At 38.7% G+C, this 56,575-nt stretch overlaps 2 protein-coding genes across 2 annotated transcripts; both read right to left on the bottom strand.

Annotated features, from left to right (window-relative positions):
- Positions 1-4,685: 4,685 nt before the first annotated feature.
- Positions 4,686-14,870, bottom strand: LOC146598740 (spectrin beta chain, non-erythrocytic 5-like). The gene is made up of 7 exons (XM_085299891.1): positions 14,760-14,870; positions 11,921-12,088; positions 10,392-10,508; positions 9,387-9,544; positions 8,294-8,522; positions 4,774-5,302; positions 4,686-4,729 (listed from the first exon to the last, which is right to left on the bottom strand). The coding sequence occupies exons 1-7, from the start codon at positions 14,868-14,870 to the stop codon at positions 4,686-4,688; spliced, it is 1,356 nt and encodes a 451-aa protein (XP_085156017.1).
- A 9,842-nt stretch (positions 14,871-24,712) lies between these two features.
- EHD4 (EH domain containing 4) lies at positions 24,713-48,891 on the bottom strand. The gene is made up of 5 exons (XM_085299877.1): positions 48,693-48,891; positions 44,591-44,688; positions 37,237-37,649; positions 32,832-32,996; positions 24,713-29,541 (listed from the first exon to the last, which is right to left on the bottom strand). The coding sequence occupies exons 1-5, from the start codon at positions 48,839-48,841 to the stop codon at positions 29,005-29,007; spliced, it is 1,362 nt and encodes a 453-aa protein (XP_085156003.1). The 5' UTR covers positions 48,842-48,891; the 3' UTR covers positions 24,713-29,004.
- Positions 48,892-56,575: the final 7,684 nt, after the last annotated feature.

Genomic DNA, 56,575 nt, shown 5'->3' with positions numbered 1-56,575 from the left:
GCAAGGTCAAGTATTTCCCAGACTTTGGGAAATTCATGATCCAGATCCAAGCCATATGGCACGTTTGTTTTGCTGTTTTTTTTTTTTTTTTTTTTAATATTAGAAAAATGTCGTACAGCTATGCAGATTCCACCCTCAGAAAAGACTGTATCAGCAGCGTTACGTGAGCTACTTCCAATAGCATTTTCACTGAAATCAACTACCGGTTGAGGTACTCTGCTAGGCACTGCCGCCTGCCGGGCTTGCAGGAGGGGTGAGCCTGAACCACTGGCAATCATTTTTTGGAGCCTGAAGGTTTCCTCCCCCATTATCTTGCCTGCGGGGGCACAAGGCAGGACTGACCGGCGTCTGTATCCCTGGCACCACGTGCCACAGTGAAGCCCTGCTGACCTGTTTGATGAGAGCTGCTGCCTGCAGACGGCTTTTGCGATCAGCCACTTCATCTTGGAGCTGCTGCCACAACTTTTGGAGGTTGTTTGTCTGCCTCAGGATGTCCTCCTCGTGCAGGTGGTTCTTCTGGCTCAGCTCCCAGCCCCTCCTCGTTACCTCTGCACAAACTGCCCCGTGGGAGTTGCACTCGGCTTCGAGAGCCTAGCAGAGGGGTGGAAGATGCACGAGCACAAGTCACTCACCACCAGCTGAGAGCAAAGCAGGGGCTACTATAGCACAGACTTTTCTAAGAGCCCTCTGCCTTATCTGTGCCTGGGACTCTTCCCTGAGCCATGAGACAACTCCTCTCCCCAGCCAAGTTACTGTCCTACTTGTTGCCCTTGACATGAAGTCTGCTACTCTGAGGGAGATACTTCGTTGTCCATCAATCCAGCTGCCTTACACCTTCTGGAAGCAGCATACACAAACAGATGCACACACACGCATGCTCAGGTTACTGAAGAGGCTCCTGTTTCAGTTTCATCACTGGATTCTCAACTCTAGAGGTCTCTTTGCTTGTTTACAATGATCCTTTGCCATAAAAAAAAGCAGTAGTTCGCATAGCTAAACTTTTGACAGTAGCCCACAGCAAGCACTTAGGGAAAGTGCTTCATCATCTCACATGATGCCATCCATGGGGCATCCTACCTGCTATTTTCGGTGACTAGTCTTTTTTTCACCACCTCTTTCTTTCCCAACAGTCTGCCACCTCTCTTGCCCAGGGAAAATGAATAGAAAAAAACACAAACAACAGCCTTTTCCTCTCCTAGTATGTAGCCCACTGATTTTCAGTTCAGGCCATATTTCCAGTCCAGTATCAAACATATGACTTCCCTACCCTTTCATTCCCCTCCTGGAAAAAATCTCCAACCTATACATTTTTTAGAGTTCTAGACACTGGTCCTGACACTTGAGATATAAGAGGTCTCACAGCACACTAAGTGCTGTACTGACTAAGTTAAAGGACATAGATGTTCTAAGTCTTGCTATAATGCAAAGAAAAGACCACCAGTGAAATAAGATACCTTGTGCTTCTGAATAGAGGCTGTAATCTGGCTGACATCTCTCCCTAATGTTGTCGTTCTCACTAGCTTCCATTTCTCAGAGATCCATAATTCTTCCTCCTTGCAGTCACGAAAGAATTCAAAAAGCTTCATGGCTTCTTCTAGCTGAGATTTTCTGAAACAAAGAAACAAACAGTGTATCACAGTCAGAAATGGGATTCCCTGGAGATAATGGTACAGAATATCTTTATCAAAGAGCTTCAGAATTTAGAAGAAAAAAAGTTTGAATGCCTGTAACTCCTCTTTCTCATAGCTTAATTTATCCACACAAAAAAACCAAATGAACCAAAATTAAATTTCCTGCTTCCTCTAGGAGATGAGGAGTCAAACACATGCAAGACTACATGCTCAGCAAGTCAAAATAAATGCTTATAATGAAAACAAAGCAATCAAAATGAAATTTCCCATCTCCTCGTAAGGCAACTGAAATTAAATTCCCTGCTTCCTTTAGGAGATGTGGAGTCAACCAACATGCTATCCAGACTACACATTTGGCAAGTCAAAATAAATGCTGAGAATGAAGCTATTTTTCAGCTACGAGAGCTAGTAAGTCCTCTCAGTCAGCTGTAATGAAGACACAAATTGCTTGTGTTATGCCTTTCTAAATGGGGAAATGAGAAATTCTGAATGCTGGGACCTCTGTGTCCTCTGATTTAAAAGAGATTGCTTGACCATCCTAATCAGTAAGAAAAGAGCCATAAGCACAGCCCTACCGTGTCTTGCTCAGAGCTACAAGGTTCTGATACAGCTGACGAAGCATCTGAACTTTTGCATAAAGCACGTCTGGTTTAACTGTGCTATCCTTGCTGATTTCTGCTGTCCTTTGGGTGATATATGTCAGTCTAGCATCATAGGAAGAGATCTGAGAGTCAACCAGGTTGTGCTTCTGCAGCAAATCTACTACTTCCAAGAGCTGCTTCCCACAGTCCTGCGAATTCACTAGCACCTGCAAACAAAGTGAGAAAGCAATGGAATTGGCAGTGTGTCGTCTAAGAGCCCAATATAAAGACATCAATTAAAAACTTCAACTTTTAAATGTAAAAAAACTAGTTTCAACTGTGTAAAGATTATCTGCCTAATTAGAGGAATCATTCATACTTTTCTTTCAGTTTCACAGGATAGTGTCAACAATCTTGAGTTTCTATCTACTACCCTGGAAGCAATGATGTCTTCAAACAAGAGTCCTTTTTCACATCTAAGTTATTCTATTGATTAAGCACTCAAAGTCTCAGCATTCTTGGAGGAATAGACCTTTCCTATACACTAAATCATAATCAGCCAGATTCACAGTCTTTATCTGGAGAATTCTACGATATCCTATTTTATGATATGCTTTGATGGCATTATTTTTCTTTGAGGAACTTACTTGCCTTTGCAATCCAAATATTAAAATAATAAATAATAAAATTAATATTTTATTTGTCCTGACAATGATACTGCATGACTGAACGTTTGTTCTCTTTCTAATTGTATCAATTATTCTAATGTAGGATATTATTTTTACTTATAAATCTTTCTTCTTTCATATCCTTAAGCTAGCATGGTTCCAATAGCACTACTGTTAGTTGCTCTTTCCTGACAAAACACTAGGACAGATAGATTCATATCTTACAAGTATTGCTTATCTTTAAATTATTCTTTATTTTACTATATAATATGAACTTACAGTGCATTCCTAGTAATACTGTATTGGGCTCTGGTTACAGAGAGTCCTATAATGAAGCCTATTTTTTCTAATGTGGGTACCTGGAATGAGGAACTGAAATGTACTGTTAGGCATCTAAATAAAAACGGTGATTTTTTTCTAAAGCTGATAGACTCATCAGTTAGCATCAGGAGAGCAGACTAGACCATGCTAGTCCCTGCAATATGTTTTTTTCTTTTTCTTTTTTTTTTTTTTTTAAGTGATGCACATTGATAATAATGTGAGCTGTGAGTTGGCAGGGAGGGCTTGATACCTGTAACTCTTTCAGCTCCTCGGTAATGGCATCAGCATCCCTCAGGAGGCCCAGAATTTCCCGCATTGCTCCCAGAGAGTGTTGTCGTCTCTGCAGCTGATCCAGAAGATCCCGCCACTGTTTTGAAATGTTGTCTTGCCTATGTGGGAAGAGAGAGAAAGGACTCACTTGTAACAAAGACTTCATGCTTTGGGCAGCATGCAGAAGAGTCCCAAGTGTTCACTGTTTTAAAGGGGCTAAATGAACACATACACCTCCTGCCAGCGGGGCAGGAAGATAGGCCAAGATCACAGGACAGATCACTGTGGCTGTTATTTAATTAGTGTGGATATGGGGAGAAATTTTGACTACCATATCAATTGTCAATGAATTTTTATTTTAGAGATTTTCTATGGATTCTGACACTTGACATCTTGCATTGCTTTTGTCTGATACAGTGGAGACGAGTGGAAAAAAGATGAGATCTTCAAATGGCCACTTAAAATAAAAATTAATCCAAAAAATAGCATGAATCAGAACCTGACTTCGTAAGGAATTTGGATTACTCTTTTATAATTATTTTTCTCAATTTTCCCATATGCTTCTGAATTTGTCTGAACTTAGAAAAGTGTTGAATAGTCACAATAAAAACTTTTCATGTTGCTTTTTTAGACAGTTCCAAATAAGGATATACTGATAATCACAGAAGTAAGGATTTCTCAAGATTTGCCCCAAACTGGTGAGACTGGAAGATTTTGTGCCTGAACTGATCTGCACCTCCCAAACTATTGAATGAAAAGGAAATGTGTTGATTTGGGGAAAATATGTATCCATTTAAGCATTTTTCATGGAAAATAAGATTTTTGGCAGAGCATATATTTTCATGAAAATATTAAAATATCTCAAAACTATTTGTCACCAGAAATCAGCCTGAGTTATGGATCATTCAAGAAAAAAAAAATTTTTAATTAAACATTTATATGCTGAAACTGTTTATCAGTAGAAGAAATCCTGGCCAGTTCTACTCATGAGGGCCAAGGTAAATAGCTACAATTCTGCTTATTTCTTCTTTCAACAGCATATCAAGACTAACTTTAACCTCCACCACTACACAGTCCCATGACTTCTCACTCACTTCGTCTTGATTTGGTCCTTGCCATGATAGTTCTCCTTGCTGATGACCGCAGCCATTTCAGCCAAATCTGTGAAGCGTTCCCTCCTGGGGAATACATCTGCTGCAATGGCTTCCAGCTTCTTACTTGTAGCCTCCATCCTGTCTGCACTCTCTGGCCAGAAGTCCTGCTTCCCAATCACTTTATTCATGTCATCCAAGTAGGACTCACGCAGGGCTGCCTTCTTCAGGAACCTCTGAGCTAGCTGCTCCAGCCTCTCTAGCCTCAACATCTCCTTCTGTAGTGCCTTTCCCCTGTTGTGCTCTGCCTTTTCCAGGATAATCCAGTGTTTTTCCACATCCTGCAGTGTCTTCCCTTCTGGAGGCAGGTATGGCCGTTGGTTGTTGGCTCTCTGCTTGGTCCTGATGTTGAAGAGATGAGCTTCAATCATACCCTTCTCCTGGTATTTGGGGGGCTTCTCCACAGTGCGGAAGGTCTTGAAGTTGGCCATGAGCAGCCACATTTCCTGAAGAGTGTTGGGAAAATGACGATCATCCAGTTCCATCACCTTCTGTTTGATCCATCTCAGGAGGTCAGAGACCATCTGCTCATACTGAAGCTTCAAGTCATCTATCTCCTTCAGGAGGGACACGATCTGTAACGGAAATATGGAGTTACAAACCGCATAAGCAGCAGAATGGAACAAAGTGGGTGAGCAGAATGCAACGTTCTCATAAATCAAGTTCAGGATCTCAATGACCTGCAATATATGTCAGGAAAGTTATATTTAATAAGTCATCGCATTTTTTTAATCAATGTGGTGATGGCTGTCACATCTGAGGCTAGGTGAAGTCCTAGAATATATTCCATAAAATACTATAAAATTAATGTTATTTAATATCTCATTTTGTTTTTATTTAAGAAAGGTTAATTTTGGAATTAAACAGGGGACAATACTGGCAGCACGTGTATGGAGAACGTCAACATGTGTGGGCTGACCAGAAAGCAAGAATCCCAAACTGAGGATTCAGAATCTATGTTTCATAGTGGAAAAAATAACTAAGGTTTTTTTTTCCCATTCTCTTTTATAAAAAGAAGAGGAAACAGTCCCATCCTGTCTGCTAATGTGCAATTTCCCCCTCTTAGCTTCACTGTCTTGAGTTGCAGGAGAGTGTCTGACAAGTTCCTCCTTTGCCTGAGTCACATCCTGGCTTTCTCACAACCCTGCTGCAGACTGTGGTCAAGCAGCCCCTTCTCAATCTCTTCTGTTAGAGCTGTTTCATTTTATATAAATTATGAGAGAAAGAGAATTCATCATAACCAAACAGGGGTTAACTGTGACTCAACACTGATATTCCAAGTCTAGGACATTTATCTGCTTCATCTGTGGTCAGACCTGCAGTTATGTGAACTTCAAGTAAATACTGTCTCTGCAACAAATATTTAGAGTTAAATGTATAATTAAATAAAAAGTGTTAGAATGAAGCCAACCTTTCTCTCTATTTTACATATTTTTCTATCTTCATCCTTTTATACAGTATTTTTTCCTCACTCTAACTCAGTAGCCGTCATTCTGAATCATTCTCCTGCAGACATCAGAGTTAATGTTGAACAACGTTGTCTGCCTCTAGCATTCCTCAGAGCCCATCTGCTCCACGCAGGCAGATTAGTAATGGAGATGGCACGCTGAGCAAAGACCCAGGCTCTGTAARTTGTAATCTGCTTTTACCTATCAAAAAGTGCACTTGGCAATGAGTAAACGTCACCGTGCTGAAAGAGGAGTAAAACAGCACCAACCTTTTGTGTAGGAAAAGCAGCCCATGGCATCAGGGCTCCCTTCTGTATTTTCTGCCATCGTACCCAGTTCTCGCTGAAAGATCCTAGTAAATGCATGGCCACTTCGTGTGGCTGGGGGGAGGGAGATTCACCTCCCTGGACCGATTCGCTCTGTCATCCCGGTCACCCTCTTAGTCTCCGCACAAACGCTTCCCGGACACATTCAGGCTCACTCCCCAATCCTATTAGTAAATTCAGAGCTGCCTATCTGAGGGCACTAAGGACATGAGGAGATTAACATCTGTCTCATTTTCCTTCTGTATGCTTATGAGTGCAAGAAACACAAGAGGACAGGAAAGCAGTGTTAGGGACAGGGTAAAAGTGTCAAAGAAGACAAATCAAGAAAAGGAAGCAGATAAGAAGAGAGAGAGAGCAAAGAAAGAATAAATATGCCTACACAAGAGGAAAAATCTGTGGAGTGCAACAACAGTGACAAAAAAGGTGTGAAAAATATTCTTTCCGTTTTTGCCCAACATACAAAGATGTGCTCTGTCTGATCCTTAGAGTTCCCCTAATACAAGTCTGGTGACTCTAGGAAAGCTTAGTGTGATGCGGGAGGTTCTGAAACGTGTTCCTCTGTTCTGAAATAATTCCTAAGACATTTCCAAGGTATTCTATTTCAGGTATAAGGAATAACTCTCAAAGTCTCAGAAGAAACTCTGCTAGCGCCCCCTCGGTAGATTATGTGTGATGAAGAATGAAATTCAAGCAAAACGGGAAAGAAAATCTCTTTCTTCTGAGACAACTGAAATAACATCTCCAGGTTAAAACTCAGAGCCTCAGGTGGAGTCCAGTCAAAACCTACTGCCCACTTTCCTCATTTATGCCCAGTCTTTATTTAATTAAACTCCAGTTCATACTTGTCATCAGAGAGCATCTCTTTTACCAATATATGGCCCAGAATCATCTTGTTCTTGTCCCAAACTACTTAGCTGAGCAAACCCTGCTTTGCAGAACCTTTTCACCTTGTCATCACCAGGAAGCCCTGGTCTTGATTTTTGTGCCTTCTATGCCACCCCCCAACCCCCAATAACGCAGCCCGTTCTTTGAACGCAAACGATCACGCAGGCCCCGTCCCGGGCATGCAGATTTTTGGCAGGCTGTTTGTCTTGTGTTTTGACAAAAACAGAATGTATTATTTTGAAGGTAGAAAAGAAATTCTCTCTAGGGGAAGCAGTCCTCAGTGGAACAACCACAAAAAGTTCTTTTGGCTAGAACTACTCAAAATACTCAAAATTCCTTCAGTTTTCCATTAAAAGGGTGTAAGTAATTGTAATACAAATCATAATCATGTGAAACTATATATATATACACACACACACACACATATATATATATGAGAACAGAAAAAAAAAACAATTCTTTTTTTTTCCTCTTTCTTTTGTTTCTTCAGGAGTTTTCCCCCTTCTTTTACAGTCTTCCACTTTCTATGCCCTTGTTTGCATTTTACACCTGATTATGGAGTTAGAAAGAAAGGATGAGGATTTTTACAGGAAATAAAAATTCAAAGTAGTCTCAGAGAATAAGAGATAATCTTTCCTGTTAAATCAGAAAATTATTGACTAGCTCCATTTTTACCTAGCTGTAATACTCCCAAGATTAGTGAGATCTGCTTGCTTCAAGCTTCCTTGAAGCATATCTGCCCTCAGAGAAAAYGTGAGGTCAAAAAGGGATCTGTTTCCAGTGAGATAAATGCAACCTTTTAGAGGTCAGAGAGCCTACAGACACTTCTCAAGATTCAAGTGGCAATAAAAAAAATCTCTGAAATGACCGTGCCATTTAATTCAGGTCAAATGACCCTGAAGCTGAGTTTGCACTAATAAACATCTCCRAAACAAATCTAAGTTTATGCAAGTGAAAAGCATAAACAGAGATAGAAATAAGAGGTAACTTTTAAAAATAGCGATGCCCTTACTTTGGCAAGTCGCTTTTGGATTGTCTGGCCTTGTTTCAGTCTGGAGAAGTAGTGGTAATAGAGTGACACATAGGTCATGATGGATCTCTCGTCTGGGTGGGGGACCGCCACGTCCTCAGCATCCAGCAGTTTACTGATTCCTAGCTGTTTCTCTGCAACACTGAAGGCGTTGTTCAGGTTCTTGATGGGCTGATCCTGCCGCAGGGAACTGTAGTGGATAAGATCAGGCCTGGACAAGGAGAAGAACGGGGGGTGGAGGGGAAGAGAGATTTATGTTTAGAGTTCTTTCAGATGATAAAATAGAAACTGTTAATTAGAGTAAGAAATGTGACATAAACTCTGAAATTACTCTGACTCTGAGCTTCACTTGAGGGCAAACCTCACTTTCACTGGAGGAAAAAAATCCTCCAGCCCCTCMCCTTTTATGAAGTTGAAGTACCACCACCCCACAGCAGATCACTGCACTTTGTTTCTCTCATCTTCACTGGCTGGTGAAAACCAAAATGTGTTAGTGAAGCTATTCTAAGAAGGCAGCTTACTCCCACCTAGAGAAACTAAAGGCTCTCCCCATCCTGCCAGAAGATGGAGCAGAACTGCTAGCAGGGCTTTTACAGGTGGCTTTTTTCTCTTGCCTTGGGTTGTTTTCCCCACATGTTTTCTGAGGGCCAGAGAAGGGAGGAAAAAAAGAGACTGAGAGGTTGTTTACTCTGTTACAAYTGAATCAAAAAGTGTGAATGCTCATGAAGCTTGTACAAGAGGAAACATCTCTAAAATAATCAATAACTTTTGTAAAAGTGCAACTGAAACATGATCAGGCAGGCTACGACCAAATGGCAGCATTGTTCAGATGTGTGATATTCCTTCGGAAATGCCATTTTACCTCCAACAAAAGGAACTTCCAAGCAGGAAGCCTTTGGTCCTTATTTCTTCAGAGGGAATGTGCACGTAAAAAGCAGAGTTTTCCACGAGAAGGGCAAGGAGACAATTTTACAGTATTTTGTGAAATACAGGGAACTTGGACCATGGAACAACTTGTGCCTGAGCTGGAAATAGCAATGAGCAACTGCTCTTGAAGTGATCCATCAAGTCTTACCTGTGAGCATGAATGAGTGCGTTGAAGGCCAGCCCATCACTCCAGCTTTTGGAGAAGTCCTTCACATTCACATTGGAATAGCTGGCAGTTTTATGCTGACACCAGATTAGTAAGGCTTCATTGGCAAATAGAAAATCAGCTCTGCCTCCAAATTCTTCCTGCGAAGAAGGCAAAGAAGAGAAAAATCAGGGTGAACAGCACATGGAAGTAGTGTCAGTGAGTTTGTGCTTATGCTCCCCCAAAAGCTCTCTTTGTTTTACTTCCATTCTGCTCTCAAATCCCCTCTAACAGCTGTAACATCTTTAACACACTTATTGGCTAGACCTACCGTGAAAATAGAATGATTTCGCATGAATGTAAAAGTTAATTGAGTGAACTCCTAAATTATAATTTGAAAGGAAAGTATTAAAAAGTTTCTGAATTTTTATTTTCTAGAAGATTTGTAGAAATCAAGTGACAAGCAGGAGAGACATAAAGCTCAGCTCAGTTTATTTGTTTCCTTAGCTGTGGCCTAGAACTCAAAAACAAAACATAGTGTATTGATATCCAATGTTAGAATTACTAACTTTGATTTCACAATATCTTCATAGAATCTTACTTTTCAGGTACTTACAGTACATGTTAAATAAGGGTTATATAAAACTAACTTTTCTTAAAAACAGAAAGCTTTTCTTTGGTAAAAGAGCAAATAATCAGCATATAGTTCAAATATGGAAAGAATTTTCCTCAAATAAATTCTTTCTAGAGTCAAAGCCAGTAGAAAGTTAGTGAAAGAGGGTAAGAAGCATGAATATTTCATATATCCCAAGCTATTGCTTTCTCTATCTTTGAGAAACTCTAAAATGGATTCAATTTCTTTCAGAAATTCCTGGCTAAATAAAGCCAAAAGGACTAGATATTTGTATGCAGGTGCTAGTAAACATGCAAATCGCTGTGTGACACCAGATCTACATGATCAAAATGGGCAGGAAACATCATCAGAATGGGCCTTTCTTGCTGTTTTACCTTATCAAGTTTGATAGATGAAATCTGAAATCGGAGTATGATAATCCAGATAAGTCCCAGGATTAAGGTTTTGTCACCATCTACGATATTCTCAGGCCCAATCACTTTTACTTGTACCTGCTAATAAACCAACATCTGTTCAGCATGAAATAATTCACATCCAGTTCTCTGAAGAAGACRTTTGTGTAGCAAACCGTGTGTAAAGAGAATGTTTCGGCTGTTTCCTTAGCAAAGGGGTTTTATTTGATCTCTTTATTTGTCCATAGATCTGTCAATTCCCATATTCACCCCTCTCCAGCTCCTATGTGCACCGAAGCTGAATCTCAGTAAAAACCTGGCAAATGGATGGCAGTCTCACAGACTTAAAGTTCTTGCAAGGGTTTTGAAAATTGGTGGGTAAGTAAAGGAGAAAACCATGATTTGGTGCCCCATTTCTGCAAGGGAATGGCTGCAGGGCAAGCTCAGAGACTCAGATCTGTCTGTCCAACCAGCTAGCTGGTGCATAGCTCGCGGCTCACCAAACAGCACAGGCGCCTACGAAACAAGCCACGGCTTCCCCTGCTATTGCCCAGGCGGCAGGCAGGGCTGCAGTTTGGGACAGCAAGGGGGTATAGTCTGTGAACACCCTGCCGACTCCCGCTGTCTGCACGGTCACCTCCGTGGGGATGAGACTGGTGTGACAAATTCCTTTAAGTTAATTCAGAAATTGTAGACAAGTTTCCAGGAATTACCTAGACTTCAGAGAACATTTAACCTATGACCATAGGATGCAGGGACCATTTTARGAAGCTGTCCAGATATGAAGGATTAGTGACCCTCTTTGCCATGGGAACCAAGAATGTTTATGAGTTTGTCTTACCCTTCTTACAGCCTACAGCTATCCTCTCATATCTGGGAAAGGGGCTGGGACTTTGGATKATTCTGCTTCTATTTCTCAAATTCCAAAGAATAAGAAACAAAATCAAGCTTGAGATAGTTATATGAATAAAACAAAAAGTTTATCTAGCAGAATAACCTTCTATCTCCTGAACGTATTTCCTGTGCCTTTTTCTCCCACAGCCCTGATCTCCCTCTTAGCAGTCACATATTCTTTTTCCTCAGTCCATTTATTCCCTTTTTGCAGCTTTCCTCTAAGATTAAAACTGGTCAACATTTTTTCACATGACTAAAACTTCCATCAGAAAATGTGAATTTGAGAAAATAATTCCTTTCTATGATGAAAATGCAGATTTTGAGTGCAGTTCTCTCTAATTTCTTAGTAGGGAAATAGTATTTAAAATCAGCAATTCAAAATGCGACATCTTTTCCTTTAGGTGTGACATTTTTTGCTGGACATTAGATGCTTATAAGTTATGTCAGTCGAATAGCAAAAAAGTCAAATCTAAAGACTTACAAAAAATAAAACCCTGCCCTGTATGCAAAGAACATGCTATTGTGCATCAGAAGGGAAAATCATGATGAACATAGTACTATAATTAATTAGTGACATTTCTAAACTGTTGTCATCCGTGATATCAATACTTACTCACCTTAGATTTCAGGAATGTAATGGCTTTGCTGTTGTTCTCCAGAAAATGCACCCTCATCTTTCCCCTGTTTGGTCTGGGCAAAGATTCTCCAGAGAGTAGCTCCAGGAGTTGCATGAGATAAATGCCATCCTTCAACTCTGTATAAATATCTTCTATCACAACCTTTACCTGCAAAGACCAGCCACACAGTACTGAAGCCAGTTTGGCCTGCGTGGCTGAACAGCCAGCCCACACTGCCCACTACTTTAAGGAATAAGCAAAAAACACCTTGTTGCTGGTTTCACTGAATCTACTGTTGGTCATTGCATAAATGTGAAGTGTAAGTGGATTATCTGATGAATCTTAATTCACTACRAATGGATATACAGAAAGACTGACATTATTTATGACTGTGGGCTGAAGTCGAATAAATGACTGAACCAATAAACACCAAAAACAGGATAAGTGGGAGGAAATATTTTGAAAACCAGCAAAACATTTCAACATTTTCAAAATCAAACATTTTGGAAGTGCTGACTTTTTTTTTTTTTCCCAATTCAAATAAATCATTTCAACTTTTAATTTTTGAGCAAAGCATTTCATTTAAAATTTGTGTTGATAATCCCAAAGTGAAGTGAAACAAAACAAAGGAAATGAGAAGACCTATCTGCGGGTTTGCTGCATTCAGTGGCTCCTTTTTGGCCCATAGTCTCAACAAAGTTACATCCTGGTTAGATTCTATCCAAAGTCTCCATATTTTTAGCCAGTCTCATACTAAGCTCAGTCACTATGTGAAAGATTAAGATCTTTTTCGAAAAGTGTTTCACTGCTGCCGGTAGTGAGATCACTGAAGGCTTATGTGATACACCATGACACAGTGTGTACTCTGATCTAGCAAGGGTGTTTCCTTCTGGCTCTATGCCACGAGCTATCCAGAGGTGACCTTATCATACACCCAGTAACAACATACTGTGATTCTGAAATCACAGTAAATAAGCTTTTTGCCTCTCTCCCCCCCCCAAATATTTCTGAAGTGAAGCAGTAACTTTTTGAATTCAGAGCATAGTTACATGCAAGGGAAAAAACAAAATAAAGAAAGAAAAAGAATGAGTAACGTGGAGACATATCTTTTAATTCCAGACCAGATCATTTTCTAGATAATCAAGAAATCACTGAAAGCAAAAAAGGAGCTCAGAGAGACTTTAAGTCTCTACCTAGTACRGAGCAAGAACTGACAACATTCCTGTCTCATCATCCCCATGAAAGAACTCCCTGTTCAGTTGCTATCTTTATTTATTCATTCTTCCACTTTCTTTTGTACATTAAATAGGTCTAAAATTCTGCCTGTAGTATCTTATCATTAAAAAGCTAAACTTGCTATGTTCTGTGGAACTTTTATTCATGAAGAATAGCTCCATTTTAGTTTATTTATAAAGAGACTACCTTCACATATCTGCTCTATGCCCCAGCTGCTGATAAATTTTTAATAGCTTTGTTGTATCTAACAGTCTTTGGATTAAGATACCAACTGCACGTTACTTAAATTAAATCCAATAGCATCCTTATTGCTAGACTCTAAATAGTCAGCAGTGCAACTGAAAATACTGTAGTGTCCTGTAGTATGAACCTGACAAGTTAAAGCGTGCTTTCAAAAGCTGAAACTACATTCCTAAGAAGACTTTGATAAACTCTCAATCTCTGCATCATTTCTTACCATATATGGCTTGCAAAACTCTCTCTCTCTCATTCTTTTTTTTTTTTTTTTTTTTTCCCTACACTTATGATACACAAACAAGTGCTGTCAAGGAAGTTAAGAGTGACATTTCAATCTTTGAACTCAAAGGTGTTTTAAAAATGATAGTGTATACATTCATCTGTGACTATACAGAGATAACTTCCTACACCATGAAAGTCTAACTTTCTGCAGGGAACAAAACCAGATTGTGTTTTGTAGTTCTTCTTTTATATTAAGAAAAATTAATTTAAAAGTTTGCTGTGCTCTGATGCTGCCTGTACACCAATCACTAAGCTGTGACATTACACTGAAAAAAAATGCACCTAATACTGAAACATCCACAATGGTGATGAACTAGAAAAGAAACAAGAAACAATGCACCTACTTGGTGCATTGTTATTAATATCAACCACAGACTCCAGAGAATGGAATTGTTCCCCRGTAATTCCCTGCTATGATCCATCACTTGTGCCCCAAATGCGTTTATGTGAAGTACATCTGGTGACATTTGGAATATGTTGGAGTTGCCTTCYGTGCGCAAATCAACTGTGCAATAGTTCTGATGCTTTCTGGAAGTCTCAGATTKCCTGAAAACGAACTGATCTGTATTTGCACAGTGGTATGTCTGAATTGGCTAGACCTAAAGCAGTTTTTTCAGAGCCAAGAAGCAGTAATGCAACCTGGACAGATCAGTATCCAGAAATCTCAGACAAAGTAGAAAATCTTTAAATTTTGGTTGAAAAATTAAAATTTGGACATTGTTTCAGGAAACCCAAACACTTGCAAATACTTCACTTACTTATATACTTAGAAGAAGAACAGATAAAGATCATACTCTGGGAAGATCTACAAGATACAATGGACATCACAGAAGTGACGTGATTATAGGAAGATAGTCTACAAAAGTGAACTACAGTTTCAGAGAAGATAGGTAATATGAGCAATGGCGATAGATGTGAGATAAAAGATACAGGCTGGAATGCTATGGTTAGTCAAAGCCTTTCTTGCTTGCATACGTATCTAATGATGACATGTAGGAGAAGTGTGAAAAAATAACATAGAAAAGAATAGAGAGAGTGAAATAAAAAACTCTGGAAAAAGCCCCAAAGTGGAGGAACTACCTACATTATTCCTGAAGAATACATTGTTCATCCAGTTGGTGAAGGTTTTCTTTTGCATAGACATACGCTGCTCCTGCAGCTTTTTGATGTGATCTTTTTCATATTCTGTATCCATGGTCACCTACAAAGTCAGAAACTCCAGTGAGGTATTCAGTGTTGAACAAATCTACCCAGCCAGCTACAAACAATGATGTGCCCAAACTATCTAGGGAATCCAGCCACCATAKGTACAAGATTCAGTGCCACACCTAGTGCAATACCTTAATTTCCTTTTGCTTGTACTTTGCTCTTTCTTTTCATTCCACTTTATTTTCACTTGTTTGAATCCTCCCTTTTAAAATATGTGTCTAGTTTCAGGATGAAAATGGGACATGTATCTATGTGGCTTTACTTTATTTTTTTTTCACTCTCTCCCCTGTCACTTGATTCCATCAGGCACACCATGATCTGAAAGCCATCAGTAAGTTCCTTCAAAATGCTGAAAGCACATGCCTGGGAACTGATTTTTGACCTTCTCAGAAAGAAAAGGATCTGCAAGCCACCTTCTAATGCACTTCCTGAAAATGAATTTGAATGTGTTCAGATCACTGAGGACTGGCTGAGATGCTGCTGTTGGCTTTCAGACCATAGTGTGTCTAACAGAAATCAAACAGTTGTTTCAAAAGGAAACAGAACCAGCTTGGTTTGTTCCTCCCATGAGCTCARTCTTTTCATATGTACTACTGTAAGGATGGTGTTAAAGGTTTGCAATCACAAAGACAGGGCCCTGGGCAGGGAGCAAGGAAGTGTAATTCACCACRGTACCCAGTGTGAATATTCAGAGAGATTATAAAGGAGAGAGTCTTCCCTGTGCAGTTTATGGTGCATTAAACTGGATTTCAGCTCTACTGAGCAAATCTGTTAAGAGTCTTTGGGCTTAAGGTGTGAGACTAACAGCAGTGTCCATTGCTGTTATGAAGGCAAGAGGACCATTTAAATAAATCAGATAGTTACAGACATCTTTAGTCACCAAACATCATGGACTACTGCCACGGTCCTATGAATTACCCAGGTATCGGCCTAGCTGTGAAACCAAGCAACTTGCAGTAGTGGKGGTAGAAGAGTCTGCGGGTGTCAGCTCACTGCGAAGAGAGAAGCTAGTGGAAAATTAAGACAGGTGACGATCTGTGGAGGTGTGGAGCAGGGTGACCTGCTGTCTAACTTTTCTCTCTGCTGTGCAGAGGCCACATGCTGAGCTACTCTGGGCTGTGAGAAGACAGACTCAGGCAACTAGCAGCAGCAGCCACAGCAGATAGGAAGTTGCTTGCCTAAAAGTTTTCCTTATTCTAATAAATGTGAAAGATTGTGCCATTTTACAAGAGGGAAAGGTGCAGGAAGTGGAAAAGTTGATTTGTCGCTATGTCTGTCTTTCTTCTTCCCCCCCCCCTTCTTTTTCTTTTCCTCAGACCTTTTTCAATCCCGACCGCTTGGCTTCTGCAAAACAGACAGCCTTGAAACCTGACACGATCTGTCCACTCGGGAGGATCATGACCATAGATGAAAGTCTTATGAAAGGAAGGAATTTAACAAAGTTTGAAATGGAACTGTAAATAGATCCTCACAATATTTTCTGATCTTTTGGGCTAGGTTAGCTCTATAATTTTCTCCATCCAGAAAGCAGATATCCAAAGAATTGCTAAAGATATCCAAAGAGAGGGTGGTATTAACCCATTCCCCTTCCGTTCTCAAGGATGCCAGCATCCCTTGTCCCCTTCACTCTCCTTTCCCAGTGAGGAACAGTATTCAGTGCTACATTTTCTAACTAATTTTACACCAACTGATTCTATAATGGAGTTACTGAAAACTAGTCCGAAGCAATGGGAACTGCTTGCTACTTCCTCTAATCCTCAGAGCCCAGCACTTGAAAAATGGCAGCTATGGGAGAGCCTGTCAGAAATTTAATTCAGCCTTCTTATGCCTTTTCTTTTTTTCCACAGGATGCCTGCTTTATTCAGTGCACAAGGCAGACCCTTTATTCAGTCCAGGCTATGGACCTGTCTSTTCTTTACAGTACTGAAATATTGATCACAAATATATTACCACCAGCAACTTCAAATTCATTAGCTGTTTTGGATGTGTAAGTTTGTTGAATAACTACACAGCAAAGATACAGAAATGGATACAAACAGGCATTTCATATAGGCAGCAGTCCAGAATCAAGGCTTAGAAACAAACAAGCATCTCTTCCCACAGCAAAATTCCAGCTATTCCCTTTGCTGACATCATTATTCCTCGTTCTTTCTTAAAACTTATTCTACGTAGCTGATACGCTCTGCATGAAACCACTGTGCCTATGTTTCCTATTGCTTAGAGAATATCCTGTCATCTCTGRAAACCCAAGCCGGTTAAGAACAAGCTCTGTAACTTAAAGTAATGCCATTTCTGACTTTGCAGGATGGTTCTCAGAATGCCTRCCAGCTCCATAATCCAGGCTTGCCATCACCCTGGACAACATCTAAACGGATTTCATTTAGGTGAAAAAGCAGCTTATTTGCTGAGTTACTGCTTCATACAATAGTTTAATGAAACAGGTGAACTAAGTTAGAAACATTGGTAGAAGTTTACATGAAGATAGATCTGTAATATGACTTATCTGCATTTGCAGGATATAAGGGCAGTGTTAAAAGCCAGATATGGCTTTAGTGATACATTAGAGAAAAAGATTAAAAAAAAAAAAAACTTAAAAACCCAGCACTTACTCAGGTTTGGAGGACCTCCTTTCTCACATTCACCAGTTGGTCACTCTACAGAATGACTTTCAGTTCTAGATTCACTCCTACTCCTACATTCAGCTCTCCATTTTCATGTGGGGCGACCTTTGAATTCAGGAATAGAGACCAGCTATTTATAATCTACCTATGAACCTTTCACCTTACTCTGGAGGAAATAACCCGTTAGAACGCAATGAGTAAAGGTTGTCACAGGCCTTATCTGATTCTCATGCTCAAAATAACGCACAAATGACGCTGTGATTGCTATAACATGATGAACATCACCCACCATGCTGATGCTTTGTTAAAGGGCAGCCAGCCTTTCTCAGTTTCATTGAAGGCTCTGACTGATCACAAGCTACTTTTCTAAGAAAATTGTTACCTGAGAAACTAAACTTGACAATGAAGTCTGAAAAAGAAAGCATAGCAAATGCTTTTTTTTTTCTCCCATACCAGATGCCTGAATTGGGGTAAAGCAAGTGAGAAGATTAAAACCATACACGTCAGAATTTGTCAATCACCTCTTTGAGGAAGTTATGTATTTGCACATTTACCTGCTGCTGGCAAGGTGTGCTGGGAGAAAGCTGGCAGTGGTAGGCATGCTTGTAAAATTTGCTATTGATGTTCTTCCTGTTAATAGCAAAAGAGGAAATAATTCTGGCAACTTAAATAGCACTGAGCCCTTGTTGTCACTGACAAGGCTGCAAAAACATGGAGGCACATTGACCTGACTTCATTGCTGGGACACAGAGGGCTGCTGTTGGGAATCACTGCTAGAAGATGAGCAGGCATCTGAAACCAGAAGTGGTAAGCAAAGAGATGCTCAGCTTAGGATGTGGTAAGAAAATACCAGACCTTCCCTTCTGGCAAGGATTGTTCCGTTAAGAGTGCAGGCTAGGGGAGCAGATGCATTAGAAAAAAATGCACAAAAATCCAAAGACTTGGTACAGATAAAACTTGAGCAAGGAAATCTGTATCTCCATACAGCCCCTACAGAAATGTCATATTGAGTGTCTTTAAGCCAACTGAATATAAAAATTGAATGCATATATTTCAAGTATTGCTGAAAATATTCCCTCCAAAGTCCTGGACCTGTCTTCACCAGCCAGCTAGGACAACATCATTCTTAATAATGAGTATTAAATGAGAGAAGGATAAAAGAGGGAAAAGGGTATGAATTCAGCAGTTCTTTTCRCCTCATCTGTCAGTTTATTGCCTGGTTACAATTCCACTCTTCTCTGTTCTGTCTTGCTTTTAGTTACACCTCCGTTCTTCTGAAGGTGTGACCCTAGGCTATGGCCTTCAATCAGTGCAGGTCGGCAGAGCTGTCTGTGTTGAGAAAACACCTTGACACTGCGTTTATCAAACATAATGCAGAGAATCAGTAGGTGAACTGGCCCTGGATGGAGGCATTTCTCCCTGTAGCAGGTTAATTTTTACCTAATGATTGAATGTGTGAAACACTGTCTTTGCTGTGTATAGTAACACAGTCAATCAAAGATCTGCTGTAAAATTTCTCTAATTCCTGAACCTACCGGAATATACAGTTCAGGGTTAAAATGGTGGACTTTGATATGACACTGATAAATAAGGCCTTTTCATCAGTTATTTATATCCTAATGCACCAAGAGGAAGGACAAAACAATATTTGTACTCGGCTTCCTCGGTGGGCAGCTGAAGAGGGAGAGGCTCAGTGCAGGCCACAGCTCAGCGTGGCCACACCAGTAGCACTGGGTTGCATTCGTTGCTGGGGACTGTGGCACTTTCTTTATTCCAAGAATTGGCTCACTCTTATAAAAATAAATAAATAAATAAATAAATAAATAAAATCACGCTTCCAGGTTGTTTATGGGTGGTCTTTTGCTACCTTCACAGAAAAGTTGAGCCTTGCCTCTGATGTTGGGAAGGGGCCCAAAGAGCGCTCTCTCCCTTGCCCTGGAAGCACCACGGTAAAGCAGTATTTTCTTCTTTCTGAAAAGGAAGGACCCTGATGTGGGAATTCCCTTCTGCAAAACAGCAGCCATGTAAGATGTGTTAGCTCTTTTAGGACCCTTTCTTACCTGCCTGTGATCTCATTTTGCTTAAGGCAGAAACAGAGACCAATGGATCCAACAGACCTCACACGCCAGCTGCCTGCCTTGCAGCCCCATAACCGCTTTGAGCACTACCCCTGCTGCTCTTGCACTCCTGGCAGTACTCCCCAAAACAACAGAGGAGGTGAAACTTTCTTTCCTTCCACTTGTTTGAATGTTTGTTGTTGTTGTTGTTGTTGTTGTTGTTGTGGGCTAAGAATTGTTCTTCTCCCATGGTGGGTATACAAATTTCCAGGCCTTCTCTAAAGCAGAAGGAGAAATGTTCAAGGCCCCCACTGCAAACAGCATAAAGAGATGAACACCAGCTTCCCAGAGCTGTTTCCCAGAGAGTGCAGTTGGTTGCTCCTGCTCCCTGGGGATGGAGATGCTCCCTGGCAGCCTCCCTGTGGCAGCGGGATGAGGAGCAGAGCCCGGCCAGGCCCGTGAAGCAGCAGCTCTGCTTGCCTCCTCTGGGATGGAGGAGCCTGCCGAGGTCTGCGGGAGCAAGTATGGCATACAGAGACACGTGCAGATGCCTTCATGTTCTGACGGGCTCCTGAATAAGACCATTCCTATCTGACAACGCTAGAACTAAACCAACCCCTTCACCATATCAAGCTAGTAAGTGCATGCTCTGAGCTGCCACCAGACAAAGCTGGTTCAGATTTAAAAGCCACAGGGCCAGACTAGTGCCTCCTCTTACAGAGGACTGAACTTGTTCAGTTGGCTCAGACAAAAGGTTTGCCAGAGCCTGTAGCCCTCCCTTAGGTATGGKCTGTGCACACATGCTCCCAAAGGTACGCAAAAAACCTCTCTAGGCTTCAGTAAGGTACCCAAATCTGAAAGAAAACAAGTATGTATGTGCAAACATTTGCGTGACAGCTCAGCCCGCTACCCCTTTCAGTGTCCCAAACAATGTTGCTTCCACATGTACAAGTCTCTAAAAAACAAACATTCAAGCTTTGGCTCTGTGGAATATAAGGGAAGCCCTCAATGCCTCAGTCTCGTAGCTACAGCGTGCTGGGAAAGAACAAGTAGCTGCCAGTTTACTCCTCGGGAAAAAGCTGTTGCCCTTCGGAATCTCACAGGCAATGATTAAATTGCCTGCAGATAGCTCTCCCCTCTTCCATCCCCCCAAAAAACTTCATGGGTACAGCACAAAGGCACAAAACTGAATGGATCAGCAAAAAGAACAGTTTCTTGCCTGGGCTACCATAGAGTTGCCTAATCTTTTCTGAAGACAATATATGCTTGCTTCATACATTAGATCTACTCTGAAGGATCTTCAAGAATATATACTTACAGCTTAGGTGGAAATAGAAATGCAGTCCCCGTTCTCCTTATTTCTAACACAAGAATACTGCCTGCTCTCTGGCTACATTTGAAGGCACAGCCACACAAGAAGCTTGGACACGGAACAGCGGCGCTGTAGCCCAGAGCTGAGACTTAGTCATGTCAAGGTAGTGGAGCCCCAGATGGTATGAAYCATGGTCCCAGAATATTTCTTAACTACATATCGAATTATGGCAAGCCTTAGACCTCAGCATGATGTAGAAGAGCTGCTCTGTGAATACTGAAAACATCAGATAGCATCAGAAAGTAATTATTATATAATGTTGTTTGCCCAGCTGGGATATCAAACATAAGGAGTTAGTCAAAAACAGTTTAGGAAAGGTGTGGAAACTTCCAGTAGTCAGTCTGTACAGCTTCCCTATTTTCATAGGCCTCTCAGCAGAACACTCTCTGAATAGCCAAATATTTCTTTCCATTTGTCCGAGGGGCTCCCCCTCCCCAGCACACACGCCTGCAGCCCATCACTGCCCTCACGCGCCCCCAGTACTTGCCTTACCAGTGCGTGCTGCCATCAGCCGCCCAGGGTGCTATCCCACCCGCACAAGGAGCCCCAGCTCTTCTTGCAGCTGAGCTCTGCCCATGAGGATCTACGCTAGCGTCCTGCAATGCAGCCTCAATATAAACCTGAGCCTTCCTAGGCTCTAGTCTAAACTAGAAGTTGCTTTTCTTCTTCAATAGCTGGCTAGAGGCTACATGACATCAACAGAGAGCAGAATTCAAGCAGAACAGTTGAATTACATCATCCAAAGGATTTGGAGCCCCTTGCTGCTTTTGAAAAAGAGGATAGCTTAAAGCAAAATCAGATGGATTTATTTTTCCTGGCACAAAGTAGTTCAGTCATCTTTTTGAAACAGAAAATACACATTTGCTTGTTTAGTCATGAATTAAAGACATTTTCTTCTTGGAGCTGTATTATTATCTTAAAATTTTCCTTCTGTTTCTGAACCTCTAACTGTTTAATGTAACAGCATCAAAGCCTTTGCAGGGTGAGCACATGGGACAGATTGCATTCTCTTTCCATTTCATACAAATATAGATAAAGGGTTTCATGTAGCAGAATAGCCTTAATATTTCAAACGTCATAGTGACCTTGCAAACCACTGCCTTAGTAATTCCAGATTGAATTAAGGTGCTTTTATTAAAATTCATTCTTTTTTCCACTGGTACTAAGGAATACTACTGTTTTGGGAAGGGCAAAAATTCTTTCTTCCTTACAAATATATTTTAGGGGGTTATTTATATATTGCATTGATAAAGCATTTAGCTCTGTTTATCAAGGAAACAAACTTGTAAAACTCACAACCAGACTGGAGAGAGGCACCGCAGGCACCTAGCAACTCTGGTGCCAGAACGCTGCACCCTAACCACAGGGAAGGCAGATGATGCAGTGTGCTTTCATGTTTTGGTCCCCAGTCAGCAGATAACTGATCACAATCACAGCTCCCTCCAAGCCCACAAGCCCCAATTTTGTTGCAAAGACAACCCAGTCATGCAGAATAATGGAAGATAGATGGCAAAATAGGCATAGAATTGTACAGTGAACACTTTTAAGGCTGCAAACTTTATCAGACAGGATAAGAGAAGATAGGGCAAGACAGGATAAGGCAAAGTGAATACCAATTGCTATTACTGTCCATTGTAGGCCAAARTTACCCAAGTCCTAAACTTACTGGTTACAATTATATTGTTGGCTGATTTCWTATTTTCAGACTAAAAATGAAGTTAATGCATTTTAAAGAACAGAATGATCTGAAATAGGAAATCAATAAGCATCAGCACCATATTTCAACAGTTCCTAGGTTAAAATATTTAAGAGAAGTGATAATTATGTATGGAATTCTTACAGTGCATGTGAAATACAGCATCTGGCCAGAGAGATGTACCATCCATTGCCCCTGTATCATAGATGTAGCTAATTCTGTTTTTATATCTAGCAGACAATTCCTAATTATGAAAAAATGAGCTGCTTTCACTACAATGAAAACTTCAGAGCTCAGACTGAAGATGGGATATGGGATGCTAAGCTAGCGACACCATGAAAAGCTCTACCTGAGAAAGGAATAGGCAAGGCAAGAAGTTATGCTTCACATTAAGTAGTTTCCAGTACTAACTGGACCAGAAAGTAACTTTGAGCCTAATCTATGCCCAGGCATGTGATAGCATGTATCACCTGGGAAAAGGGAGATACGTGTCAGAATACCATAGTTTCCATGAGAGAAGATATTTTTCACTCAAAGGTGAGAAAAGCTGTCCAATGGGACTACCAAATAAAATTGTGAAAAACACATCCATTTCTTCCTGGCTGATTTGTACATGATAGGTGCTGGCTGGGTTTGGGCATTAATTCAAATGATAGGTCATTGTCGCAAAGCCCAAGTGAAGGGAGGCACCTTTCTCCAGAGTCATGTGTTCCTTCAGCTCTTCAAGCACAGCAAGACTGCCAACTTTTCTCCTCAGCATTTGCTACACAAGACAGGAAGGCTAGTAGCCCAAAGGCCAAACTGTCAAAAAGGTCCTCTGTGCTCACAGGTATTGCCTGAAGCATAATAGAGCCTTGGATCAGAGAAGCTGGGAATAAAGTAGCTCCTGCTTCAAAGCCCTTAAAAATTTACCAAACACTGGAGCAATAAAACAGAAGTTTAAGAAATTAAATGGTAGGCAGAAAGAGAAATATTTCACACTAGAGTGCCTGATATTAGACGTTACAATTACCGCAAAACTTACAGTAGAATAGGTAGTATAGATGTTCCGAACTTGTTCTGTCGTCCAAATATAAACCGTGGTGTGCAGCAGATCTAAAATATACTGTAAGTTTTTCAGTCTGAAATGTATTGTATAGGGAGTATGCAGAACACCATACTATCCAAAAAACCCCAAACCACAGCCTCCTCCCCTCTCCCCGTCCCAGACCCAAACCTTGTCTTCGCTAAACAATTTGACTTTGAAAACGATCCGTTCAAACAAGCCACTGTACTTTGACAGTAGTGTAGCCCCCAGGGCTCCACAATACTGTTTGAATGTGAAATTTTCTTTCATATGACATAACTCATGATGACCAAAGGCAAAATGGCATGACTTGCTAACACTTAACTGCTCTACATAAAACCTTTTAACTTAGCAGCAATTTACATTTGGTAATTGTAGGGGTGTTACTTACATTCTGGAGCATCCCAGTGGCACAGAACCATCCTTGCAGATGTTTCAAACAAACTGTATGTTTGTATATGGGAAAAGAGACAAGGGAGGAGAAATTCATTTAAACATATTAAAGTGAATGCTCTATTGACTTCATTAGTTATAAGCAGTAGGTAGCATGGTGTGGAAGATCCTCTTGAACTTTTAGAGCAAACTAATAAAGTATTTTCTGCTAAACTGCCATTTAATCTGCTGTTATTTTTTCAAGGTTAATATCTCCAAGTAAGTTAATAAAATAAGTGTCTCTCATAGCTCAAGTTTCAAGCTTTCAGTCAGCCCAGGAAGTCTTATTTATCTTCCATTCTTGGACTTGCACTGAGAACTTCTGAATTTTGTCATAAAAAGCCAACTTTTTTAAAAAGAATATAGATTTAGATTCTGGAGCCAAGCCTTGTTTGGGCAGTAATTTCAGCAACAAGTTCATGGATACAGAATAGGAACAGCTATAACGTATTATGGATACAAACTGAGGTGGGGAAATAAGCAGCTTGCCAAATAGCTACTACACCTACAAGCCTTAAATTGCAGTATTACAAAATTCTAGTCACTCAAAGAGGTCTTTTCAGAAAGAAGCTTACAAAAGAGAATTTTTGGTAGTTTAATATTAGTTTATTAAATCAGCAATTTTTATCACCACTTCCTAAAAATGATTACAAAGCATATTAAAATATATTACAGTATCTGCATGGAATTTATTGTATAATCAAAGTGCAATGGTAATGAACTTACAACTTTGTTTGCTTAGCTGGGCAAACTGAAGCACACCTCACAGGTGAAACATTCTGTCAAAAATGGAAGAGTGCCTCTGAAGTGAAAATACCATATTTAATAAATGTATTAGAAAAAGAGAGCATATGAAGTAGAAACCAAAGTTTATATTCATTCTCTCAGTGCTAAGTTATACACATCCAATAAAGCATACACTTCAAATTCTCTACTTGAACTCCAACAGTAAAAAGAGCCACCAAACTAAGTGCATGTGGTGAAGGGAAGGGAGCAATAAGAAAAAAAAATTAAAAAAAGGTGCATTTCAAGTACTGGAAATATATTAAGTTATTGAAAGTCAAGGGCCAGATACTGCTTCTTTGAGACCAGGTTCCACAGAAGCTTCTGGGACTACAAATCCATAGCACCCCTGACTGCAACAATTAGAGCCTCATCCTGACTTAAAAATCCTTCTAAACTCACCATTTTCAAATAGTCACAGCTTCAAACTGCTCTCGCTGTCCTGTAGTGTGGTTATGAACTAGATCCCTGCACTTTCTGTTCAAATCTGAAACAAAAGTCCAATTAATTTCTGTGTGAACAGAATCAGAGTTGGGAAATAAAAACTGTGTTGCAGAATAGCTGGGAAAGAGGTAAAAAGTAGTAGCCTCTACTCTGGCTTAAGGCAGTGGACAACACCACAGAGCACTGATTTCACAGAATGAATCTGACAGTTTTGAATGTTCTTGGAGCAAACCCCATCGAAGTCCCAGGCATAAAATCCAAGATCTTGGTCTTTCCTGAGCAAAGATTAATAATGACATTGAACTGAACACAGATTACATCATACTGCTGTTCTCAATAACTACTTAAAGCACAATTTCATGAGAAAAGGCAATCCTGCTCCTTTCTCTCTTCCTCATATTCCTAATGCATTGAGATTACTCTATGATCTTATCTGACTTGCTAACTCAGCAGGATACTATCCAAACTGTTTTGTGTGGCTAGTTTAGCTAACTGAACTGGCTTGCAGACAGATTCTATAAACCACACAATCAGCAAAGTGAACAGAGCAGGACCACAGGTCTGAGAAGAGGTAATGAGGAAAGAGATCCCCTTCTCTGAGCAGCAACAAGCTACTAGACCAGTTTAGCTGCCTAAGAAATCATGACTTAGACTACATGAAATGTACTTGAATTACTTTCAAGTGTGAGCTCTGTTAAGATGCCAGTGCACTGCACCACATATCTAGAAATACATTTATCCACTTAGCTCTGCATGCTGGTCCTGAAACACTTCTATTTCCCTGCAGAAACAGACTGAATCCACCTCTACGCCTATACATGCTTTGTGCATTCCTCCTCTACTTCCCCTCCTCAAGTCTTGCAGGATAAACAAACAAACAAAACAAAACCATATATATATTTTAACAATATTTAGACAAAATGTTTTAACTTATCAAAATGATGCATTTAAAGTTGTCTCCCCAACTCCAAGTTAGTGCACTGTCATGGAGTTTGGGGGGGGGGGGAAAAAGGCCATGTTCTCCATTTTACTACCCATAAAACTAGAAAAATAAAATAAACAAGTCACTGAGAAACTACCCTTCTCCTCCCTCTTCACTGCAGAAGGATGTTTGTGCTGGCATGGGATCACACAGCTCCAATGTGTTTAGAGTATCACCCCTGGAAGCTACATACAGTGATAATCCAAAACATGAGTCCACCCAGGAATCCTGCAGCTGAAGGGCAAGGTAAGGCAGACACAGCTGGAAGATCAGCAGCTTCCCAGACACTCTCACTACACTGCAGTAGTAACAATACACAAGTTTGCTCTTTATCCCAGCTGCTTTCCTTGCAATGCTAGTCAGATTGGTCATTAGTGTATGAGTTTGTCACTGACTGCAGACACTACACACATGAGCAAGCATTGTTAATACTTACGCACATTGGTCGTGTTGTTTTTTTAAAAAAAAACACACACTAATATCTATAGAATATTTTTTGTTCAGTCAGAAATATGTTTTGCATAATTTGCATAAATTACATAAAGAATCAKTTACTCTGTAGACTTAAAGAGATACACAGGCAGACTTACGGTCAAGTTTCAGAACTCTATTAAAGTGCACAGAGATGCACTACAGCAGATYTGATTCCTAATTTAGTTAAATATTAACTAAATATTAACTAAATATATTTAGTTAACACACTTAGGTGACAGGAGAAAAAATCTAAGAATAATAATGAAAACCAAGCAATCCCTCAAAAGTGATCAACTATGCCAGGGTATTCTTGATACAAAGGTCTGAAAATCTGGCAAGGTAAAGGAATTTTTCTATCATTAATTAAAAAAGCTTCATTGTTTACACATGGCAGAGTCCCAGCAAAGTTCATAATTTCGTATCAGAATAGACAAGATGCAGAAGGATAAGAGGTCTAGAATAATCTGAAGTATGAAACCAGGTTGACAACCTACAAATATATAATTTGAAGAAAAAGATGAGGCTCTTATGTCACCTACAAATCTGAACACATAAATGTGTAAGTTTTAAGTTAGAGAAAATTGTGTACTCAATATATATACTGAATTTCTTCCCATCTCCACTGCAGGGATGATAAAACACTTTTTGGCTTGCTGTGTCCCAGAAGGCACTCCTGCTATCACTTACTGAGACTCAGAGAAAAAGTGCTCAAAGTTACAGTACCTTTGATATGTAGGGTATTTTATATTATAAGTGGAGTACAAATCAATTCTTGCTCATGTGCACAGACCTAAACTGACTGCCAAGTTTGATTTCAGAAAGCAACTGGCCCTCACCAAAAGACTTTGAAGCTCATAGGACCAAAAGTCTACCTTCTCCCGGGATACCGTTCAAAATCAGTTGTGAGCTGCTGATACACTCAACATTTTGATTGTGCTGTTAGAAAATGAATCTTTAGTAAGCATCTATTCATTTCTTAGATTATTTTCAATAAAGGAATAATATTTGACGGGACCAGCTATTAATCTCAATGTGAAGATTCCTATTCGTGGCCTCATCCTTCAAATCTGCCATCATAGGAATGGAACATCTCTTCTGTATTTGTCAGCTACATGCTGGCAACAGGAAGAGTTAAAGTTTTCTAATACACCTGTATCTATCTATATATAGTATATGTATATATGTATGTAACATATACAGAGATACCTGTATAATTAGAGATACCTGTATAATTAGCTGTAAAACTTTTCCAAGACAACTCAATGCGAAGAGGCTGACTTTGCACAGTGCACATTTTTGGAATAGAAAGTGAGGCTTTATTTCAATAGAAATATCAACTTTTAGCTTATGAAAACATTCTGCCGTCACTTTGAACAATTTAGGTATTCATGGTCTGCATAGCAGCTAAACTGAAACCTTAAAAGAAACTCCAAATTCAAGGAAGAAAGGAGATTCAGTTCTTTTAACTGAAAATACTGAATATATATATATAGTGCTGTAAAAAAATAGAAGAAACAGTTCTTCAGATTATAATAGGACACAGTGATGACAGACTGAATCATTTTAGTATTTTGCAGTTTTAACCATAACTGCTGAATTCTAAAAATGAATCTGCTCACATAGTCTGAGCACTTCTTAACTCTTCCCCGTCTCTCTTCTCCCCCCAAAYTAGAATAAACAACCCACCCTAAAATTTAAATTTCTTTGTATGTCTGCCTTTTCTTAAGCTATACAAATGCTGACATTCACTCAGGTGCCTAGAGTATGCTTTTAGCATAAACACGTTCCTTGCATAGGCAGGTGAATCTGTGTTTAGAGCTTCCTTGCACTTATTAAAATCAGTCTGGAGAGACTTGTGGTTGCTAAGCATTTAAGTTTGGCAAAGGTTGGTGATTTTATACATGGTCTTTTTCCTTTATGGCTGTAAAGGCAGCAACATATGGAAGCTAGACAACAAAAACCTTTTCACCTTACATCACGCACTGTGATGTATCTATACAAGGCACTTGTGATAAGCATGTCTCAGTGAAGGTCAGCAGGAATACTACACAAATGTTTTCCTGCTACTATGCTTCTAATGTCAGCAACTTGCATGGAATGTGCTATGAGGTTTAAGGATCTTAGCCTAATTTCCAACTTTGGTGGTTCTAACACATTTGGTATCCCAAATCCTCATTCTTCTCTCTGTATTTTTCACTCTGCTGCCAGCAGAGGTTTCCTGTGAGATGGCGGCACCAGATGAGGAGGTAGTGTGCCGGGCAGTTCATACCCATCCAGCTTAATCTTGATGAGATGCTTTGCCAATGCAAACTCCTCATCATCCAACATTCCATCGCCATCACAGTCAGCGAGTTTCCAGATCTTCCCCAAGACGCTATTAGGTAGTTTGGAAGTCACCATCTCCTTCTTTGCATTGATCCCAGATATTTTTCCATTGATTGGTGACAGAGTGTAGAAAATCTCATCATAAGCAGGTTTATCTTTGGCAACAACCCATTCCTCTTCATCAGCTCCTTCCTTGGCACCTTCTCCGTATCCATGGCCAAAGGGTCCTGCCATGGTGCCATCAAATGCCCCACCATGCACTATCTGCGTGGGCATATTGCTCTCTTCCTGGCTGATCAGGTTCATCAGGGAGGCAATTTTGTTGGCCAGCATATTATCCACAGCTTCAATTAGCTTTGGTTTCAAAGAGTGAAATTTAGCAAAGTCGTAAGTCTCCAGCAGCTCCTGTCAATGAAAAAAAAAAAAAAAAAAAAAAAAAAAAAAAAAAAAAAAAAAACTACTGAAGGTTTCAATGACTTTAGTTAGAAGAACTTGATTATACTGAAAAGGTTGTTAAGGAACAGGCTTCAAATGACAACGATCTGTAGAGCTCTCTTTTGAAGCAGTTCCAACAGCTGAAACTCACACTCTTAAAGCAGAAGTGAACATAAAAATATCTATCATATTCCTAATATATAGATCAAATATACTGAGACAATTCCACAGCAATGTGTGAGCTCCTCTATTAAATTAGATTTACAGTATAATTTTAAAACAGCAATGCATGAAAACATTGCAGTTGATGAATATTACCTAACAACTTTCCATCTGGCAATTTTTTTTTCCAAGCATCAAAAGTAGTACGCAAGCAGGACCTCAGTCTTGCTAACACTATGTAAGAGTTTAAGGTTAAACAAATTCACGTATCAGCAGGACTGATCTGATTTTATGTATTAAACTTCTTTTTTTGTGGTCAAAATATGAAGAAGTGTCCTTTACCAATAAAAATAAAAATAACCTTACTGTATCGGGATTATAGCAGTAGCGTTTTTGTGATAGTCCTGCTAGAATTCATGTGGTGATACAGTCCTGGCTGAGTTTTCATCTTGGACATGAACTCCAAGATTTTTTTCAGGCAAGATGTGCTATTTCAACAAAAGCCTGAACATGTTTTTACGTGAGAGAGCAGAAAAACAGAAAAGTGCTTTAGGCAATTATTAAATTTTATCTCATCAGTTGTCACTTTTGCAGAWCCATCATATGACAATGACTCTGACAAAGCTTTGCAAGTGTGTGTGTAGTGTGGGGGGGAAACAATCCTTGTCACGAAATGTTTTCGTCCTGTTGAGATTACAGCAAGCATACTGGCTATCCTCTGAAAGGGATTTCTTCTTGATATAAAGAGAAGCCTATAAGCTCTTATTAAAACTTTATATGTAACTTACACAGCTCTTATTACTGTTCTATAATATGTATCTCTTATTAAAATATTACCATAGATTTTCTGTTTTTCAGTGCACAAACATTCATGTTTATACAACTAAAATCATCTAAAAAGTTGCAAACCTTTATTTGGATCAAGTCTGTGTCTGCAGACTGTCTCTCAGCTCCTGAAACATACTAATCTACAAGGTGTTCATTTGAAAGTCTGCAGTCACTAGAGATGGCTCACCTTAATCAAAAAGAAACAGATTAAACAGTAGAGCTTCCCTAGCTGTGACAATAGCTGATTTTAATTACCATTCCACATTTTGTCCTGCTGGGTATATTATGGCCTCTTGGGTGCTAATAACAAAACTGATATTGACTGCAACAAAACCAATATTCCAAGAGTCTAGATTTCTGCATAAAAATGCTAGCTGTGAAAGCAGAGTTAGTGGAAACTGTAAAAAGAAAAAACTTCTGTCAAAATAGTGTTAAACTGCTTTGACAAATCACATTTCCCTTTGGGAGCTGTTCTGCTGCTCATCAGAATTATAATACCTACTCAAGAAGCCTGAAGTACCGACAAATTGCTTTGTTAAGGCACACAGAACTGACAGGCATTCAACTGCACACTTCAGCAAAACCTTTCGGATTTCTCAGAGAAAAATGCTAACGAACAACCACTCTATTCGGCTAAAGTTTAGGCACAGTCATCTGATTTACTGCAACTGATCAGTATAAATTTATGACAGGTAATAAATTTTAGAAAGCAAAGGTCATACCCGCTGTTTTCTCAATTTCCTTCCTCATCACAGAACTGACTGATCTCTCATCTATATATTTGCTGCCATCTGCTGCTAAGGCTTAGAGATACGTACTATTAGTCTAACAAAGTTCTGTTCYAAAGTTTGTTTCAATATCCAGATTGACAAATGATCAAGTCTCATTCTTCCATTTCTTAAGACCAATAGAATTGGTATGGGAAGAAAGCAGAAGTCATCTATTTCACACAAACCTTCTAAAAACCTAACTTTATCAAATCCTTCCTCAGCAATCTTGCTGCTGTGAAAATCTAATTGAAATAGATCTTGTGCTTCATCTATAACTTACTGACTCATGCAAAAATTGATTCCTAAATTAAATATTTTAATTCCTAACACAAATTTGTGCACGCTTGTAGGTAGGTGAATGAAAAAAAGCCACTCATTGCTCTTTCTGATCACCAGCATGAACACACCACATATAAATTGTTAGAATCTTACACAAGCGTATATTTGAAAGATGTTCTCAACAACATATGTGAATAGACCACAGACAGACCAGACAACAGGCTCCTCATTTCATGTTCTATGACCTGGACACTGAATTATCTTCTAATCCAAAGACCATCTATGAAGCCTATGTGCCATAAGGATCTGGGATCAAAAGATTCACTAGTATGAGATTACACAAGCTAAATGACAAGAAAGTCTTCGTTTCAATCCATCCTCATTGCCAAATTGAAGTTTAGGGATAAATTAACGACWAACACAGCACAGCAGCCCTCTCTTCGAATACCAGTTCGTTTCTAATCAGTTCATCTCGAATCAGAGAATAAAATAAAAAGTTGAAAAAGTAACATAGAAAGTTGGTAGGAAGACTGCATAAAATTTAAAAAAAAAACAAGAAGAGACACAAGAAGTATTTATAAGTTTGCAAGATAACGTGAGAACTTCAATTTTTATTTTTCACAGAATACAAGCTCAAAACAATAGGAAAAAGCCTGAAAGGCAACATTTTCAAAAGTGATGGCTTCCAAGTCATACTTTTCAAGTAACATACTGCCTTTGTGACTCACTGGCCCATGGCATCAATAACAGCGAGAACAAAGTATGATAAATATGAATAATGAGTGTTCAAAGTATATTCTTACCTACATAAATATCTGGCAACATTTTAAAAGGAATAGAAATACCCACATTTAGGACAAGAATCACGTGCCACCTTAACCTGTAAGCACCCACTGCCATTTTATTTGCACAGTCTTCAGAAACATCTAGTACTATCTGCCATAGGGGACAAAATAACAACTAAAAAGGCAGAAGGTCTGATTCCTTATGGCGTAGCCTTGTATTTACACTCTAATGAAATTATCAATTGCTTTCACTTGGCAGCACTTCTAAGTCATGCTAACCTCCTAACAGACAAATGATTGTTATTTCTGTTGCTCTTTTGCCATTTACTCAAAGAATCCAAAACTAAAATAAGAGACCCTGTTCTATCTTTTATAATTTAGTAATCCTCTTGGAAAGTTAACATCATTTCAGCAGAACTGTACTCTATTGTTTTACCTGCATTTTCTTGACCTCAGGGAAATCTCCCGCTGAAATATGGTATTCTCTTTGCAGTTGAGTATAGATCTCAGGTAATCTGCTGATCAGTTCCTTCTTCTTGTTCTCTTTTCCAAATACAGATGGCATTTCTTTTTTCAGATAGCTGATGATATAAGCATGGACCTAAAAGAAGCAAAGTTGAAATCAATATTATTGCTTATCTAAACTTATTGGCATTCATGTTCTTCTTCCAGATCACAAGAAGAAATGGAAAAAAGATGTATTCCATGAGTCAGCTCAAGGACAACAGGTTATCAACCATTGTTTGTGGAACAACTAAGGTAGAACAGCCTAAAAAGCTACACTGAAAGGGCCAGAGAGATATTTGCAGTTACCATACTGTTTAGACTTCTTATTTACAGAAACAGGCATTAAATTATTTATAGGAACAGGTGTTAACTAGCTTTTGCTGCTTTCCACATTCTTTCCAGTGGAGATAAAGGAAACGCATAAAAACTTTATAGATGGACATTCGAAAAATCTAGTGCAATTTAAGGAGAAGCATGGCACAASATTCTATCAGTACCACCAGTGAGCAAGGCCCCAACACCAGGTCCAGACACTACAGGCCATACAACAAGCTCCAGCCATACTGGACCATCCATCTCAGTGACTGAGATTGGTAACTCTATCTGCCTTACCACAACATATTATTACAGGAAAGAATGGGGTTATGCCTCTAGTAATCCAGATATGTTACGTGACAGGGCTATCTAACTTAAGTGACATTGCGTTCCTACTCACTCCCAGAAAAGCAAGTACATAAAGTTTATATTATGTAAACATAAAGTTTATATTTATACAGCCAAAAAGGATGACAGAGCATTCAGCATGCTGTGATAAGAGTATGCCTTGTGAAGTCTGAAAGAGAAAAGCAGAGCCATTCTAGTATATAAGGAAAGACATTAATTTAGTCTGACAAGCCCTAAAACAAATCAATACTTTCCAACTGCTTTGAGTTTCCCATATACCATGAGCAAAACAATCCAGCACTGCCAAAGATGCAGATCTATCCTTCCCTGTACCTCCCTTCTACCCTCACCCCTCAGCCATTCATCCCTTCCCCTTATCACTCTCCCAGCACCTTGTGCTAACAACAGGATCTGTGGGGCCACACAGAGATCTTGTCAAAGACCTAAACTGTGTGCATTGCTCTTGTTCTTAACCCACAAGAGTTCACTTATCCAGCTCTTTGCACAGATGTAGATATTCATGCTGCACGAGGAAAAGAACACAACATCGGGCTTCTTTTAGAAGCAATACAAATTTATGACAACTTGAAGTAATCAGACTATGTTAAGCTCTAAACTTGCAGGGAGCTCGGAAGTCAAATGACCTCCCATAATAATGTAAATGTTTAAGAACACAGGCCTTTCTTCATTAAGAGATTAAAAAAGTAGCTGTTCCCAAAATAGCAGTTACACTTTTTCTTCTTAACTAAAATTTAAGAACTATTGAAGCATAGATTAAAATACTGAAATTGGAAGGACTGGAGAAAGAGAGAATAAAACAAAAAAGTAGCTGTAGAAAAAAAAAAGAATTATGCAGATATGGTCATTTGTACAGTAATCAACATCTGCCAAAACACCACAGAACATGTCTCATGGTATTCTGTACAAATTCTACACATAATTAAGAAAAGGAGTGTGAATACAGTTTCCCTGTGTTGCTTACATAAAGACCTATTGGAAAATGGAAAAAAAATCCTCTGTTCTTAAAGAAAAAATAAAAAAAGAAAAAAGAAAAGAAAAAAGAAAAGAAATGCATTTATCATAAATATTGAGAAACGGTCAGTCGGCATTCCCAGAGCCTAGAAGAATTTTTTTGGAAATCTCACACCAAAGAAAGAGATGCCTGCATAATCACGGCAAGGAGTGAAGTAAGGAATGGGTGCATTGATGTCTTTAACCTGGAAACAAAAGGGAGAGACTTGCAGCCTCCACAGAAATGTGTGGAAAGTATTTAGGATATTACTAAACTCAGAGATCCAGAAATAGTTCTGAAATGCTTAGTTCTGCTCATCTCAAGAGCYTTAGAAGCAAATGACTCAATATTTTCAAGACTGAGCCAAGTAGTCACTGTGATGCAGACTTAATACAATAACTGTGCAAATATGAATGACTATACTTTCAACATCACTTCCTCATATTGAAAAAGAATGCATGTATTTCAATAACAAATAAATTTACATTTTTGCAGAAAATGAAAAGATCCCTAGCTCTCCCTATAAAACCCTAAAATAAAAAAAGAGAAAGAAATATTTCTCCATAATTACAAATAATTAATTCAACAAGTATTTCTAATAGAGTTTATAAATAATTAAAGTAATTTTACGGAACTTACACTTAAAATACCTTCTAGTAAAGATAGAGAAAAGTGTATTTATAGCTCCCAAGTGCTAACACTTTCGCATGTGCATGCTCAGTGATCTAAGATCTGCAAATTGGCCAGCATGTTTCGTAAGATAATAGTTCCCATCTTTGAAATGGGAAAGTAAGTCACACAAGTGATTAAAAAAAAAAAAAAAATGAAAGAAAAGAAAGAAAGAAAGAAAGAAAAGGGCTAAACCTAAAATTTGGCCACAAGTTGACAATTTGCTTGCTTTATTTTGAGTTCCTGTACACGTTTTAGAGATTAATGAACAGAACAGTACASAAATGGGACAAATAAGTAAATACTATGCAACTCTGTAAAAGCGATTTTTTTGACTGCTAGCACTTTAAGTTCAGTGCAGAAGGTAGAAAGATGACATAGGAAGAATTACATCACTATTGCTCTGCAGATAAGCAGTTTATGTACTTCTGTAGTTGTCATATCAGCATGCTCTAAGAACATTATATTTTGTATTCACCTTTACCCATTTTTATTTTACATTAAGTAAAAACACCTCAAAATGCCTCAAAATGATCCACCTGCCTCTAGCATTCTTCAATTTCCAATGATTGCAATGAATGAAAATAAAAAGCTGCCAATAATGTCTACAGAGCAGACTGACGTTATGGCACCAACAAGAGTTTAACTTTTAACAGAGTAGTATCAGGAACATGATATTAAATTGAATTTTCAAAAGCAATTGTTACTGTTTTTTCTAAAGCTCAGGCTACAAAGAAAAGCTTGAAATGTGTCACTCAGATTATTTTTCCTTCTTTTCCCATTTTCCAAGTTAAAAATTGTAATTCTTGCATCACCATTCCGGTCTTGCATTTTTTTAAAACAAGCAGCTTGGTAATTCTTTCAACTACTAATCTAGTGGTTGTTGCACAATAAGAGAAAGAGGTAAAGAAACGCTTCAGACAGCAACCAAAGCTTATTCTAGTTGGGCTGTGACAATAAAGGGCAGCTCAAGCTAATGCTAAGCAGGGCTTCTGAAGATTAGTGCAAAATGTAATCAGAAGGCTTTACAAATAAATATCAACACTTAGTGACAGGTGAGCTTTAAAATGACATCCACTTATTCATCTAAGAAAACTAGAGAACTATCAAAAAAACCTCCACATTTTCAATAGTCAGCTACAGACAGAGTAACACACTCGGACTGCCCATACACCTTAGCTCATGACTGTAAATTGCACACAACACAAGTACCCTTCCACAGCTGAAAACAAGAGCAGAATAGGGACGGGCCCAACTACTGCAGGGACACAGAACTCACAATCTAGACAATGAGAGATGGATTTTACCTGAATATAATTATACAAAGTCCATATTGCTTAAGTACCTTTGGGACAGGAGCTGAAGAAGATATAATCTGAGAGATTACTTTTTATTTTGAGGTAAAAAATYTCATCTAATACATAAGCACCTCTGCTTCATACCTGCATATCTGAGTTTCTCCAAGAGTGATAACCTTTTAATTAATCTTTAATTCCAGAGTATTATATGTATTTAGTCAAAATATTTTTCCACGGCAACCTGGCAGTATGCTCTAAYGGATTAAATGTATAAACGATCATATGAAAGGCTGGAGGAAAAAAAATTAGTTTTTTAGGGTTTTAGATAGCCTTCAGGTAATCTTCACTGGAAAAGTAGTTCACTTGACACACTGAAATTTTTTTGTTCTTGTTCCATAGCTGCAGTTTTGGTTGTTTTTCTGCACTCCTCCCCCCCCCTCCTTTTTTTAAAGCTCTGTGCATACTGTTATTAAAAAACAAAGTGTATTAACTTCAAATTGTAGTAAGTTCACCTCATTGTGCAGGGTAAAAAATCTCAACTCCCTGTCAGGCAAACGATCGCTTTAACAGCCACAAAGGTATCAACTCCCATCTCTGCAAGTTAGGGAGGCATCCTACTACAAGTAGGATCCATCCTACTACAATGGAAAGGATTGCTCACTCAGGTAACTTACATCTTTATCTCTTCTTACCTTTGCAAGTCTTGCTCGCTTTATGAGATCATTGAGTTTCCGCACAGCGGCCTTCTGTGGGAGACTCTGGATGTCCTTGAAAAGATCCTGTGCCTCTGCCTCAAAGAGTCTTCGGTTCTCTGTGTTTTGGAGAGGATGGGCCCAGAAGGAGCCAATGTAGACTCGTAGCACCTCTGGAGTGTTGATCACCTTTCCCAGGGACCACATGAGTGCACCATAGACCCTCATCAGCTGTTGAGTATCTACTTGGTCAGCCTTATTGAGCACCACTCGAATCTTGTCATCCTGACCCCGGAATGACTTAATAGCCTCTGAAAATTCATCAGATATATCCAGCTTATGGGCATCAAAAAGCAGGATGATGCGGTCAACCCTTTCAGCAAACCACTGGAGGACTTGACAGAAGTCATAACCTGAAGAAAGAACACACCAGTGAAAAATCACTGTTAYTATTCTACCAGTGAGTCTCAAATAAGGTAGGGTTGGGGGTAGAGAACAAGGGGATAGAGCACCTGGGAGAGAGCATCTGCAGACAATGAGATCAGGACAACTGTACCCTGTATTTCCTTAGGCAGGCCTCACTTACTACCACCTTTTGTTTTCATCACTCCCCTTCCTTGTTTTCCTCAGCCCTTCCATTCATCTCCTGTGTCACTGTCTTCTGCATGCTGAGGGTTACTGTCTCACAGAGACAGCTGTTTGTTGCCTCTTCCCTGAGCTTGTGACTGCAGCACGGAGCCCAAGCTAAGAAGCTTTGTAAGGCTCTACAGCACTGTTAATGCTGGCCCACCTCAGTATCACTGTGCATCCATACTAACTAGCAAAACAGAAGGTGCAGCATACTAGCTAATATCAACAACCAGAAAACAGTATCTGCATTTTAAAACCATTTCAAATTCATGTGTCTTTGCACTGCAATATCTCTGCCATAATAAACTCAGAAATTCAATTTACAAGTAATCTGTGTTCCTGATAGCTTTGAGGATGTGATAGATTACAAACAGAACTGATTGGTGACCTTTCTGATTACCTAGAACAGACTCTTCCTGATTTTCTAAAGAAAAGCCTATTTGTAGCATCTATATGAATGCTTTATAAATGCAGGTGGTAGCCTGGCAGCCAATCTACACAAGAAACAGTATTCAGGAACTCCTGAAGTGACACGTTTAATCCACAGAAAGTCACCACTAATGATATGGCATTGGGCTTAGCATACAAATGACTCATCTTGCTTGAGTGAAGAATAGCAGGGTGTGAGCTGGAAGCCAGTATTCCACCCCTTTTCTTCTGCTAAGAAGTCAATAAAAAGCTAAAAAAAATAAAAAAGGCAAGGACTGATGTAAAGTACCAAATAGTATCCATACTTTTGCCCTCCAGTAACATATGTTTCAGTGCTGACAACCAAGAAAGTCTGGTTGGCACTAGTGAGATTGTCACAATATTTCAAGTCATTCTGCAGGAACAGCAGTATAAAATTAGATCCCCGCCATACCCCACCTCCAAAGAAAACACACTTAAATTACTCACATACAAATGCACCATCCAAATAGTTCATACATAGATACATGCAAAAACCCTCTTCTCTACTTTCTGCTCTCCCCAGCACCTTTTACATGGTGTAAGTCAAAGGGTATCAGGATGTTCTGAAATTGTTCAGCTGATCAGTGGTTAAACCTAAGAGTATATCTGAAGTACAAGGAAGTGATATGTAGTTAAATATTTCAGCCAAGGATTTCACATGGCTGATTTCATTACTGTTCCACTCCATCTAGCCTATTCACAGAGAACACGATGCAGTATCTATCCCATAAATCAAAGCAATATTCTTTAAAGGAAACATAACATAGCACACAACACACTTACCATTCTTGCCATAAGCTCTGTATATGTGTAGAGGAGAATTTGCAAAGCTGAGCAGTACTTGTTCAACACTGATCAGTTGGAAAACCTGACCAGAAAACAGAGTTGATAGCTTCTAAACTTGTTTTTTGCTGTTTTACTGTTATTTCTTCAAAGGTTTACCCCAAAAACTGCTGTCAGCAATTATATCCTGCATGAGGATCTACGTCTATGTTGTAAGTAGTTAGACCACCTACTTACAAGTGCACATCACAGAGTCACAAGTTACCCTCATGCCCAGCTAAGGGGCACAGGAAAGCAGCAGCCTCCTCCCAACATGGCAGAGCTCTGGAGCTCATCCCAGACACGGGGAGGATGGCAGCAACCTCGTGCTGGCACCTGAGCTGCTCAGTCAGTGAGTGTCAGTAACAGGCATAGCACAGAGGCTGCCAAGAAGAGTAGAACGAAACGATGCAGAAGAGATGGAAGAGTCCAAGAGAGACTATGCATGGTTTCCAGCACTGCGAACATGGATGACAGCAATGACTGTCAGCTTTCTTCTGTCACTCGCACAGAGCAAAGTAACAGCCCCATGTAGGGCAGCTACAGCCATACTCACAGATACAACTATGCAATCCATGCAGTACAAGAACAGGTCAATTTTATATACTCATTACTAATAATCACATAACCAAATGGCACGCTTTCCCTTTGGGGCCCAAAGGAAATAATGTCCAATTTGCCTTAACATCCTCCAAAGCTTTTACAATTTGGAAAACAATCAGGGAATGTGATGGGCTCCACTCATGCACTGAGAGCAGAGTGACACAGCGTTCAGTGCTTCCCAGGTAGAGCAGTAGCAGAGAGGCATGTCTCAGAGGAATACAGCGAGACAAGCTGCCTCCAAGTTCAGCAAACTGTTTCCAGTTTCTCGATTAAACCAGGGAGGACTGAATACTGGAGTGACTGCAGCCACCAGTGCTGTCCACATACCACAAAATTGATGCTAACACATTCTTGACCTGGACGAGAGCAGCCTTTACCCTAAAGAAATCTGTTGTTCTTCTCATGGTTTTGCCACAGGCAGGCATCCAAGCCAGCCTAGTCATTCAAAGGCAGCTCAGTCCCACAAAGAAAGATGCATTTTTTGCTAACACTCCTACTCTGGGGGATGTTTCCAGTTATGCTAATGAAAACCTGCCTCAATCCAGCACTCCTGGACAACAGTCTTACTGTACTCCTCTTGGCAGTCTTGTCCTAAAGTGAAGGCACTGCACATCGCCACCAGGAAAGCCTGACACAGTGCTTAACTATGTACATTACCTGATTTAGTCCACAACCACATTTCACAAACCAAACTGAACTCAGAAAATTATCAATATTTAAATAATGCCAGTTCTAAAATACAAACTAACCAATATTCTGCATTTTCCTCTGTGCTCGTTCCCCGTGCTTCTTGAACYCTTGCCTTTGGGCTTCCCTTTACATCCCAGGGAGACAACCGTGAGACAGAGAATTGTGTTTCCCCTTCCCTACCCACGTGCATTCATTGGCATTTATAGTAAAACATCAAGGCCTGGCCTTGAACACTGCAACAGGAAAGTTGCTACATACTCTTGAGTAACTGCTTTAATCATACATAAATCACGAATCAAACAGTAAGCAGTACTTTCCCCCTCCCTTTTGAAAAGCAGTTCCTCCCCATGTCCCGGTAGCTGTCGCTTCACCTTCTTCCTCTCCTTATCCTCATTGTTTTTTTTTCAGCTGTTGGCGCCTGTTCAGACATTTGTGTCTGAAAGCAGCTTTGCAAATGTCACTAGTGATGCTACAGACCTTTCTTAAGCACTCCCTCAGTGCCAGCAGTACAGAGCCTCCTGTGGTCTGTCTGGACGACAATGCTGGCACACATTTGTGCCTTCTCTTCACATTACTTACAGACAGTGCAAAGTCAGGCAGGAAGCTTCTGGCACATGCTCCAGCTGATAAAAGTAGTGGGAAGGAGTGTCAAAAGAAAGACAGCTTTGAATGTTGTACTCTTGTGTATATTTTTGATCCTTCAGAAAGCAAACAGCTCCTTTTTTCACGATTACCCTGTCAACTTTCCAAAGCTTTAAATAAAATACATTGATAAGGAATGCACACCCTATCTTTGGGGAAGAAATTATATTTTTCCCTGCATTCTAAAACTGGAAGTTAATGTTTGATAACTTTATTGGCCTGAGAAGGAGTTCACCTACCTCCTAATGGTAGCTGTCAAATCTTATCATTATGCAGGTGTTATGTCTATTGGTAGTTAAATAGCTAAGCCATCGCTCATGGTAAGAGGGAAAAATGATACTGAAAAAAGTAATGAAAGCTTTACACTAAGATCCTGTAAGCTAAGAATGGTTGTTTCTTTTCTAAATGTACTAAAACATCACCAGAAAGGAAAGTTACTGCTCAGCAGTGTTAAAAACTGGCCAAACATCCTCCTCTAGGACAAAACATATGAACAAAAACTAAGATCACGCAGAGTAGAAAGCACCTAAGTATCCTTATCAGGTGTTATTTAATGTCATATACACTACAACGTTATGAAAATCACATCTTCTTTTTATTCAAAAAAGAAAGAAAAAAGGACCAAGTTTCATAAGAAAAAGGAAATCTTAGAAAAGCAGAAAAAGTTTTACAAGCTTTCAGTTGAGTTGTTGAAATATAAAAGTTATTCAAGCTGTTGAGATGTAAAATTTTGAAATTCTCAGAAAAAATTCTCCTAAAGAATGACCCCATATGTTTAGAGCTTTCCTAGCAAGTAAAGAGTCCCTACACTTAAGCCTGTCATAAGTTTAAGGGAAAGGAAATGGCAGTTCCAGAGAAGTACACAATCTATCACCTTACTTCAGTAAGAAGCAGCTAGTGAATGTATAACAACATAAATTTTGTAGAAAAACACCTTTGTTGGTTTGAAGGTGCACAAATAAAACTTTCTTTGATACAAACACATTTAAGGACTCTGTAAATCCTCTTGCAAAATCCTGCTTATATTTGCATGTAGAATGATTTAAAAGGGAATTTTAACAACTGAAGTTCAAAATGTGCTAGATTAGACTTACAGCATAAACATGTTGCTGTCTCTCTGAATCCTTCAGGAAGCAATTTAGATAGGCMTTGCAATGTGTAGCATCACAGGATGAGTCTAATTTGTACAACACACAACCATCTGTACTAGAACTGCATAAGTAGTCAGGAAATCATATACAGGAAGAGTATCTGACTACGCAAAATTTCAAAAACATAAGGGTGAGGACAGTACTGTCAATCATAAGAACATGCAGTAATTCCTATACTCAGTTGTAGTTACTCAGTGCATGCTGGTGTGTCTAACTATACAAAACCTTAAATCTTGGCAGCAGTTGCCCTGCAAACCTGGAACACAGAACACAATGCTCTAAAGCTGACTCCCAAACCCTATTTATGATACAACCAGACTGGTTAATGCTAAACAGCATACAATAGACCCATAGTTTTAATAAAAGAACTATGCCAAGCTACATTATTTAACAAATTCTTAACACATCAAGAAAGTGCCATGAGATGCAAATAAAAGTTAAAGTCTGTGAAACAGATAAGAAAAGTTTGTGACTGAGCACTGTCAACTTTGGTAAAAGTCTACCATATCAAAGTGCAGGGACAACTAGGCCATAAAAGCTAATGATAAGGCACACGCCACCAAGAAAAAAAAATTGAACAGTAAAGCCAAGAGGCATATTTTATTAACTCAAAAGAGCAATTTTAGATGGCAGCAAAAAAAATCACAGTCCTTTAAGCAATGAAAGAAAGAGAGAGGYGGGTGGGGGAGGAGAGAGAGAGAAAGCAATCGAGCGAGCACTGGTCATGCTAATAGCCCCAACTTGTGATTTTTACTGTGTTCCATCACTATTCTTAATTGAAATTAACCTTATTCTGTCAGTGCAATTTAAACTAAAGACTATGGTTGAACAACTGCTATACATTTTGCTCATTCCAGGATTTCCTCAGGAAATTCCAGACGTAGTACAGGTTAAAGAACTGATTCCTTCCCCTCCCACAGACAAAACATGCACAAGTTCATGTTCCCTAAGCAAAGGTCTGAAAACAGAGGACAGCATATAAGTCACACAGTAGATGGCTACCATTTGTAACTTGAACTGGAGAATCCTCTGATGTGCACTTAAATGCAACTGAAAGAAGCATGGACAAAAATGATTTGTGTGATGCTGTTTTAATAGTTTCTCAAAGACAGGCTAATTTCATAAACAACCTATTAAAAACATGCTCAATTGCTTTTAGAATTTTAATTTTTATTAAAAATGTATAATTCACAATATATGAAATACCAAAAATACCACACAGATGGACCATTTGAAACAAAGAGCAGCCATAGGCGCAGCAAATTACAAATTAAGTAGCATTGGAACAGTAAAATAGATGCTCAGATGTAATGGCTGATAAGACTCAGTTTCCAACCATACTGCACAAGCAGAGTGTAAATTCCTTCAAAGAGGAAAGGAATCTCACAGGATGCAGGGTCAGTCCTCTCTACCATGGTTATCTCACAGCTCAAACCATAGCTACTTCCCACAGAAACAATAAACTAAGGTCAAGAACTCATTCGAGTTACTTGTCTTTTATTTTATAATTTTTTTGATGTCAGTTTGTTAGCTTCTAGTTTCTTTGCCATTTATACATTAGTTGGACTAAAAGCATAAAGCTGTGTTTAAGATTGCATTATAGTTACACAGCCAAGCACAGAGAAGTCCAGTAGTATCAGAACAACAACTACCACGTAGCTTACTTGATATGTACAACTGAGACAAATACCAGCCTACCAATGTAGGCTTTTTTCCTTCTGACAACTTAATTGTACTTTTCAGTGCTTAACTTTGTAATCTTAATATCAATGCAACTTTAAGACACTTCCTAAGTTTGATATTGTTTTGTTAAAAAAAAAACAAAAAAACCAAAAAACTCATTTTCAGTTTCACACTAAATCACTTACACAGGCTGTCAGTAAGACAGGAGCCTTTAGATCTAAAACACCTTACTTAGAGCCTACATTCCTCAATTCTTAAGCATAAACAGCTTGAAGAGCTATAGCCATTATCAAACATTCTTTCATTCATGATTTTCAATAGTATGTATAAAAGCCTATTCATTATTACTTAGTGGAAAACCATTAAAATGATGAAAATAAGGCTTTCTCTCAAAAGAAAAATCACTAATTAGTCAACAGCCCATGCAGCCATAACCATTTGAAGATTAATTGCAGTCATATTAGCAGGGGAGGTCCCAACATCACCAGTTTTCAATGGAATAATTTCCAAATCCTACTTCCATCTTAAGACATCGTTTTAATGGACCCCATGTTAAGAAAGTCTGGGAAACTGCACTGCTCCATGACACAAAAATAGGTGTCCAACAGATTAGGATAATGGCTTTCTCCATACAGCAAAATTAGAGTTAGTGAACTTGGTTAATTTTAACCCCTGCAACTCACCTCTGCTGATGCGTTGTTTCTCTCCAGAGAGAATGCCTGGGCTGTCAATGATACTGATACTCTTCAGAACCTGGTTAGGTAACTGAGAACACATGAACCTACAGAAAAGAGGAGAAAAACAYATTAACAGCTCTAGCTCACACTGAAAGTTACCCTTGATTTATCTACTTTTAGACAGATTTAAGAGTTTTTAAATATATAAAAATAAATAGTTTCTGAAGTCCTTAGTGAGCCCCTATATTTGGCAACCATACCTAAATTAAAAACTGTTTAAGTTTCCACACTGATAGATCTGAGAGTTTACAGGTAGAAAGCTGTAAATAATAACCTCCAAGCTTTGTGACAGAAGATGAATTCAACGGTGGCCTTATAAAAAAAAAAAAAAAAAAATTTATAAGGCATCTGAGAGTTGCGTATGCCACAAGTTCAGAACACTTCATATGTAAAATCCAAACTACTTGGATGCTTCTGGAATAATTTATAGTTGAAAAATTTAACTCCTTTCATCACAAATTGCCTTTAAGAGACTTGCATAGCAGCTCAATACCATATTTTATGTATGTAACCTACTCTTTAAAGTTTACAAACTATGACATTAGTCAGACTGAACAATCAAAATCGAGCTATCATTCTCAGAAACTTAGATAGAAAACAATGTATTGTAAATATTCACATGTTAAATTTCAAACAACAGCATGAAGAAGTCTCCCAATTCTCATAGCCATCATTAGTATAATAATAACTTCAGCTGTGAAGCATCCTTCTCCCAAAGGCAGTCTAATACATGGTTAAGCTGCAGGCTGAAATTATAAAATGGCTGCAAAATGTTAATTAATTATTTTAGAAGGAATAATATCTGAAAAACTAGGATATCAATGACAACAAATTGTAACTATGCTAAGTTCAGACAAATACTTTCCAAAGACCAAAAATAATCTGAGTTATGAAGAGGTCAGGCAGTCAAGTATCAGACATGAAATGTAAGATCCATCATCCGAATTCAGAAGCTATTTATAAATGGATAACCTGAAGAAGCAGAATACAAAAGAAAATCGGGAAAAAATAGCCTTATAACTAGCTTCACCTTGTTTCTCAAGTGACCGTAGAATAATGACACTGTAGTAACAAAAGCACACAGAATCCCTTCTTGGATGCAATAGAAAAAAGACAGCATCAGCTCCTCTTTTCCCTGAAACCAAAGAAGTGATAAAAGAAACAACACCCATCTTGACCTGATAATATCTTAATTTTTAAAATTAAAAGAAAAACACCTAAAAAACTTAAATACTGCATATTCTGAAGCAAACTGTTCCATTGAGGCTATTTTTTTTACCAGCTTATAAGGCAGTATTAAAAGAGCAGTGATGCACTGTTGAACAAAAAAATTGTCTCTGAACTATCCAATCCATACAAAAAAAAATGTACAATCACTAGTACGTACAATCTGAAGTAGCTATCATAAATTGGGAACACTGTAAAGACTGAAGAAACATAGATGAAAACTCAAACAACTTCATTTTAGTTTAGAAAGCTCAGCACTTGCTCAGTATCAGTGAGATGTTTCTCAGCATATCTTACGAGAAGACAAGAATGATTATTTCAGCTGAACAATGCCGCAGTATTTTGACCTAGGCATCATTGACAGCTGGGAAAGGTTGTGCAAGAAAGCAGAGCTACAGGCAGAAACGTAACAACATAGCAGATTTTCACAGAAATCATTTTTAGTGTAGGAAGGAAGACAGTTCAGAGAAAGGATACGAAATAGGATAACCTCAAATTAGAATTAACTGGCTGCAGTTTTTAGACTAAATCTATAGCTCAGAAGATGGATTAAAATTATGTCAAAACTCGTATTTCAGGCAGTTTAAAACTGCAGTGTTCATTGTATTTGAGTATCTGTTTTTGACATTGAGACTTGGCTCTGAACCACCATTTTTTACGTGATCTGTATAAAATGTGATTTCAAGTGCTGCATCATAAAAAACAAAGCTACGTACTATCCGCACAGATGAGAACAAAACTTCACAAAAAAAACATCGCTTTACAAAAAACAGTTGTATGAGATGACTAACTGCTTATGACACATTAGCATTCTAAGAACTTTGATCTCTCATGCTTTTCATAATTTTATAAAATTGTATTAAAGAAACTCAGCAATTTTGGGCTATCCTTACAAATATAAAAGTTGCATCATTTGCAAAAACGAAGTCAACAATTCTGTAAAGATCTGCTGTAACATCTTTTTGTGTCCATTCAGATATATATTAGAATGCAGAAGGATCACATGTTTATTCTCAGCAGCGCCAGCTGTTGAGAATATTGCAATATTCCTCAGCTATATTTACTTCATTTGGCATTCAAGGGCACACTAGGGCCCCTGCCCCAAACTTTTCCTAAAAGTACATAGGAGAAGTAAAAGGCAAGTTTCTACAGTCAGAAGCCTAAGAATTTATTCAGAGACATGCCAGCTATCACAAGTAGTGTGACACAGGGGGAAATAAGAAAGGGAAAATGAAAAAAAGAGACATGGTAACATCACTAATCAGCCTCATTAACTTACTAAGTACAAGTCTTGATTGGGCTACTGTGTTCTTGTTTGTTGATTTCCCTATTGTTTTAGGTATTTTTCTCTCTCATGTTACATTCAAGTGAAAAGGGTATTTGACTGAGCAGCGTAAGTATCTGTTGTCTCGTGAAAAGTGATACCTGAAGTTTTGCCTTAAAAAAAAAAAAAAAAAAACACTTGGACCTGCCACAACTAGCTAGACAGGTGATTTAGCCATGAAATTATGTTACTCATTCATCTGAACAAACACGTAGTATTACTACATGTTCTGTCTAAGTATTAGAATACTGTGTATAATATATTTTAAAATATACTAACTAGTTGCATGGATAGACTAGTACACGGTGATACAGAGAGGTAGAGAAATCAAACAGTGCTCTGGAGGACAGAACTCTGCTAAAAACTTCACCAGAAGTGGCCTTAGGCCACAAAAATATTATTTAAAATATGGCTTAACTGCAGCTTCCCACTACACAAATTTTTACCTCTCAATAAACTGATAGCCAAGCCAAATATAAGCAACTAAAAAACTCTCTTCTATGAAATACACAGCAAGAGATTAAGACTTTACATGATGAACTTTTAACACATAAGCCAGGGTTTATCAGCCAAACAGGAAAGTTTACTGTTAAGAAAGAACCAGTTCAACTTCATTATCTTCTAAAACCAGGCTTCCATGTCAAATTGCTATTAAATGCAGGAAGAAAACAAGGTGATTACTCACACTATCTGAATAAAGTTATAAATAACTTTCAATAGGAAATATTTAGCCTGTCATACAAGTTACCTACTGCAATGGCCATAGCCTCTCAACAACTTTCCCCTTTTTATAAATATAAAACAGTTACCCAAAGCTTAACACTAACCTCCTGTGTCTATTGGATTGCTCAGAGACCAGCTCCAAAATTAATCACTACAAGCTATCAGCCTGAATAAATAGTTTGTTCAGAAAGTACATTCAAATATTATCCATTCGTGTAGGTCTTATTACACATCTCAGCAACTCACAACTTTAAAGAGCTTTATCAAGAACTTTGGTGCATACAAGACAGCACAAAGCAACAAAAGAGCATCAAAGAATGCATCTCTGTTTTGGATRGTAATTTTTAAATAGTATTCATCTACTAGTTTAATTAAGCAGAGAGATTTATGTCCAAACTGATCTAAAGCTTCAACTGTCTAATACCTTACAAACAAGTCAACAGGTGAAGCACTTCAGCAGTTTTCTGTGAACTGGTTTTAACGATTATTTTCTGTTCTGATAATTTAACATATACACACACACACACACACCCCTTACCTTTTTTCCTCTATTTTTTTCCTAAATATGTACTTAGCTTTATGCTAATGCTACCTTACATAGTACTGTAATTTTTAACTTACTTGAACAGCCACTACTTGTATTTGAATATCCTTATTTCGTATTTTTCAAAATGAGTACAGCAGAAAAGACATAGTAAACATTGATGCTTGAAGATTATATCAAGCAGAAATTTAAATGTACAACCAGAAGACAGCAAACAACCAAAACCTCACCTGTTCAGGAAAGCATTTCCAAAGCGGCTGAGTTTGCGGAATGGTTTCTTTGGATCAACAACTAGGGCATTTCCAGGAACACTTCCTTCTGAGTCTCCATACATCACAGCAATAAAAGAATCTGTTGTAGGTTCTGGACCAATGCGCATGCCTGGAAAATCCTGCTCAAGCAGATATCTAGAGATAGAGCAAAGGAACAAAATGGAATGACAGATTTATGACAGAAATAAATACTTATAATTTTCTTGAAAATTCCGAAGTATGTATATGCTCTAGAGTCATAAAATTGTATTTTTCCTCCATTTCACTATTTCTGTTAGGTAGGGGGAAAAAAGAAATCAGAAGTGAATTCCAGTTTTTCAGAAAAATTAGGTAATAGGATAAAGAAAGTTAATCTCTATACAAAAACAGGCTGGAAAGTATTCTCTCAATTATAGCACCTGAACCATTCAAATGCATGCTTCTACTGATAATCGCAGTGTTGTAGTTTGAGTACTTTGCTAGGCCTATTGATGCCTAGCAAACACCACACTGCTTACAAAATTAAAGACATCACTTCTATTTATGTCTCCTCAAGCTATGAATGCTGCTAGTATTGAGAAGGAGTGGTTTGAAACACATCCCATTAACAGATTTGTCAGTTTGCTGACAGATCCAACCCTTAAATGAATTCAGTTACAACATGCGATTTTATAGCTTTAACTCATCTTACCACAGGCATAGTTCATATACTTGTTGAGGCAATACAATCGCATCTCTGGGAGTGAGGAAAGGAGATTTTATTTTGGTCTACATGTCAAATAATAATTGTTAATGAAATTATACTTGCAGAACCTCAGATCTAAAGGTAACTTACTTCCTTGACGCATCAAGTCATGCAATGATGTACCAACAGAAAGACTTTTCCACCTTCTCCTGAGTAAGCTACTTAGGGAAACAAACATCATGTACTCAGTGGACCAAGTCCGATACAGCAAGTCTTGACTTTCAAGATGACAAGATCCCAAATAAAGGATGCACATATTTAAAAGCTAAAACTTAATGGAAGTGGAGCCTGTACTCAACAAAAAGGTTGTTGGTGTCTCTCCCTGGATGGTAAGTGAGAAGTAAGAAAACACACAAGCCTATGAAGTAAACCTCCAGCTTACAAGATTACCCCAGTCAACACTCTGACAACTCCTACGTTTTTGAAAAGGAGCAAATCACTCTCTTTACCTTTACAGTATATCTGTATTATTGTCTTCATTCACAACAGTACCATCTTGAAAATTATCACCTTTGAAGACTAAGGTCAAATAACTTTTTCAGTATGCTGTAACTTGACATTACAAGAGCATTAAAATCCTCTCTTAAATCAACTAGTATTACCAGTAATTATTAATTCCACAGGTTTCATGTCACCTTGGAGTTCTTCAAGTCAATTTTGAATTAGTTTTTTTAAAAATAAGCAACACGGATTTAAACCAGAATTCTTCAGGCATGAGTGACAGTCCCATGTTCAATGGCAGTACTAGATAGCTTTGAGCATGTTCTAGATTGACACTGATCTTTTAGCAGTAGGTCTGTCCTGGTTCTTAATCTCCCAACAGTTGCCTGTTCCTCTATTATGTCATGGTTTTATTGATTTGAAAGGACTTGCAGGCTGCTTTAGCTGCAAAAACATGCCACAAAGTATCTGTACTTGCTGAAGAATCTTGYTTGTCCTTCAGTTCTCCAGTGCCAAAATGTTCAAAGCAGCTACAGTATCAGTGCACAGAAGAAGTTAATTTTAAGGAATTAAATCTACACTAYCCATTTCAAAGGTCTCTTTCTACTAGCTTTATTAAACTGATTCCAGGCAGCTCAATACTTTTACTTACAATTCTATTTTCCTACATGGAGCCTATGATCTAAGAGGCTGAAACCAGAGAACAGTGATTTGTGATTTACTGCAACTTTCTGCTAAAAAAAAAAAAAAAGAGCTTAAAACTATAGGAAAGGAGAAACATAAAAACTTTGAGGACAGAACATGCTGAAATAACTTGTGCTGCTTCTGGAATAACCTGTCCCTGATGCACAGGATCAGACAAATAAACTCCTTTCCAAGGGAAAAAAAAATGAAAGAAAACAGAAAACCATACATGCTCTTCACCTGCTGAGCATACAATGCACCAAATATATGATTTATTTGGCAAATGTGAAGGAACAAAGTGAAGAAAGAACTCCTTTCAGAGCTCAGAAGTTGAAACTTCAATGTTTCCATGCACAAACAGTTCAAGTGCTTTAGCAAACAGCTAAATTCTTGAAACAGAAAAGTGCATCCCTACCTTCTCATTGAATACCATGACAGACGATAGTCCTCTAAAACAGCTTGTAATGACTGATTTGCAAGAGCCACTATATTTATTTAATTTTTACTAAAGTCAAATTAGACTTTATCTGCAGCACTGATTTTGAAAGGTTAATTATACTTTTAACTTCCAAAATGAGATTTCAACTTGTCATAAAATGTTCTACTTCTAAAAAATCTCATTTCTGCTTTTCCTCACTGCCCTTCTTTCAAGAGAAATCTCTATGTGATTCATAACTAAGTTCTTTTCTTGATATGAATCATCATTGCCAGACTCCTGCTGACAGAAAGCAAGCAATTCATAAGGTGCTGACACAAATTGACAAGAAGCTCCCGGAATAGCAGCAAACAACATTGTACTAAATCAGACTCGCCTAAGAAAAGTCCCAGACTCCAAGTCATGCAGAACTACATAATGCGATCTGAATGCAGGATAGCAGACATCCAGGATAAGAGTGCAATTGCTATCCATCACAAGTTTAYGCTCCTGAGAGGCACGGTGATGCATCTTCAACAGTCTTCCTCCTTTGGATCACTAGAAACAGTAATCTCATGGCCTGCTCATAAAATTTCTAGCACATGCAACACTTGCAGAATTTATGAAAAGTTGAAAGTATCAAGCACCTTTTAGGATTTCCAACATTTTGATTTTCAGCTCAGAACAAAAACAATGCAAATTTAGATTATCTGCATATTCCAATAACTACACTAATACTGGACTTGAATATAAGTGCTGAATTGCAATGATACTTTTAAACTAACTTCACGGATACAGTTAAAAAAACACCCAAAAAAATAAAACACAAAAAGTAAGCTTTTATAATGACAACAATGCATGTAGGTAAGAGCTCCTTCCAAATATTAAGTCCCACTCAACAGTCACAGGCCTGGTAGAGATATTCAACAGACACASGCAGCACACTGTAATGGCAATTAAGATACTGTCTGACAGTCACACATCAAGAATCAGTACAGCCTAAAATAAACCTTACATCTTGAGCGCYGGCTGCATAAGCTATCACCCTTCCTCTCAATATGAAAATATCAGCTTCACTTAGCTGCACAAAAGGGAAGACCAGTGTTCCATAAACAGAAATGTTTCAACTTTTTGTACAGTATGCTACATTAAGATAGAAAAATACCTGGATTTTTAACACCTGTGATCTCATGGCCTTCTCAGGAATTTTCAGCAGAGAGGGAGTTCAGGAAGAATGCTTAAAAATAGCATATGTCCCAAAGACAGTGTAGATCAAACAACAGACATCCTGTTGATTCAAGGCACTTGCTCTTCTCCCTTTATTTTTACCTGGGCTATAACCCATCTCCATGGCTAACAAACATCCTTCTATTTCACTTTGCAAGATCTGTAGTCAAACTAYTGGAAACTGTTTTACAGAAATTCCAGAGACAGTGAAGATTATCCAGAGCTCCTGATGCTGATAACCATCCAAGGTCTCAATTCTTCAGCTAAGCCATGTTAACATACCAACACAAGCTTACCATACTGAGCAGCACTGGGCAAGAACTAACTAGCAATTGTTCTGGTCTATGGAGACAAACTGAAGCCTCCTTTGATAATGCTGTTTGACTCAAAACTAGCTAGCACCCCCAACTCCCTCCTACACTTTTTTTTTATTCAGAGCAGAATTCTCATACAAGAGCAAAAATCATGTGCTAGTTTTACTGTGCTTAAAAAAACTCATTGTGTGTGCCATCAGTAAGAAAGAAGTTCAGCTTTATAACCCCAGAGATAYTGAGAATAATCTTTTTCCACAAAAAGATGTAGCCCATTCTTGCCACACAACCAACTGCAATTTTCTTGAAAGCTCCAAATATTACGTATACAATATAGTGCTTTTATAAAAGTCAGCTCTGGCTAAGTTAAATAGAAGAAAATTTACCATTTTAACCTCARAATAACTTCTGGGGAAACTAAAAGCATACCCTGGCAAGCTGAGGAATTTAACTGTTTTTTTCCTCATATTGAGGAGTTCTTAAAAAGTCAGTCTCTTACACTTTTAAAATAAAAACTATTACTAGCAAGTTAAATGCATTAYTGTAACAGACTAGAAATTGAATTCATCATTAGAAAGAGATCGGTGACTACAGAACTGCACAGACTAGCTCCTCTCTCTCTCATACACTACAGTTCTCTTCTGTTCCTCCTTTCCCCTCGTCTTCCTCTAGAGCAGCCATGACAAACAGAGAATCACAGAAGCACAGCAGGTATGTTGTCAAGCAGCTTATAGGTAAGATGAGCACCCTCTCTCACCCATCCTCCCACCCCATTAAAAAACAATCAGACAAACGCAAGGATCGTTATTTGGGCCTGGGTGTATTTCTTTGAATTGTCAGCACTGCCAGAGATTTAAAAACAATATTGTCATACTGCACCATATTTTGACAGTGAACCTGTCTAGTTTTACTTTGTTGTTCTAGGTGCAAATAGTACAAAATCATCTAGTGAAAGATCAGAAACACTGTTAAAATTAGAAACATGGTTTAAAAATATATATATACACACACATACATATATATATATGTATGTATATACATATATATATGTATGTATATATATACATATATAATATATGTATGTATGTATGTATGTATGTAAAGCTTAACACTTAGGGACATTTGGTCATTGCTAGATCAATGTTTTCCATGAAGACTTGGTGGAAGAAACTGGGTGGAGTTCTAAAAATGTACAGTTCTCATGACAACATCTATATCAAATTATCTTGTTTTATTTAGTAGCACAAAAAGTAAATCCAAAATGAATATTTATCAGACAACAAAACCTGATAATAATATTTCCTATTACGGTTATATGTGAACCTAAAGTAAATCTAGTATGTTCTCCTTTTAATTCCATCTGCCACCAAAGTAACAAACACCTAARCATATCTTCAGAGAAATTATTCATCTAGGTGAAATTAATTTTTTATAGCCTCAGAAATTAAAAAACAAAACAAAAATCTCCTCCACTGAAGTATATGATTCTTTTTTTCCTATTCAGTACACAGTCCTTCATAAAAAAATGACAATGAAAAAAAGAGCTGGGAAACAGAAAGGAGTTCTAATTAATATTTTAATCTAATCAAACTTCATTCTAAGAATTACTATCTATGATTTAAAACAATCTTTAGAGAGCAAGATACCACTCTTCCATTGAAAATTCACCCTATTAGAAAGAAAAATGCATATGTGGTTGACCTGGATACTATAATAGCTTCCCATTTCTGCTCTCCTAAGTCTTGCCTCTATATACAAGCAGTATTTCATTTTTCACTTCTTTGCTTTTTTTTCCTATCAAAATTGCCTTTTGAATGTCAGTCAATGCAGTATAACTTTTACACTGTTATCATAAGTTGTTGTCCATTTTGAATGGAGTGTGTTCTCATTCCAATRCTGACAGTTTTTAATCTATTCTACAGTGAACACAAATGTAATGAAAACTTATCTGGTTTCCCTAGGGAAGGTGTTAATGGTGAGGTTGAACTGTGGTCCTGTGGAAGCAATAGCAGCTGTTTTATTACAGATTGGGTCTCAAGGGTGAATTCCTTTCTGAGTTCTTTGATACCTAATAAGGGATTAAACCACACTGCAATCTACCTAATATGAGAGGAGGAAAGGAGGGAGAAAAGGGTATACCATAGTAGAATTCTCTTCCTCCATTCAGTCAGGTATTTTCATAAAGCTTTTAAGGAAATGCCTTTGAAACCTTTATCTCTGTCAGATTTAGCTGACATCTGCCAGTGGGTTCAAAATTTGTCAGGATATCTTCCCCCAGCRGTGACCACTGAAGCCTCATTTCTTTGGGAAATTAGGCTAAAAGGCTGGAAATAATTGTAATAGATGATGTTTCTTTTCCTGCCCGGACTGTACATTAGTATCAGCCAGCCCTAGTGCTTAAGATTTTACAGGACATATGTAAAGCAGCAATTGGTTACTTAGAAAGCAACAGTATCAAAAACACTTTTAAAGCACCACAAGGAATATCAGTGTTTCTAAGCCCAATATTGACTTACACTCCAATCAAACACAGGCAACTACAAAGGGCAGAACACACAAGCGTCTATAAATCAAGAACATGTGTTCTCATCTAAGGCAAACTCCTTAGGAAAAGGAACAGGGAAAAGAAACACCTATGAATTGCACATGACACAGCAACTCAGCTGACAGGCTGAACAGGTTCTGGTAAGTCAATCTGGACTATTYTGTCTCAAAATTACTCATGCTCTCAACTTCTTTTTTCCATAAGCCAAGAACACCTACCTGGAAGTATACTCAGGCCCATAAAGTAGTTTTAATTTGAACACCAAGACAGACAGACATTAATCAGCACGCCTAAATGAACATTAGAAAAAAACCAAGTTAACCCTCCCTGAGTGCTTTCTGGCTACTGCCTTTGGCGATCCCTCAACTAAGTTTCTCTTAATTATAGCCCTGTTTCTACTTTTACTTACTTCTCTGAGCAAAGACACTGTACATAAATGTTTGCAGAAATTCAGTAAGAACCCATAAAGAACCAAGTTCTGCTTTAAGCTTCCAATCAGCTAATTGTGAAACAGGAAAAGAAACATGACTGGCTCTGTAAACATCGGAAAATGATCAGGTGAGTAAAGGTAAACAAGCAGAAGAAGGGAGGTAGGTGTTTTGTACAATAAAAAGCACAAAAAAGTCACGGTAGGGTTGCCAGTAACCTTCAAAACTAAAAGTGAGAGACTTGTACAATTTCAAGAAAGATTCTAATGAACTTCAGATATAAGGAGGCAAAAATTTGATCCAACTGACTTCTCGGTGTCCCTTGCAAAGTTTAAGTAATCTTTCTTAGAGATTTCTAAGAGCCAAATGCTGCAACAAACACATACAAGATAGTCACAGTCTTCTAGTAAGAGACACATGCTTCAGCCTCCTAACATCACCATTACCATCTAAGGAAAACAGAAAAGACAGAAAATACTACAAGAGCAACATTATTACTAGGCTGCCATGCTAGTGATATTTCTTACTCAATGTAATTAAACAAAATAGCAAGGATTTTTTTTCCCCAAGATACTGTGATGTCTTTTGCCCCAAACTGCTCTTCCATTTCTCCCCTATCTTCRCATACAAACTACTGCAGAAAACTGCTTTGGGGGAAGAACGGGAGAGTTAAACAGTCTGCAACGACGGRGGCAGCCATGGTATATTAGCTTGAAGTGACTATTTTTCTTCGAAATAATTTAGCTAGATAAAGCTGGCAGGAAGCGGGCAGCAAGGTTGCACTTTCCCAGCAGAGCGCGAAATTGGGAGAATATTCGCACACAGGAAGCTGTCAGAAGCGGCGCCCACCCGCAGCGCCGCGCCGCGCCGCGGGGCTCAAACCGGCAGCGCAACGGCAGCTTGCGCGCACCGAGCATCACCGCTACCTCGCGCTGCCAGCGGCGACCAAACTCGGCCCTGCTGGACCCGGGATTTCACCGGCAGGCCGCTTTTAAGAGCCCTATCGCAGGGCCAGCAGCTCGGCACGCTGTCAGCGAGGGGGGTTTTATGCTGCTTTTCCGCCCCG

The sequence above is a fragment of the Rhea americana genome, unplaced genomic scaffold, assembly GCF_003343005.1.
Source record: "Rhea americana isolate MKP2758 unplaced genomic scaffold, rheAme1 scaffold_155, whole genome shotgun sequence".
Taxonomy (NCBI): domain Eukaryota; kingdom Metazoa; phylum Chordata; class Aves; order Rheiformes; family Rheidae; genus Rhea; species Rhea americana.
Note: the sequence above shows the minus strand (reverse complement) of the source record. Positions and strands in the feature narration are given on the sequence as shown.

Coding starts and splice junctions, on each gene's coding strand:
- EHD4 (XM_085299877.1), bottom strand. CDS start 48,841: ATGCGCATTGGTCCAGAACCTACAACAGATTCTTTTATTGCTGTGATG. Junction 44,689..48,692: donor GGAAATGCTTTCCTGAACAG/GTGAGGTTTTGG, acceptor TCTTTTCTGTAG/GTTCATGTGTTCTCAGTTAC. Junction 37,650..44,590: donor GAAACAACGCATCAGCAGAG/GTGAGTTGCAGG, acceptor TTCTTTCTTCAG/GTTATGACTTCTGTCAAGTC.
- LOC146598740 (XM_085299891.1), bottom strand. CDS start 14,870: ATGGATACAGAATATGAAAAAGATCACATCAAAAAGCTGCAGGAGCAG. Junction 12,089..14,759: donor ATGTATTCTTCAGGAATAAT/GTAGGTAGTTCC, acceptor TGGTCTTTGCAG/GTAAAGGTTGTGATAGAAGA. Junction 4,730..4,773: donor CCTGAAGAAGGCAGCCCTGC/GTGAGTCCTACT, acceptor ATTGGGAAGCAG/GACTTCTGGCCAGAGAGTGC.